The 60,948-nt window shown below is 40.4% G+C and overlaps 2 protein-coding genes across 5 annotated transcripts; both read right to left on the bottom strand.

Annotated features, from left to right (window-relative positions):
• Nucleotides 1–10,258: 10,258 nt before the first annotated feature.
• Nucleotides 10,259–23,859, bottom strand: LOC100560784 (la-related protein 6). 3 transcript variants are annotated; one of them, XM_008113248.3, is made up of 4 exons: nt 23,776–23,859; nt 17,975–18,167; nt 15,313–15,523; nt 10,259–11,866 (listed from the first exon to the last, which is right to left on the bottom strand). In XM_008113248.3, exons 2-4 carry the CDS (start codon nt 18,139–18,141, stop codon nt 10,784–10,786), a joined length of 1,461 nt encoding a protein of 486 aa, XP_008111455.1. In that variant the 5' UTR covers nt 18,142–18,167; nt 23,776–23,859; the 3' UTR covers nt 10,259–10,783. The 3 variants fall into 3 exon arrangements, with proteins under 3 accessions (XP_008111455.1, XP_008111454.1, XP_003222580.1); XM_008113247.3 differs by having other exon boundaries at nt 23,726–23,818; XM_003222532.4 differs by lacking the exon at nt 23,776–23,859 and adding an exon at nt 18,900–19,144.
• A 22,667-nt stretch (nt 23,860–46,526) lies between these two features.
• gosr2 (golgi SNAP receptor complex member 2) lies at nt 46,527–59,534 on the bottom strand. 2 transcript variants are annotated; one of them, XM_003222420.4, is made up of 6 exons: nt 59,398–59,534; nt 55,492–55,556; nt 54,401–54,509; nt 52,775–52,907; nt 51,810–51,950; nt 46,527–49,772 (listed from the first exon to the last, which is right to left on the bottom strand). In XM_003222420.4, the coding sequence occupies exons 1-6, from the start codon at nt 59,424–59,426 to the stop codon at nt 49,611–49,613; spliced, it is 639 nt and encodes a 212-aa protein (XP_003222468.1). In that variant the 5' UTR covers nt 59,427–59,534; the 3' UTR covers nt 46,527–49,610. The 2 variants fall into 2 exon arrangements, with proteins under 2 accessions (XP_003222468.1, XP_016850025.1); XM_016994536.2 differs by lacking the exon at nt 51,810–51,950.
• Between the last annotated feature and the right edge of the window lie 1,414 nt (nt 59,535–60,948).

The following is a 60,948-nucleotide window of genomic DNA, read 5'->3' on the forward strand; positions in this document are numbered from 1 at the left end:
TTCGCCAAGGAGGGAGGCGGCAGTGGGGACCATCACCTCCCTCCTCGACGAAAGTTGAGGCCTTCGCCGAGGAGGGAGGCGATGGTTTCTGTCACCACCTCCCCCCTCGGCGAACGCAGAAGGCCTCATCTGAGGCCTAGCTGTTTTCGTGAGGTCTCGCGAGTCCTTGCGAGTCCTCGCGAGACCTTGCAAGAAGAGCTAAGCCTCAGATAAGGCCTTCCGCGTTCGCCGAGGAGGGAGGTGGCGGCGGGGACCATCGCCTCCCTCCTCCTCTGCGAAGGCCTCAACTGAGGCCTAGCTAAGAAGAGCTAGGCCTCAGTTGAGGCCTTCGCCAAGGAGGGAGGCATTGGTCCCCGCCGCCGCAGCCTCCCTCCTCGGTAAAGTTACACGGGGGCGCTGTCGAGGCCTCGACAGCACCGCCTCTTGACGTGCGCCCAACACAGCGGCTTTATCGGCCTCCAAGTTGGACCCGGCCTGATGGATATTAAGATATGTTGTATTTTGCTGCATGACCAACACAGCTACTTCTGAATATCTCATTCTTTCCACCCAGTCTTCTTTTCACACACTTTGAAAGCACAATTGCGATAAAGAATGCACCTACCCTGCAGAATTGATGCAGTGTGACTCTACTTCAACTGCCATGGGTTAATGTTATAGGATCCTGGAATTTGTAACTTGGTGAGGTATCAGAACTATTAGGGAGAGATAAATGTGAAATAATTATATTTCTGAGAGTTTATTTTTAAAATTATGCCCAACTGGTCACTAGAGGGAAGGATATTAGAGGCAAAGATGAAATACGTTGGCTATATAATGAGAAGACAGGAAAGCTTGTAGAAGGTAATGATGATGAGGAAAATGGAAATAAAAAGGAGGAGGGGCCAACCTAGGGCAAGATAAATGGATGGTATCCTTGAAGTGACTGGTTTGGGCTTGAAGGAGCTGGGGGTGGCCACGGATGACAGAGAGCTCTGGCGTGGGACGGTCCATGGGGTCGCAAAGAGTCGGAAGCGACTGTATGAATAAACAAATTCCAGGAGTGGGAAATATAACCTCTCGAGATTACCCTGGACTGTAAGACCCAGCAACCCTATATAGCAGGGGTCCCCAAACGAAGGCCTGCAGGCTGGATGTGGCCCTCCAAAGTCATTTACCTGGCTCCCAATCTAAACTTTAGACTTACATTCACCCTAAGTTTGAAACAACTTGAAGGCACACATCAACACAATCCTAATTACCTTTACTATCTCATCAGCCAAAAGCAGGCCCACACTTCCCATTGAAATACTAGTAAGTATATGTTGGTTAAAATAATTCTTCATTTTCAATATTGTGTTGTTCTTTCGTGTGTTTTTTTTGTTGTTGTTGTTTTTGCACTACAAATAAGATATGTGCAGTATTCACAGGAATTCATTTATATATATATATATTTCAAACTGTAGTTCGGCCCTCCAGTAGTCTTGGGGGCTGTGAACTGGCCTTCTGCTTAAAATGTTTGAAGACTCCTGCTGTATAAGGAATGCTGGGAGCTGCAATTCAGCAACATCTAGAGGTCCATATGATTTCCACCCTGGTTGTATCCAGATAAAACAAATACTATTATAAAGACTGATCATAGAATCATAGAATCATAGAATCATAGAATAGTAGAGTTGGAAGAGACCTCAAGGGCCATCTAGTCCAACCCCCCGCTAAGAAGCAGGAAATGGCCAGTCTCTCTCTCTCATCTGTCTTTTAACACCATACAGATTAATGATTGTTATCTGGGAAGTGACTGGGCCATGGTGGCTGCTGTTAATCATCATTAATAACATCTTGAAACAGGGAGTGATGCCAGCCTCTTTGAAGGTGGTTATGGTACTTCTGTGTTAAAAATAAAATCATACAGTTCCATCCTTCCAACTTTAAAAACTTTATGCTAGTTTGCATGGGTTGTCAAACTCCCTGTCGGTCAGGGTCAGGCCAACATTTGAAGCAGAAACTGTTTCAGTAGCCCTGGTGGACCATCTTCTTCTAGAAATTGACAAGATGCATATGATCCTGTTGACACTCCTTTGGACCTCTGAAGAGCTTTTGATGCAACAAGCCAGTAAGTTGCCCTTGACAACAGCAGGGAAGCTTCCCTTGGTCAATAAACATCTGTCTTGAATGTATAATGTGGATATCACTCCACTGCTGTTGGCAAAATTGCCCTGGCTATTTATTCACTTTTAATTTTTACCTTAAAAGACCGCAACTGACCATGAGAGAAATGGTTCCCAGAATCACTCAATGATTGTATAATGAGAGCACGGGTTTCATTTGAATCTTACTGAATAACTCCAAGAAAGGAAATTTGTTTTATAAAATACATCATAGAATCGTAGAGTTGGAAGAGACCTTTTGGGCCATCCAGTCCAACCCCTTGCCAAGAAGCAGGAGATTCACATTCAAAGGACCCCCGACAGATGGCCATCCAGCCTCTGCTTAAAAGCCTCCAAAGAAGGAGTCCCCACCACACTCCAGGGCAGAGAATTCCAGTGTTGAACAGCTCTCACAGTGAAGAATGCTCAGGTGGAATCTCCTTTCCTGTAGTCTGAAGCCATTGTTCCGCCTCCTAGTCTCCAGGGCAGCAGAAAACAAGCTCACTCCCTCCTCTCTATGACTTCCCCTCATGTCTCCGCTCAGTCTTCTCTTCTGCAGGCTAATCAGTCCCAAATTAATGCACACACTCAAGAACTGATTCTCCCCTGGACATTTACTGTAGTACTTATCAAAAACAGCCTAGGTTCTGGAGTACCATGTATACTAGAGTATAAGCCAACTCTAATATAAGCCGAGGCACCTAATTTTACCACAAAAAACTGGAAAAGTAAACACTGATAAGGGAGGGTAAGATGAGAGATAAAAATATCATATATTCCAAGCAATAGCCTCCAGGCTCCGCTGCCGGCTTGACCTTGACCCAATTATAAGCCGGGGAAGGCTTTTTCAGCTCATAAATAAGGGCCGAAAAACTCGGCTTATCTTCGAGTATATACGGTGCTTTCCTTTGCCAATCCTTCTTCATTAGAAGAGACAACATTCCCTAGCATTCCACCATTTTACACCGCTTTACATTGGATATGTTTCCCCATCACAATAAACCATGGTGTGTTAAACATAGTTTGTTGTGGATGCTACAAACTGCAAGGCAAACAATTAACAAACTGTTGTGTCTCTTCAGACACTTCTGATTTATTTTTCTTAGATTACTTCCTTTGGCTATCTTGAGATCCCAAACCACTGACAAGCCCCAGTTTCAAGTTTACTGTAGATGGCCTTATAAGGCATAGTTCAAATAAGCCAGACTTCATAATGGGATGATATTTTAGGGGCTCAGACTGAGATTTGTGGTTGATTAAATGATTGCTTCCAAGGGTAGATTTCAATAAACCATACCATGGATTGCTGTGCTGCATGAATATGGGCCAAAGCAGGCATGGGCAAACTTTTTTGCCTTGGGGTCACATTGCCAGGCCAGGAGGGAGGGGGGCCGGGCACATGCTAGGTGGGGCAGTCCTGAGAGTGGAAGGATCCATGAGAGAGCGAGGCCAGAAGGCCAGGGCTCAGGTCATCCTCACGTTATTCTCCCAGCATAAGGACAGGGCTGCTCGCCCCATCCTTGTGCCGGAAGACAGGACACACAACGACTGCCCCAATCTTCTTCCCCAATCTCTGGGCTGTCCTCTTGGCATTATGCTGGGAGGAGGGCAAGACAGGAGGCGGCTGAGAGTGCTTCAGGGGGCTCTCAGCCACTGCATGCCTTCCTCGAGCTGTCTGTATTCCAGAAGGAGAGCGTGACACATGATGGCTGAGAATGATCCCGAGGGCTCTTAGCTGCTCTGTGCCTTCCTCCCCCATCTTTTTGGCATAAGGATACGGCACCATGTCCTTCTACCAAGAAGACAAAGAAGATGAAGAGGACCTTAAATAAAAACCCAGGGGGCTTTAGTTTGCCCATACCTGAGCCTAGAATGTCTCTCCTGAAGTATCTACTTTGCTGAATTCCTTTCTCAGAACATTTAGACTCCTATTTCCTGATTCTTTTTTTCTCTACCATTATGTTAACAATCTTTCAGCCGATTTCCCACCCTATATTCATTTGTTTTTGTTTTTATAATTTCCTATTGATTACCTTTTACCATGATTTTCAAGTGGCATTGACTTGTTCCATTTTTGATGCTGCAAAAAAGAACTAATAAGTTTTATAAATAAATACGCAGCCATATCTGTGGAGCATCTGGACAGGGAGGTTGTATCTACATCTCCTTCCCACGCTGTTGCAAATACGCAAAATGAGACTGATACAGATGCTGCCTAGTGAAAGGCTTGTGGGCAGCACTGTATATTTACCTGAGGAAAATAAAGACCATGAATCAAACAGCTTGTCATGTCAATTTGGAAATAAGAAATAGTTATGAAAGAGTCACAATAATGCATTAAAATACAATTCTTAAATCTGACTGCAGTCCTGCACACACTGATTGCAAGTATGACCCACTGAATTTTATAGGATCGTAGACTTACATAAGATTGTGTTGTTACCAAAAGGCTTTTATTATCAAATAAATATCTTGAAAATGTCTCTACATTCAGTTGCTAATTCCAGCTAGCAACTATGGATAAATACATAAATATGGATTTAAGAAATCCCACTGATTCAATTAGTCTAGCTGAAACAAGATTCTATCTAGCATCCAAGCATTTAATGAATTGTATTGTTGAAGGCTTTCCTGGCTGTAATCATTGGGTTGCTGTGAGTTTTCCGGGCTGTATGAATTATACAATGGCAATTATTCAGTGCCTTAACACATACAAAATTAAGTTTAACATTGATTGAATTAAAATTAATACATATTAACATGTAAAGCATTCAATATTAAAATCACACCATCCAGAAATCATATTCTGAGGCCGTTCCATAGTCATTGCATATGTGCTAAATCCATTATTGCACTAAGCTAGTCTCCAAAAGCCTGATCCCAGAGCCAGGTTTTCACAATCCTTCTGAAGGCTAGGAGGGAGGGGGCTGATCTAATGCCACTAGGGAGGGAGTTCCTCAGCTGATATATATTGTATATTGTCTTTAAATTTGCCAAAGCTGTTTACAAATGTAAAACATGCAGCAGAAACCTGTTATATGTGATCAGCCAGAAACAATGTGGAAGGATAAGAAAGTAAGAACCATGTAGACAGAGCCGGCCCTAGGTATTCTTCAAGTGTAGGCGAACAGAATTTTGGCACCCCCCCCCCCAAAAAAAAACCAATCACTGAAAAATAAAAGCGTTGGATAAGTGAAAATGTTTGATAATAAGGAGGGATTAAGGAAAAGCCTATTAAACATCAAATTACATTAAGATTTTACAAATTAAGCACTAAAACATCATGTTTTACAACAAATCAACAGAAAAAGCAGTTCAATATCTTGCGGAGGCAGGCGCAGGAGACAGGAGTTGCCTTGATGGCACCCCCAACAAGATAGCGCCACAGGCAACTGCCTAGTTGGCCTGGTGGTTGAACCGCCTCTGCATGTAGATCTCCCAGGGTTGGCCTTTCCCCAGTCCCAAACCTGATGAGGTTAAATACAATCCGGCATGGCAGGACTCAACAAAACATACAGTGGATCCACACATTTAAGTATTCACACTGTGAAATTGAAATGCCAACATTAGTTTTAAAAATAATCTGGCAACCAGTCCAAATGTCTGGCTTCTAGCACACACAAATATGGCAACTGGCCCAGACACAAAACAACCATCTGTAATGGGGTTTTTCTTCATTTTTTTCCCTTTGCCAGTTGGCAGCTCGACATGCATTTCTTATCACACTCCTCAGAATGGTTTTTAAAAGCACCAGCATTTGGAGACAACTATGGCTTAGCCCTCATTTCTTGGCCTTCATCCTAAGGAAGCAACCAGCACACTCACATAATGACTCCCATGATGTCTGTCTACTCACTGAATTCATGGGAAAACAAACCCACAAAAGCAATTGAAGCTTTCCAAGTGCAATCTTTGTACATGATACAGAAAAAGAATTATTCATTTCAGGACTATAATTATCAGTTCAAAAAGGCAGTGAGATAGGTTGCCAAAATATCTAGTTAGAGACCATCTGTTATTCTGGACTGGACAGTGTGTTTTAATACTGAATTTGTAATCATTCAGGAAAACAAACTGGGCTTCCCATTTGTATCCCCCCAGGAGCTTGCCTTACATTAAATGAGCCCATGCTAGAGTGTCATGTAGGACTTCATCACACACTGTTTTTTCCACATTTCTAAACACTTAAAGAAACATGCACCAATGAAGCCCATCAGATGATGCACAGTTTTTCAGTGTGTTTAAAGCCTGTCCCTGTCTTTAAGGTGTTCTTAAAACCAACGATTCAGAACTCGTCAATCAACTTCATTTTCTTTTCTCTGTGTAGAGATGGGCAAAATTGGCCAATTTCACGTGTAATGAGATTTACACATGTTTTCTTCCACCATTACTGTTCAATCACCACAGAAGAAAGATCTGTAATTGATTATTTTATTTTATTTGCCTCTAGTATTTTCTGAATAATGAAATAGAATTTTCGGGATTACGAAGAGAGAGGGCTAATGGGAGGAAAGAAATCTCTCCCGTATGATGGTAAATCAAACAGATACTTTCTAAAGAAACACCAGAGAACGTGTGATGGGGGTAGGAAAACCAAACGATTAATTTCAAAACATGGTGCCCCATAGTGCTGCAGGAAAAAAAAAATCGATCCCGCCTATTTTTCTACTCTTGTGGGATGAAGTCCCTTCTCAAGATTTGTTGGATCTGGTAAGCAGCAACTGCAATTGCAAGGTCTCAAGGGACTTGGGCCCTCTTCTCCATTTCAAAGGGCAAGAGTGCATATGTATGCATATGTATTTGTTCTCTTTTGTTACACAGTTTTTTATTCAAATGGTGTACTCTATGCAGGTACCATGCTTAACACATTATTGCAATTTCAGTATGTGTTAGTACTAACCTGGCAGCTTCCACTACCAACTTTTGGCCAATTGTTTGCCATGATCTTGTGACTTTGATCCTTTGTATCTGGAGCCTTCAGCATACAAAGATATGCCCTCTCTCCCAGAGTGTGGGAAGAATACTTTAAACTACAGCTCCCATAATGCTTCACCAGGTTTGCCCAGTGTCCATGCTGTCTTATGAACTCAGAGCTATAGTCCAGCCACATCACTTCTAAAGCTCTTCCTTCACCTCAGTTCCTTCAATATCTAGATCTTTCTCCATTGAACCAGTTCACTAGTCCGTTCCAGTTCCACTGTTTTTCTTAAGGAAGGGTCATCCTTGTATCTATCAATTTTGCTTCAAAATGAAAGAGAGAGAATTCTAGTAATTATCATTTCTTGTTTTTCCTTGTCTTTGGAAACTGGTCAGTTATGAAATTTAAGTAATTGCAGAGCTCTTAAATATAAACAGAAGGGGTTTCTGCACACATGCCGACTCATGCATAGCAACTCATGCATGACTACTAACAAGAAAAAGATTCATTTTAATTGCTATAATTTCCATCTGAATGTGTTGTTTTAAAAATAGAAAGATTTGTCTCAAATATATTGTCTCAGAACAGTTGTTCTCGCCTTCCCCACATATAAGTTCCCTTGCTGTGGTTTTTTTCTTGATATTTATTTATTTTTGGTAATTCAGACATTGTGGCCATGTCTCCTATCTTATGTAGGGCAGGTCTGTATATGAAGGTGAGCAGTACAACATTCATTGTTTTTCCACTCTTCAGTTTGCTTTCCCACTAAAGCAGTGATTCCCAACCTTTTTTTGACATGAGACCACTTGACCAGGGACCACTTTGACATTGGTACCAAAAGAGTTACGAATCACTTTTCAATCAACTTTAGATTCAGTTTGGTTATCTGGGGTGCTGATTCAGAAAATTGCATTGGATAGTCCAGATCAGGAGCCCCTGATGGCGCAGCGGATTAAACCACTGAGCTGCTGCACTTGCTGACTGAAAGGTCAGCTGTTCAAATCCAGGGAGCAGAATGAGCGCCTGTTGTTAGCCTCAGCTTCTGCCAACCTAGCAGTTCGAAAACTTGTAAATGTTAGTAGATCAATAGGTACCGCTCCAGTGGGAAGGTAATGGTGGTCCATGCAGTCATGACGGCCACATGGCCTTGAAGGTGTCTACAGACAATGCCAACTCCTCGGCTTAGAATTGGAGATGAGCACCAACCCCAGAGTCGGACACGACTAGACTTAATGTCAGGGGAGAACCTTTACCTCTTAGTTCACATCAGCTCTACATATGTAATCCAGTAGTCGCCAACTGCTTGCTCACAGAAAACCATATTTAATAATCTAGAGCTGATGAAATTTTTTGAATCAGCACCCCTATAACCCTAGGAACAGGCCTAAAAACAAAGACACCAAGGCACCCCTGCTTCCAGGCACCACATGGAACAGCTCCGCTCAGGGGGAGGGAGGAGGAGGAGAACCAGCAGTCAGGAGGCTTGTTGCCGTGCCTTTCATGGATACTCAGCTTCTCCTCTCCCGACATCCCCGTTGGTTCAGCACTATAAGAGAGTTTCGCGAGACCAGTTGCTCTCGTTGCAGTGATGTAGTAACGGTGAGGCCGCAGACTATATTTTAGTTCTTGGGGACCACTGGTGGTCCACGGACCACAGGTTGGGAACCACTGCACTAAAGAATCAAAAAGGGAAAGGAGGACTCAACTGGCACTCATGCAATTTCCACCTAGAGTTGGAAGAGATCTCATGAGCCATTCAGTCCAATCTCCCCTGCTAAGAAGGGGATTGCTGGGGGAAGATGTACCCACTCTTCATCCTCTACAACTCTTTGTGCATTAAAATGCAGAGTTTATATCTCGGATGGGCAACATACAGCCTTTCATATGTTCTTGTGTTGCAAAACCCATCAACCATAGCCAATTGCATAGTCAATAGTAAGAGTCAGATTATGGCAGCTGTAGTCCAACAACATTGAGAGGGGCTAAAATTGTTCACCCATTAATCAGCACACTGCACATTTAATATAGTGTATCATTTAACTCTGTTACTAACATTCTTTGGGACATTTAAGGAGTGTCAGGTTGGCCTTCTTACATATTTCCTAAGCTTCCTTGCTTGTCGCATCCACAAACTTCAAGATTTTCCAGAGACTGCTGATGTCTCTTTATGGCACATGATGATATGGTTTTAGCTATATCATAGCTAAAGAGGCGCAATGGGTGGTGCAATGGGTTAAACCCTTGTGCCAGCTGAACTGCTGACCTGAAGGTTGATGGTTTGAATCCACAAGATGGGGTGAGCTCCTATCTGTCAGCTCTAGCTTCCCATGCAGGGATATGAGAGAAGCCCTTTCAGGATGGTAACACATCTGGGCATCCCCTGGGCAACATCCTTGAAGATGGCCGATTCTCTCACACCAGAAGCAGCTTGCAGTACGTTCTCAATTCACTTCTGACATGATAAAATGCAGTATCATAGGAAAACATGAACCCTATTAAAAGCAATTACACCTGGAAGGAAAGATTTATACCTGTATACATAAAACGCTTCATTTAGTACCATGTCCAAAACAGCTTTCAATTTACCTTTTCTCAAAAAGCAACCCTACATCATAATTCTACACTTTATTTGAAAGTGTGGGAATACTTCAGATACACTTGGGCAAAGGAACCTGGCGTTTAGAAGAGGAAAGAATGGGTTTACAATAGTGGATGCAAGAGCCTTTCAGCAAGTACTAGAAAAAGTGCTCATCATGGAAGAATTTGCTGCACTTTGTTTCTTTACAGAGACTGCTTTCTAGAGGGAACAATCTGTCAACAAGAAGAAGTCAGCTACCTTTACAGACACACAAAGTATTTCCCTTGGCTGCATAGATTAGGCCTTTGATTGGCACATTAGCTATTCTCTGTGCTAGATGCTACTGCTTAATTTTGAATAATCGGGATCCCAATTGCATTTAGAGTCAAATCTAGTTTGGCTCTCAGTTCCTAGAAAAAGAGAACTATATAATTAGAGTTTGAATGAGAGGGGGTTAATGGGAATAAAATAACTCCAGAGGGGATTACAGGAGTCCAATACTTCTTGGTTTTCTTACTCCTTGGCCCATAATGAAAGGAAATTTGTAATTCCTTAGTTACCTTACTTTATGTCAGTATTCATAGCTTTATGTGCAACAGCAGGATAGTGAAAGGAAACCAGCAAGATACAAACAGATCTTTGGAATGTCTCCACACTTTTTATTGACTCATTCCGAGTTCTCACAGGCACAGAAATACAAGGCATTCCAAATCTAGTATGTTGCACAGCTCCACTCTAATATTCTCTGTTTTATCACTGATCCTCCATAGTCATCGTCATTCCATAAATCAAGTTCCAAAAGAAAAATAAGGCAGCAAAGAAAGGGGGCAACACAGACCAACAGAACCCTTTTACTGGGTCAAAAAGACAATTTTAGATCTTGGAAATGGGTATACAAGTTGGAAAGAAATTGACCTAGGGACAGTCTTGAAAGTGCACTGAAGGAAGAATGGCAAACTGAAGAGGTGAAAAAGTAATCTACTTGGCATTTTGTACAATTTAGCCCCCCACTAGGCAAGCCAGCCCTACATTAAGTAGTAACTTTTCCTAGTGTTACAGTTCTGACAGATCAGACTCCTGAATCCTTTGAATTTAAGCCCATCTGCAAAATGATACACATGCTCTTATATAAAGCTTACAGCCCCCAGAAGGAGAGAAAACTCAGTGTCTCAAGATAAATTTCCCCCTCCCAATGGTATTGTAGAAACCCCTAGTGCCATCTGGCCCTTGAGGAAGGCGGATCACTCCTGGCCGTGCACCATGTAATTCAGACATCCTTTTGGAAGCAGCTCCTGTGCTCACAGAGTCAGGTTTCTGTGGAAGATGTTGACTGCTGGCTGGTCCACGCCGTTTGGGCATCCATGGGTTCCCAGTACCTACTCCAGTGTCCCAGCAGAAGTCGGGTGGCTTTCGTGATTCCGAAGTGGCATTGCCCAGCTTGGGTGCAGGGATAGGAGGTGGGCAGAAAGGCCAAGGCAGGGATTTGTGCAATGAGAGATGACCTGCATATGGCATGCTGAAGTAGTTTTGTTTGAAGACCTGGTTAGCAGAATTGCAGAAGTTGGTGGTGGACCAGACAGGAGCAGATAGGAAATTCCGAGGCAGAATAGGAGTAGACACCGGGGTGCTATCTGACTCTGTGGATGAGCTGTAAAAGAAGGAATCATCAAGGGCATGCTGGAGGCCTTCCGGCAGCATATAGTTCCACTTCCCAGAAGGCTTCTCCATCTCCTCAGCTTCCTCACTATCATCTTGACTGGCTGCACTCTTCTTCTTGGAACCTCTTCCAGAGAGGCTGACTACTTTTATAACTTCCCCAGAAGAGGAGGCTTGGTTGTGGCCAAGCTCTTCGAGAGCCTTTCGGGCACTCTCTAAACTCTCATATTCTACCAAGGCACAACATTTGGTCAACAGCTCTGGATACCGTAATGAATACTTCTTCACATCGGAAGGAAGCTTTTTGCCAGGACGGAGGATACGAATGGAGGAAATATCCCCAAAGGGCCCAAACAGCTTGGTGATTTTGTCAAGAAATGTTGTCTGGAAGAGAAGGGAGGCAGGGATTGTTTGCTCGTATGGAAGGAGATTCCAGGCCAGGAGCATCTTGCTTGGAGGGATGTTCACCAGATAATCTGGGATGGGTTTTCTCCTCCTCACCTTTGTCCCTTCCTCATTGACTTCCAGCAGTTCTGAGAACTGCAAAGCATAGAGGGTCACTCGCCAATCTCTGGTTAAATATTTCACCTAATTATTTGAGAGAAAAATGAGACATCCTTAATTGATAAGAAATCTGCTCATTAAGGCACAAACCATGTGGCAAGAGTTCCATGCATTTCTGCCAAGGCCACTAGTTTTTCAAAGGGAGGGAAAGTCAGATACATATAAGACAGCGGTTCTTGACCTGTGAGTCCCTCAATGTTTTGGCCGTCAACTCCCAGAAATCCTAACAGCTGGTAAACTGGCTGGGATTTCTGGGACTTGTAGGCTAAAAACATCTGGGGACTCACAGGTTGAGAACCACTGATAAAAGATCTGCTGAAAGAGTAGGCATGAAATATAGGTTGAGTATCCTTATCCAATAAGCTTGGTACCAAAAGTGCTTTGAATTTACATACATATAAAATACCTTGGAGATGAGACTCAATTCTAAGCACAAAACTCATTCATATTGCATATACACCTTATACACATAACCTAAAGGAAATTTTGTGCATAATATTTTAAATAATGTTGTGAATTAAACAAAGTTCTGTATATTGTACCATTGAAAAGGCAAAGGAGTCGTGATCTCAGCTACCTATGTGGACAATTTTGGATTCTGAAATAATGGATAAGAAACGCTCAACCTATATTTGGCCTTTTAAGCAAACCTATGTGGTGCAATCTAAGAGATATAATATTAACATGATTTGCAACAACCTTTATATTTGTGATATGCAGCTATAGCACAATTGAGTGAACTAGAATTGTAGTCATATCAGAATGCAAGCACAATATGATTTATTTTTAATGTTTGAAGGGTTGTGCTCAGATTAGGGAAAGGGGTATCTTGTAACTTCAAAAAAGCCCAGCATAGTTTCCTCAGCAACTCTATCATGTCAATCAGAAAAGTCATTAAGATGGCACATTTAGAAAGATGTTAGGAAGTGGTTTGCCTAGAACATGCCTACGAGAAAACACTCTATTGGCCTAATGGTGCTTCAACAATAATATCCAGTTAGAAACACACAGCACTGGAAGGACTAGGAATGATTCAAAGCAGGGGAGAATATGTAGTGTATTTCATACACATACTCTCAGGCAAACACAAAAATCCTATATCACTATCGGCAATTTTTCAGGACACCTGCAAAATGGAGCCAACAATTCAGGGACGGGAAAGATGATCTTTTCATGTCTGTTGTGTGCCTTCAAGTCATTTCTTACTTATGTTAACCCTAAGGCAACCCACTCATGGGGTTTTCTTGATAGGTTCAGAGGGTATTTGCCTTTCTTTTTGCCCAAGGCTGAGTGAATATGACTTGCCCAAGGTCACCAAGTTGGTTTCCATGGCTAAGTGAGAATTCGCACCTTGGTCTCCAGAATCAAGGTCAAAGCACTACACCACTCTAGCTCCCACCTTTTCAGTTTAAAGCTATCAAAGTCTAGCTTTCCATCTTGAGACCAGAAGATCAGCAAATATAAATTAGTCACACATATTTGTTATGCCTTATTCAGCGAAAATGAGGGAAGTGTGGTCCTCCATATGTCGTTGGGGTTGTAATTTTCATCAGCCGTGGCCAGCATAGCCAATGGTGAAAGATGCTGGTAGTTGCAACACAACATCTGAAGAGGGATACTTTACTGATCTCTGCTGTGAAGCAGCATAGTTCTACCCTCCTAAAACTTGTATAGGTTAAACATTATTTCCAAGGAAGAGTTATTTTGGGTTAATTCTGAAATCTTATTATTTTAAGTTTTGCAGCACTAGTTATGTTATGCAAATGTGTCTGGATGGCGCCTGGTTTCTCCAACTCTATTGAACCTATTGAGTCCACCATTGTTTCTTAGCTGCATTATTAGGGACCCTCTCGCAATAAGTGCGGACAAATTACAAAGATTTTTCAACTTGCAAAGTTAATTTTAAAAGAAGGGAGAGAAGCAAGTTCTTCCCCTGAGTCATGGGTATGTTATGCAGGTGATAGCAAACCCACCAGCCAAACAATTCTCCCAGTCCAGGAGCCTGAAAGAAATGTAGTCAGAAAATCTGCCCTCACTTCAATGTAGAAAACCATTCCTAAATCAGAATTCTGAGTATAAAGGGAGCCCAGGACCCTTTTCTCCCCAAGGGAGCTGCCAATATCCAATCCTGTACCCAACAAAGTCCTTTCTGAACCAGAACCCCATGTCTAAAAGTATGAAGTCTAGAAATAATGTGAGATCGCATTTAAAAAAAAAAAGAAATCTGGATCTGTGCTCATCAGTGAGATACAGCAAGCCCTGCTGTGCATAATGCTGGCCAGCAAATTTGTTTGCAGCTACTTGGTTGAATGTTTTCAAGTACTTAACTATTGATCTTTTTAAAATAGGAAGACAGATAATTGAAAGGTTATGAAAAACTGTATCAGGAATTCATTACTAATGTGTGTGCTCTGTCCAAAGCTGTTCAGTATGGGAAATGTGACACTGCCTCATTAAAAAGTGGTGTATCTACACTATGGTAAGCAGAAGAAAAAGCTAATAACAGTATTATTTTTTTTAGATTTTCAAAGGACAATTACTAGTACAACGTGAATAATAACATTAGATCAATCAAGGCTCCCTACTGCAAGCTTGATCCTCCTAAGAAATGCACAAGCATAGAAGGCGGCAATGTTACCATCTCTGTAGTTTGCCCACCATCAATTTGTCTTCTGGGAAACACAATCTGGATCATGGAGATTTTAGCAAAGTTCCTGGGTAGCTGAGTTTTATTTGATGCCCCAGCTTGACTATCTTGTCATTGTTCCCATGCTTTGTGGGTTTCGATTCCACAAGTTAATCATGTACTGCATAAACATCAGACATTGGGTAGTTGATGGCACTGCTTTGATCTAAAGAATAATGACTATAAAACTCCAAATTCTGGATTAAAGTTTGTCCATTTTGCAAGTCCAATTTAAAATTTGGTTCTGACTTACTGATAGCGCCAAAAGGCATCTCAGTAATAAAAAGAGATGGAGGCAACCTGTTTAGAGCTGCCTTCTATGGATTCACGGTGCAGCACTAGTCTTGAATTCACCAAAATACACCAAAATCTGTTTCCAGTGCTTGGATTTTTTTTTTCTTGGATGAAAGCTACCAGAATCTCCCAGATAGCCTGCCTTTGTGGAAGTTGGGAGTTATGAAAAAGTAGGTTCTCTCAAATTCTGGAAGTTTTGATCCTGAGGATATGTTATGACTATAGGAACGGCCTGGTTTCTACTTGTGGATCATGTGATTAATTATGACTGATTTTAATTGTTTTACTTGAATTTTATGATTTTTAACTTTCTTTTATTGTTGTATTGTTGTCAAGGAATCGAATAGCTGCCTTCTATGTAAAGCCACCTTGAGTCCCCTTTAGGGTAGAAAAAGGCGGGATAGAAATATCGCAAATAAATAAATACGCGGCACTGATGAGATCAAAGACAAAGAGGAAACAAGAATCAGAAAAAAACCTTATTGCCCACCTTTTTGAAGGATGTCAGAAGTTTAATGCTCACATAGCCCATTTTGTTCTTTTGCACATGCTTCAGGAGGAAGGCATCCTTGGACAAGTTCTCATCAGAAAGGTAGAACTCCACCTGCGAGACTATCCTTCGGACCAGCTGTGAATCTGGCATAGAGGAGTCACTGCTCACAAAGAGACCAGGGCTGAGGTCATTCAAGTCAAAGGGGCTCCTGTCAGCAAGGAATGAGAAAGGACAGCTCACACAGGCCCAGGTACTTCTAGCAGTCAAAAGCATGATGAGCAAGTTCATGTTGCTTGGGTTTGCCTTTGAACTAAGAAAATAAATCTCAACAAAGATAAACACAATGTCCTACATCAGGAAACACAACATCCACCTGGTATGACAGCAGTACACTGTAAAATGATATAATGGTCTTAGTAGTTAAACCTAAGTTAACAGTGTGATATGACAGCCACAGAAAGCAAATGCAGTTATAGGCTGCATCAAGAGTAGTACAGTATCCAGATTGAGGGAAGAAATGTTCTGTTTTGATTGCCTAGAATACTATGTATAGTTCTGGGCACCAAAATTCAAAGAAGGCATTGACAAGCTGGAACATGTCCACAGAAGAGTGAGCAAGACTGTAAAGGTTCTGGAAACCAATCTCTGTAAAGTTAGACAGTTGGGCATGTTTAGCTTAGAGAAGAAATGATGGAGAATTGATACAATCATATTTACGTATTTGAAGAAATGTAGAAAATGAAACAAGCTTGTTTCCTGATGCTCTAGGGCAGTGGTTCCCAACCTTTTTTTGACCTGGAACCACTTTGACCACAAGGATCACTTTCCCACATTAGTACTAAAAAGGAGTACAAATCAGTTTTTGGTCAACTTTAGATTTGGTCTGGTTATTTGGGGTGCTAATTCAGAGAATTGCATTGGATAGACCACATTTTCTGTATCAGCTTCTGATACAGAAAATATGCCATCCAGTAGTCACCATCTGTTCACAGACAGAAGACCATATTTAATAATCTAGAGCTAATGTGGTCTATCCAATGCAATTTTTTGGATTAGCACACCAAATAACCCCAGGAACATGCCTAAAAGACACCAAGGCTTCCAGGCGCCACAGTGAACGGCTCCGCTCAGGAGGAGGAGAAGCAGCAGTCAGAAGCCTTGTCCCTCCTTTAGTGGGTAGTTAACCTCTCCCCTCCCAACATCCCCGTTGCCTCGGCACTATAAGAGGTTTTCATGAGACTAGTCACTCTCATTGCAATGGTGCAGTAACGGTGAGGCCGCAGACCATATTTTAGTTCTTGGGGACTAATGGTCCACAGACCACATGTTGGGAATCACTGCTCTAGGGAATAAGACATAAAACATTGAATTCAAATCAGGAGGAAAAGTTATTTATCCTATACATCAGAAGGAACATCTAGTAAGATCTGTTTGACAATTAAATAGACTGTATTTCACGGCTGGAATCACTGAAGTGTTGTGTGGTTTCCAAGCTGTATGGCTGTGTTCTAGCAGCTCTGGACATTTCACCTGCATCTGTGGCTGGCATCTCAGAGGATCTAAATCAGACATGGGCAAATTTCGGCCCCCCCAGGTGTTTTGGACTTCCAACTTCCATAATTCCTAACAACCGGTAAATTGGCTGGGATTTCTGGCAGTTGGCAGTCCAAAACACCTGGAGAGCCAAAGTTTGCTCATGGCTGATCTAAATAGACTACTTCACAGAATGGTGAACTCTCCTTCAGTGTACAGTAGAGTCTCACTTATCCAACATTCTGGATTATCCAACGCATTTTTGTAGTCAATGTTTTCAATACATTGTGATATTTTGGTGCTAAATTCGTAAATGCAGTAATTACTGCGTATTGAACTACTTTTTCTGTCAAATTTGTTGCATAACATGATGTTTGGTGCTTAATTTGTAAAATCATAACCTAATTTGGTGTTTAATAGACTTCTTCTTAATCTCTCCTTATTATCCAACATATTCGCTTATCCAACGTTCTGCCGGCCCGTTTATGTTGGATAAGTGAGACTCTACTGTAGTTCACCCTCCAACTGTCCCAGTTTGTCAGGGACACTTGCAATTCATCCTCTGTCGTGCAACTTGGAGCCCTTCCAGACAGGCCCTATATCCCAGGATCTGATCCCAAATTTCCTACTTTAAACTGGATTATATGAATCTAAACTGCCAGATAATATGAGATAAACAGAAAACCTGGTATCATATACTGGAATATAGGGCCTGTTTGGAAGGGCCCTTAGCCGATTTAGTGTCCCAGTTTCTCTTTCTTCCTCCTACTTTCCCTTTTTGTCTTCAGTTACTTCAGTTGCTGCAAAATGAGCTCCAAGTGTGGAAGGAGTTTTGCACTCAATTAAGTCAACACGTTGCAATGCTTCCTCCCATTCCCTAAGCTTAGAAAACATACCTTTTGGGGCAAGTACAACTCCCTCGACCAGCATAGCCACTGGCTAAAATATCTGGTAGGTTCTGATAGCCATTCTAAACATTAATATCCCACAGTTCCCAGAATCTCCTACTCCCTGCCCATTTCTGGCTTGAGAGTTCTGCAAATTCTAATCCAAAAAGATGCCAAGGACTGTTATCTTCTTAAAGAAGTCATTGCATGGCAAGACAATTCTACCCCAGGAGGCTTACCCATCCAAGGTCTCCACCAGCTCTTCTTGGCTCAGCAGAGGGAAGGACCTATTTGGACGGGGAAAGAAATTGAGAGGAGAAAAGGGTCCTCCTTGGACTGGAACTGGTATGCTGCATTTCAGCTGGGAACCAAATTTCAAGTCCATTGTTGAGTTGCACAAAGACATGGTGCTTCATCTGTAGAGAATGGTATCTGGAAAGAGAAATGCCATTTGACTTACTAAAAGCCACACTCAAGAAGGTAAGAGGACTCCTGGAGAAATGGCCTGACCACTATCATACCTATTCTATTCAACTATCATAGTTACCATTCTAAGAGCTATTTTGTATTTCCAAATAAATGGTTCTTGCAAAACTATAACTCCCAAGGAATGGTGTGGTGATGCATTGGTAGTTCATAGGCCCCTTCTACTCTACCATATAAACTAGGTTATCAAAGTAGATAATCCACATTATCTTCTTTGATCCAGATTATATGAGTTTAAACTGCTATATAATCCGGTTCAAATCAGATACATTATCTGTTTTGATAACCTGGATTATATAGCAGTGTAAAAGAGGCCTGAGATTCCAACATTCATATCTCATTCTCATATAGATGGGTCTATTTACTAGCATGAAAAACACTTCCAAGCATCTGCTTCCCACCAGTGCTGACTTCCCAACCCACGTTCAGTACAATACTAACTCATTTTAACAATGAAGATTCTCCTCAAAACCCTTTCTCTGGTTCATTTTTATCTTCCTCGCAGACTCCACAAACCGGGAAGTGAAGGGTTAAAATAATAATGAGGAAAAATGAACATGACACATAATAGCCTGGATACAGACAGACCAGCTTAAATGCCTATGTGTATTAACGCTGCTCAAATCTATCTCCACCTTTGTAGCTCAAACAGTTCTTAAAGAAGGTCCATCAGCTTACCTAGACTGGAAAAATTTCCATTAATTAGTCACTCTTGAAGATTTTATTCCCTTGTTCTTTTACTGCTTCAGCCAACCAAACTAAGTTTGGAGACTTGGGCAAAAAAAAAAGAGAGAGAGAGAGAATAGTAACAAAGAATAAAGTAAGAGAAAGAAAAATTCTGACTTGCCAGAAAACAGCTTCTTAAGAGAAGAAGGTACTTAAGGAGAAATACATCAGCTGATGGTGTGAAAATTAAAGTAGCAAGAAGAAGGAGAAAGGAGGAAACAGCCTAACAGGTGGAGTCCATTTCCATTATGAGGCTCAAGAGTTAAGGACTGGAGTGGGAGGAAGTCTTAACAGAACCAGACTACAGAACTACTGTCATTTTTGGAGCAGACTCATTGTAATCTTTGGAGTTTGCAACTTATTAACACTAAATCAAGTGAGCCATTGCCAGAAGGGACAGAGAGTTTCATCTATGCTGACGATCATGCCATCACCACTCAAGCAGGGAGCTTTGAAATGGTTGAACAGAAGCTCTCAGAAGCTTTAGATGCTCTTACTGCCTATTACAGGGAAAACAAGCTGATTCCTAATTAATTTAAAATGCAAACATGTGCTTTTCATCTTAAGAACAGACAAGCATCTCGAGCGCTGAGGATTACTTGGGAAGGAATCCCACTGGAGCATTGCAGCATATCAAAATACCTGGAAGTTACTCTGGACCATGCTCTGACTTACAAGAAGCACTGCTTGACTATCAAGCAAAATGTGGGTGCCAGAAATAACGTCATACGAAAACTGACTGGAACAACCTGGGGATCACAACCAGACGCTTTGCTACTTTGCTGCTGAACACATCTCACCACGTTAAAACAGTGGATGTGGCTCTTAATGAGACATGCCACATTATCACAGGATGTCTACGCCCAACACCACTGGAGAAATTATGCTGTTTAGCAATGAAAGGACCAAGGCATTGACACCTCCGGCCCATCCTCTGTTCGGATATCAGCCAGCATGCCAATGATTTAAATAAAAAAACAGCTTCCTAAGATCTACAGAGATACTCACAGGAACACCTCAGCAAGCGAGAGTCCAAAAGTGGCAGGCTAAAACCCAGAACCTCAATCAGTGGCTGACGCTGGATGAGATACTCCCTTCTGGACACACAGAGGACTGGGCAACTTGGAAGGTGCTGAACAGACTGCACTCTGGCACCACGAGATGCAGAGCCAATCTTAAGAAATGGGGCTACAAAGTGGAGTCTGTGACATGCGAGTGTGGAGAAAAGCAAACCACAAATCACTTACTACAATGCAGCCCGAGCCCTGCCACATACACAATGGAGGACCTTCTTACAGCGACAGCAGAGGCACTTGAAGTGGCCAGCTTCTGGTCAAAGGAAATCTACTATAATGCCAAGTTTTTAACTTTGCTTGTAGTTTTTTTATACATTATAGCTGTATTCTCAATCTGCTTCTGACACGATAAATAAACAATATAAGTGAGTTAAGTTGATTTCAGTAGGTTAACTTCTAAGTTTGACCAGGTCTAGAGAAAATTAAGTCCTTTGAGTAGTTAGATTTCAGGCGTGTTTTCTCAAAAGGGATAAGCACCTAAGAAGAGCCATATTTTGCATCAAACCAAAGGTTTATCTAGTCCACCATTCTGTTTGAACAATAGCCAACCAAAAATACTTTATGCTCAAGTTAAAGAATACAATTACCAATAAGAGAAAGTTGGATGGTTAAGATAGTTGAATTGGATGAAATAAACATACAGTGGAGTCTCGCTTATCCAACGTAAACGGGCCGGCAGAACGTTGGATAAGCGAATAAGGAGAGATTAAGAAAAAGCCTATTAAACATCAAATTAGGTTATGATTTTACAAATTAAGCACCAAAACATCATGTTATACAACAAATTTGACAGAAAAAGTAGTTCAATATGCAGTAATGCTATGTAGTAATTACTGTATTTACGAATTTAGCACCAAAATATCATGATATATTGAAAACACTGACTACAAAAATGTGTTGGATAATCCAGAACGTTGGATAAACGAGTGTTGGATAAGTGAGACTCTACTGTTTTAGCCAGTATGATAAAGGAAAGGATGCTAGAAAATTGTATACATATTTGGAAACATTTAATGACATTTATCTAAAAACTGAGAATATATAATTGTGAGATTTGAAGATTGAAGATCATTTTGAAATTAATATTTGTTTCATTCTACTTAATAGCAAAAAGATGTCCAAATGTTTTTAAAGAAATGTTTTATACACTTGATAGGTGGGAAGTGACTTTTAATATTTTTATTTAAATTTATTTTGGCATTTAAATTGTATTTCAAATCCATTTTTTCTTTTCCTGTGTGGTAGAGAAGATGGAAAAGAAGATATTACTTTCCCGTTTCTTTATTTTTAGTACAGTGGCGAATGTTAGATACATATGATATATAGGTACTGTAGTTCAATTATCCTATATGGTTTATTATGACACATTGATGTAACACTGTATCCACAATACCCACAATTAAATATTAATTAATTAATAATATTAATAACAACAATTAAAATGACAATAGCCAACAAGATGTCTGTGGGAAATCCACATGATTGCAACCGTGGCACATTTTTCTCACTTGTGCTCTCCAACCAGCTATATACAAAGTCACACTATTGGTAATACTGGAAGGAACATACAATATATTTATCCTGAACAGATAGCATTTTGCTTCAGTGGATGACTGTTGGTTAGAGACAGATTTATGGAGAGTAGGCAGTAACTGGACGGAAGGATCACTGAACATCCCATCATTCCAAGCTACTTTGGGTCCCATATTGGAACAAAGCATGGTATATATTAAATCAAGTAGCCAGAGAGAAGTTTTACACACCGGCTATTTTGTCTCAAACTATTGTGAGTTTCCAATAAAGAAATCAACCTCAACATGTCAAGTTGCAGGGAGCAAATTCCCAACAAATTTTACATGCACCCACTTGTATTTTTTCATGGGAAGCAAAGCTTTCTCAAAACTCTTTCCATTTTATTGGATAAATGAGACTTCACTTACACCGCTTAGCCATACAGTCTTTACTTGGTTATAAAAAAAAACTCTGAACAAAACATTTTTAATATAAAAGTATACTGAGTTTAGAGGGGAGAAATGCTAAGCTCTACTCAGCTGATAGGTAGCTTTCCTTTACCCTTTGAGTCCCTGTTTACATTCAAAGATGTCCATTTGCTCCCAGAGCAGTCAATTAACACTACATGCTATGTAACCCTTGGAAATGGACTTGTTAGCTGCTAAAAGCCCCGAGGTTGATCTAACTCTTAGCCTGCATGGATCTTTTATCTATTGACGTGACCCCTTGGTTTCAGCGTTTTCTGCTGCATAATAATCATCATCTGTCTCCCTGCTGAGTAAGACAGGCGTTTAAGTCAAGTCAACCATAATTCTCAAAAATGGTCAGCCATTTATATATGTGCCATGAGCCTCTTTAAGCAGTGGTGCAGTTAGGATTGAACCAATTGTGGTTGAAGTCCAGAATAGCATGTGCTGAAATATGATCACCAGATTGAAAAGAGAATGCTCCTTCAGCTTTAATATTTGTGTAGAAGAGGAATTTCAGCAGATGTTGTTGCTTATGTAATCAGGTAACCAAGAACACCTGCTGACATTTCCTTCCCTACACATTAAAATTACAGGTACGCTCTCCAGTTCTCACTTTGGAAACCCTACCAGTAATAAATGACTGTCCACAATGAAGCAATTGATGGGATTAGTGGCAAATATTGCTGGTATCAGAATCTAGACCACCATGATCATACTTGGAGTTCAACAGGGTCGAAACAAGTAGCCATACTATCCCCCTTATTTTATTATTATACACATTTATTATAATATTATACAAATTATCCAAATCTTATTGTGCAAATTTCATTCCAGAAAGGGCCTTTATCCCAGGATCTGATCCCAGGTTTTCTGTTTATCCCAGATTATCTGGCAATGCGGACTCATATAATGCAGTTTAAAGCAGAAAACCTGGAATCAGATCCTGGGATATAGGGCCTGTCTGGAAGGGCCCATGGTTACACATGATCATTTTATTTTAAAAATATTATCATTTCCAAAGAAAACATACTTTAGATCTGGACAGGAGAAGCAAACTCCATCAGATTCCTATCAATACAACTGTGCCTTTATTTGTGGGCCCTTCCACACAGCCATATAACCCAGAATATCAAGGCAGAAAATCTCACAATATCTGCTTTTAACTGGGTTATCTGAGCCCACACTGCCACATATTCCAGTTCAAAGCAGAAAATGTGGGATTTTATTCAGCTGTGTAAAATGGGCCTGAGTTTAACAACTGAAACTGTTCATGCTCTGAGCAGTTCCTTTTCAACATGGTTCATCACAGGCCCCTTCTACACTGCCATATAATCCAGATTATCAAATCCAATAATCCATATTATCTGCTTTGAGCTGCATTATATGAGTCTATACTGCCATATAATCCAGTTCAAAGCAGATAATCTGGATTTTATATGGAAGTATAGAAGGGACCACAGTGTCCTGTTTGGATTTTAGTTGTTACAACGTATCAAGATCCCAGCAGCAATTGTGAAACGTGGAAGGGCAAGGTGGTGGCAGTGATCAAGAACATGTTTGTTTTCACACAGTTGTTTAAAGCCCCCTTTACCAAGACCATTACATTTAGAGCCTACAATTACCTAGATGTATCATTCCTCTTAAGTAGCATCCAAGCCAAAACAAATATTAAACAAGTATGGAGAAAAAAACTATACCCCAAGAATATAACGTTGCATACCTTTGTTCTATTTTATATTAACAGCCTCTAAATTAGGTGCAATAACAAACCTAGCTTGCTGCTTTCTTTTCATCTTCTCGGATTGCACCATCTCTTCCAATGGTTTATTTAAACACCTACGGTCTAAATTACAAGTCCCAACTAGAGCAAGCACCTTGAATCCATATGATTTTCACAAGTGTTTACTTTCCATTCAATTGAGTTTGAGAGTTGGTGTGATGTAGTCGAAAATTTAAAGAAAAAGAGGGAAGGGGCATGATTCAGTAGGGCTACTTTAATAGGACCTAGTCATTGGATTCATCTCCAGAGTCAAGAAGGGCTGTCAGTGCATCTACACCAGTGGTTCTCAACTTGAGGTCCCCAGATGATTTTGGCATACAACTCCCAGAAATCCCAGCCAGTTTACCAATTGTTAGGATTTCTGGGAGTTGAAGGCCAAAAACATCTGTGGACCCAAGGTTGAGAACCACTGATCTACACTGTAGAATTAATGCAGTTTGACACCACTTACTTGCTATGGAATCATGGGAGTTGTGGCTTTGCGAGGTCTTTAGTCTTTGCTCCCAAAGAGTGCTGGTACTTCACCAAACTACAATTCCCAGGATTACATAGCAAGGAGCAGTGGCAGTTAAAGTAGTGTCAAATTGCATTAATTCTAAAGTATAGATCAGTGGTTCACAACCTTTTTTTTTAACAGGGACCACTTGACCAGGGGCTACTCTCCAACATCAGTACCAAAAGGGTTACAAATCAGTTTTTGATCAACTTTAGATTCAGTTTGGTTATTTGGTGGTCTGCTTCAGAAAACTGTATTGGATAGATCACATCAGCTCTAGTTTCTGATACAGAACATATGCCGTTGAGTAGTCACCATCTGCTTGTCCACAGAAAATCATATTTAATCATCTAAAGCTTATGTGCAATTTTTTGAATCAACACCCCAAATAGCCCCAGGAACAGACCTAAAAACGAAGACACCAAGGCGCCCCCACTTCCAGCTGCCACATGGAACAGCTCCGCTCAGAGTGAGGGAGGGAGGAGGAGAAGCAGCAGTCAGGAGGCTTGTTGTCATGCTTTTCCTGGGTAATCAGCCTCTCCTCTTCCGACATCCCATTGCCTCAACACTACAAGAGGGTTTTGCGAGACCAGTCACTCTCATTGCAACAGTGTAGTAATGGTAAGGCCACGGACCATTTCTTAGTTCTTGGGGACCACTGGTGGTCCACAGCCCACAGGTTTGGAACCCCTATTGTTGATGCACCTAATTCAGAGCTCCTCCTCCATGAGTTGTTTTTTTCTGGCCATTCTATTTTGGACTGAGACCTCTCTCTCATTATGCACTGGTGAAGGCAGTGGGACAGATTTTCATGCTTGATCAAATGTGTCCATGCTGGGCTAGTTTTATTGAGCATAAACCAATTTAATGATTTTGGAAAGTTTCCTTAACAATGTTCCCTCCCACTCACTTTCATTTTCTCTGTCTTATACACACACATAAATACCCTTTGGCACATATACACATCTACACAGCCTTCTCTTTGACTGTGAGCTTCATATAGGGATTTGGGGTTTAGCAGATAAAATTCTAGCTTCTATAGTACATTTATGCAAATACCAATTATTTTTCAATGCATGCTTTGTTTTTTCTTTTAAAAAAGAAAGTCAGTTAAACAACCAACATCCCAAAGGTTTTCATTAATGCAGACTCGTCAGAGTTATCTGTGGTTTTGTTACCATAGATACCATTAGTAGCGTTATTGTGGTACCAAGTTTAGTCTTATTTTGCTGTTGTGTGCCGGCTCATGTCATATAAATATATATGTAAAGATATGTTCCGCCTTCTGTCAATGCCATCTGTTGCAAACTGGTCTTGAAATTATATTCTCACATCCTGTCTATGTGAAACATGATCAGGAGAAAAATAGCATAAATCCAAAAACTGAGCAAGGAATACAGCAACAGCTTTCATTTAGCACAGCCATACAGGATGATAATACCACTTTTTTTTCTGGAGTGTGTGTGTGTGTGTGTGTGTGTGTGTGTGTGTGTGTGTGTGTATATATATATATATATATATATATATATATATATATATATATATATATAAAAGTAGCTATATTCCAACCTGAAATAGGCACAGAAGTGAATGGGAAGAATCCTTGAACCGCTAATGGGTGGCTTATTTTAGTACACTATGTAACATGATTTTTCTTCGTGGGTTATAAATGTCATTTCCTAATTGGTTCTATCATAAAAACATGGGGAAAAGTTTATTAAACTGCAAAAACTTTGTATTTTGTGGGACATCCTGAAGCACATTTTGCTATAGCTTTTTAATGAATATCTCATCGTGTCTCAATTAATTCAACGTAGTTTGTGGCAGCCACAGAAACAAATTTTCTGGGGTGTAACAATGACTTTCAAAGTAAGGACTGCACAGTTTACAGGAAATAACACTTTCAAATGAGGAACAGAATTTTTTTCAGATTTTATTATGTAGTTATCTATGTTACATTATTTTATCTCATTCTTCCAATTAGCCTTTCATATTACACAGCATGGAAGGTCAGCTCTGCAGTGTATGCTAGATCAGATCTAAGCCTGGTTATTATTATTTATTATTTCTTTTCTATCCCACCTAATTTCGATTACAACAAGGAGAGTTCTTAACACAAATCAGAATAGTCATAGTAGATATATTGGAACCAATGGGACATAAGTTGGCATTCTATGAATTTCAAGAGGTCTGTTTTAAATATTTCTGAACCCAATGACTAGCCCAATGATTTCTTAAGAAAACCCACTTGAAATTCAATGCAAATGAGAACTGAAACAAAATGATGAAGTAATTTTTTAGAATTCTGCAAAACTGCCCTGAGTCCCTTTCAGGGAGAGAGAGTGGGTTATAAATATTATTATTATTATTATTATTATTATTATTATTATTATTATTATTATGTTCAATTAACATTCAAAATCTGACTTAAAAAATGAAAATACGTTTAATCTCTCTTGAAATACTTTTGAAATGTTGAAATGTTAGCCAATTTCATCCAAATCGCATTGATGGATCTTTAATTTGAGCACGTTTCTTAGACTATGTATTAGGGGTGTGCAAATCTTGGTTTTTAAATCGTAAGTTGTAACTAATTCGTAAGTTTTGTATATACAAACAGTTATTAAGAAAACGAGTGGGAGGCAGGCGCCCACACAAAAATGTAAGAATCAAAACTCTCCCAATACTTTTTTGTTTGAATTCGGTAATGCTCGGAAGTCAGTTTTATTTTCAGTGCAAGCAAGGCAAAGCCAAAAAGGCTGACGTTCCTTTTTAAATTGCTATGGGGAGAAGAAAGCAGCAGGACAGGAGGAGCTGAGTGAGCTGGAAAAGAGTCTGAGAGAGCACAGAATTCTGGGAAATGTAGTTTGGGAAGGTGAAGAGCCCTATGACAGATAATTCAAAAGGCTCTGCCTAAAACTACATTTCCCAGAATTCTGCTCAGCATTAGAAAGCCCCAATTAGGATAGAGGAGAGATGTGTCCCTGCTTGCAGCAGCCAGAGTTCCAATAAATTGCTGTATCTGCAAAAAGAAGGACTGACTGATACTTCAATAATAGTAAGTAAATTTGTGCTGGGCTGAAATCCCTAAATTGAAGTTCTATTGGTTAAAAACATTCAAAAAGATAGCTGTTGTGGCTTTTTTTGTCAAAACTTTTTAAAATTCCCAAAAATCTGTAGATGCATGAATATTTCTGAAACTTTGGGGGGAATGATCCCCTGTTATCTTGTGTCATTGTATAGAAAATTCAAGGAGATAGCTCTTGTAGAGTTTTTAAAATTAAAAATGTTGTTTGTAAAAAGTTTGAAAATTCCCCAAAAATCCATGGATGAGTGAAACGTTCTAAAACTTGATGGGCTAATAGTGGTAAATATGTTCTATAATCGTAGAAAGTTTTATGCCAATGGCTCTAACAATGAGGGAGAAAGACACCCCTGAAGTTTCCCCATTGGCACAATTACTTAACGAAAAGTAATGAAAAAGTTACTCATTATAGTTACTATATGGATCCTGTCCAATTTTAGAAACACATTAGAAATGATTTTCCCACCACCTCCTAATTTTGTAATAAGTACTGAAACATTTTTTATCCCCAAGTATGTGAACAATTTCAATAGAAAGGAGGAAACCATGAAAATGAACAAAATCTGGCTACCAATATTTAAAAAAACTCTAAAATCAGAACAGTAAATAAGAAACAACACTCTGACACAGGTGAATTCCAGGCATGAATCAATCAGGGGCAGCTAACACCTCTGAACAAAAATTTCCCCCAGGCAGGAAAAAGCCAGGACATGAATCTGGCAAGGCCATTCATGCTAATCAAGCATTCACACTGGCCTCCAACAGACAAGAGTTCCTTCTTCCACCCTGGACCTTCCACAGATATATAAAACTTCCTTGCTTAGTTTTTACCAATATAACTCACAACCTCTGAGGATGCCTGCCATAGATGTGGGCAAAATGTCAGGAGGGAATGCTTCTGGAACACGGCCATCCAGCCTGAAAAACACACAAGGTTTACTATGTATGCCTAGAACTAATAATGGTAACCAGAAATAACCTCAAACATATTACTGCTTGTTGAAAGATAGGATGGACACCATCTCCATCTCCCATTCTAGATACAGTAGCCAATATTTTGAGCTTTGTGAGCAAAAACCTGGCAAATGAGATAAGGTGAAAGTAACCAATGCAGAATTTCTTCAGCCCTGATATCTAAATTAGCATTATATAAGGAAGGCGATGAGATGACTGGAGCAAGATAATTAATCAGAAATTGGAATTATTTTTCTGGTGGTTTAAATTTAAACACATTAAGAACAGCTCGTTTCTTTTCAAAGCAATCAGGACTCCCAGAAAGCGATGATGTTGATGGGAATTAAACCCAAACAGTTCGATCCAAATTTTTCAAAAGGAAAGCCTGATCCATCATTCATTTCTATTATGTACTTCTACCCAGACTGCCTCTGTCTGGATTGCAACCAACATAGAAAGAGCCAAATTTGGCCTTGCCGAGAGACTCCAACATGGGTGGGATGGGCAACCAGGAAGAAATTGCCAAATGGTGGGAGGAAAAACAAGGAAGGCTTTCAGCTATGACTCTTTAAAAACAAAGAAGAGAGAGAAAGAGAAGGAAGAAGAGGAGGAGGAGGAGTTGAGGCGAAACAGAGATTTGGATAATTAAAACATATGCCCAGGCTGGTTATACCAGCTGAGCTTTTGTAGCCGTGACCTTGCCACCTTGCTGAGGAGATACTGGGCAGCTGTCCAGTGCAGGCTGTGTGCAAAACAAGCTTGTTGAAATGATAATTCCGCTCTTTGGCGAGTGGGTGTTATTTTAAATGTGACTTCCCATTCCGAAACTGTTGTAATTGGACAGCCAACAAAAGGAATGGCAAATGCCAATTGTACATGCTACTGGCAGCGACACTCATGTGGAAAATGCAGCTCCTTCCTACTCTTCTGGAGGTTAAGTTCTCTGCAGGTGTCCAAGGGAAGGCTCTCTTTTGGTCAAAGCTACCAAACAAAGGATGGAAGCAGCAGGCTCTGTCAAAGCCTTCCCCAAGCCCATTTGTGTCATTAGTCAAACCTATTATTGCAATTGTTGACATGACACCCACTCATTTCCTTTCTTTCCTCGAACCTTGAAAATAAGAGATCTACCAAAGACAACTCTACTATATCAGGGCCTCATTTATTATCCTTTTATTGTCAAGATCTCAATGTATCCAGTCATGGAGACTGGCCAGCAGAATTATTTCTCTGATAGTTCTATTGTAGAGATACAAATAAACATAGGGATTCCTGAGAGTTGCCCTGTCAGCCAAAAGTGAGTTCTCGTGGGCAAGAATTGTGCGACCTTCCAGATCTTGTTTCGTTGGAGCTTTGGGTATCATCACTATTGGCTATACTGGCTAAAATTGATGGTTATTGCAGTCCAATAACATCTGGAGGCCATTGCTGAGTTCATATCTTTCTTTTAAAACTGGTTCTCAGCCTGTGGGTCCCCAAGTGTTTTTGGCCTACAACTCCTAGAAATCCCAGCCAGTTTACAAGCTGTTAGGATTTCTGGGAGTTGAAGGCCAAAAACATCTGGGGACTCACAGGTTGAGAAGCACTGTTTTAAAACCTCAGAGACAACAGCAGTGGCCCCATAGCTAAGGCTTGTTAGGACTGTGTAGAGCAGGCAATGGCAAACCATGTGTGAACAAAATCTTACTATGAAACAGCCCCCTTCTCTATTCCTTCAAATATTCCAAGAATTTCCAAGTTCTTTTTTTAAGGTAAAGGTCTTCCCCTGACATTAAGTCTAGTCATGTCCGACTCTGGGTGTTGGTGCTCATCTCTATTTCTAAGCTGAAGAGCCAGCATTGTTCATAGACACCTCCAAGGTCATGTGGCCAGCATGACGGCATGGAGCGCCGTTACCTTCCCACCAAAGCAGTACCTATTGATCTACTCACATTTGCATGTTTTCGAACTGCTAGGTTGGCAGAAGCTGAGGCTAACAGCGGGCGCTCATTCCGGATTCGAATCTCCAACCTTTCAGTCAGAAGGTTCAGCAACTCAGCGGTTTAACCTACTGAGCCATTGGGGGGCTGAACTTTTTTTTTATTTTTCGGCTATTCTGATATAGAACTACTTAAGAAATTGCATAATTATTTTATATATTGGAGTTGAAAGAATATTGTGCCTGAAAGAGATCAAACTTGATTAGCTAGCTGAAGACACCAAAGAGTAGGGAAGGTTTTTTTTCTTGAGAGAGAGAGAGAGAGAGATAATCACTTAGATGTTCCTCCTCAGTCAGAAGGAGGAGCATGTAAGTAGGTGGCCCCTTAGGGATATTAGCCTCTTACTTATAGATCCCAGGAGGCATTACCCATAGGACCACATGTTTACAACCATTAGGACTAGAAACATGCTTGTTCTTAATGAGAGCAGACGTTCTCAAGAGAGGGGCCATGGTGGATAGGGGCCACGGTGGCCCAATAGGTTAAACCCTTGTGCTGCTGAACTGCTGACCTGAAGGTTGGCAGTTCAGATCCATGGGATGTGGTGAGCTCCCACTGTCAGCCCTAGCTCCTGCCAACCTAGCAGTTCGAAAACATGCAAACGTGAGTAGATAAATAGGTAGATAAAGACATTCCAAGCAGTCATGCTAGCCACACAACCAGGAGGTGACAATGCAACTCCTCGGCTTGGAAATGGAGAAGATCACCTTCCCCAGAGTCAGAGATGATGATCACCACCTCCAGAGCCAGAAATGAAAGAAGAAGCCTTTGCCTTTATCTGTGTTTGTGTGTCTCATAGTATGTGGTTATAACAAGGCATTGAATGTTTGCCTATGTCTGCTTTATATGTTGTAATCCTGAGTCCCTTCAGGGAGAAGGATGGAATATAAATAAAGTACAGTGTTCCCTCACTTATTGCAGGGTTTACATTCCAGGACCACCCGCAATAAGTTTTTTTTTTCCGTGTCAGGAGCAACCGGAGTTGCTTCTGGAGTGAGAGAATTGGCCGTCTGCAAGGACGTTGCCCAGGGGACGCCCAGATGTTTTGATGTTTTACCATCCTTGTGGGAGGCTTCTCTCATGTCCCCGCATGGAGCTGGAGCTGATAGAGGGAGCTCATCCGCACTCTCCCCAGGTGGGATTCGAACCTGGCAGCCTTCAGGTCAGCAACCCAACCTTCAAGTCACAAGGCTTTTATCCCCTAGGCCACCGGAGGCTCCTACCTGCAATAAGTGAAAATCCGTGAAGTAGGGGCGCAATATTTATTTTAATATTTACACATTATATTAGTAGTTAGGTGGTCTTTCTCCCCTTCGCAAGCCTTCTTCTGGAACTTCTTCTTGGTGGCCTCCTCTCCGGAGCATTTTTTTGCGCATATGCCACCCTCTCGTCGGCATCCAGAGTTGCCCGGCTGGACGCCGATGTGAGGGAGGATGCATGCACAAAAGGGAAACCGGCACCTTTTGCGCATGCGCCACCACTCAGAAAAAAAAACGTGAAGCAGTGAGGTAGCGAAAAGCGAACCACAAAGTAGGGAGGGAACACTGTTGTTGTTGTTGTTGTTGTTCTGTCTATGGTGCCACATTCTGCTTCATCTCCTGTCCAGAGAACTGCACAATTCCCACTCCAAAGGGACAGCATTTCTAGCAGCTTCACTCCTGACTGAAGAGTCCTAAGCTCAAGATTGGGCATCAGGTTTTGCACACATGGCCACATCATTTTTCTCTATGTTCAAACTCCTGCTTGGAACTGGAACCATGAGCAGAGTTGGGGGACATCACTTTTGTGGGCTACAATCCAGGGATTCAGGATTCGAGAAGCAGTAGTCCAAAAAGAGCTGTAAAGATAACATGGCCGGACATAAGTTCTCCCAAGTCTCCCACTCCAAGCATTGCAAATGAAGAGAGATTTTAAATGGGTAATACTAACAAGGGAGAAAGTTACTTTTCTTCAGTTTTTCTCTTTCTTCTTCCAGCTCACCTTTCAAAGCCATTAGTGACCACAAGCCATTAATCAAAAGGCAGACACTGCTGCTCTCCCAGCTCTCGGTTCATTGTTTAGGATATAGCTCACACACCCAATGCAGGGACCTCAAAAGAATCTCCAAATGGAGAAAAGGCCTCATTACTGATATCTGCCGATTATCTTTGCTGGCTGCCAGGGTGAGGCACCTAAGGTCTAAAAAAGCCACCTAATGAGACACCCCTGATGTCAAGGCATCCTGCTGACACTCCATCAAGCTTCAAAGGAGGATGTTTACAGTAGTTCTGTCTAAAATAGTAAAAAGCAACCCTGTAAAATGCCAGTCTGGCTAATCTGCAGGATAACTACATGCCTGTGCTCCATTCCAAGTAGAAAAAGAAAAGAGTGTGTGTAGGAGGGTGCTAAGGGGAAAAAACCTAGGCATATTATACCTTCTCCACTCTTTTGACTGATGGATAGCATCGTTAATGGACAACAGGTAGAAGGTTTGGAGTTTTTATGGGGAAATGATTCATTTCGTTACATATATTGGGTGGCATGTTATAAAAATAAGAAGTATATAAATATATGCAAAATGCAATGCATATTTAAGTGTAAAAGCTTGAAAATGAAGAAAACCAACTCACTATAAATGTGCTGGAGAAAAGTACTGCGAATACCATGGAATGCTGAAAAGTCCAGTGAGTTTGAATCTCTGGTGGGTCATGAAAAAACCACTAGGTAACCTTAGGCAAGTCTCACTCCCTTAGCCATAGGTAAAGGCAAAGGTTTCCCCTGACATTAAGTCCAATCATGTCCGACTTTGTCCATAGACATCTCCAAGGTCATGTGGCTGGCATGACTGCATGGAGCGCCGTTACCTTCCCACCGGAGCGGTACCTATTTATTTACTCACATTTGCATGTTTTCAAACTGCTACGTTGGCAGGAGCTGGGGCTAGCAACGGGCACTCATTCCGCTCCCGGGATATTATTCAACTACAATTTATTAGCCTAGATAGTCACTGGAGGGAGAAAATTACAGTCCAATTGCATTTAGAAGACCATACATCCATGAATTCTGTCATTGTTGTTATATGCCTCTGAGACCATTCTGATTTACGATGTCTCTATCATACTCTTTTCTTGACAAGATTTATTCAGAGGAGGTTTGCCATTGCCATCTTCTTAAGCGGAGTGAGTATGCCTTCCTCAGGATCATTCAATGGGCTCCCATGTTGGAGCGGGTTTTCTAGTCCAATGCTTGTACCCATACACCACACTGTAACCTTGTCGTAGGCACTTCCAGTTCTTTTATCCTTCTTCCATACTTTCTTCTATAATATTCAACAAAGGCATGTGAGTATTGTGATCAGTGTGTAAGGCTGAAATCCCTAAATGGTGATAACCACCACCTCTGTTGGAAATAGGATTCAGAGGTCCAAGGTGTAGTGAGCATCTGAACAAATGATGCAAAAGTGTGACCACCGGCAAGCCGCAGGAAGAGCTGTTGTTGCTGTTGCTATTGTATGTGTTTAAGTTACAGTGATCTTAAGGCAAGCCTATTGTAGGCTCTTCTTTGCAAGGTTTGCTCAGAGGGGAATTGCATTTGTCTTCCTATATGGCTAAAGGATGGAGCCTCCGGTGGCTCAGTGTGTTAAAGCGCTGAGCTGCTGAACTTGCAGACCGAAAGGTCCCAGGTTCAAATCTGGGGAGCAGAGTGAGCGCCCGCTGTTAAGCTCCAGCTTCTGCCAACCTAGCAGTTCGAAAACATGCAAATGTGAGTAGATCAATAGGTACCACTCCAGCGGGAAGGTATTGGCATTCCATGCAATCATGCCGGCCACATGACCTTGGAGGTGTCTATGGACAACGCCGGCTCTTCAGCTTAGAAATGGAGATGAGCACCAACCCCCAGAGTCGGTCACGACTAGACTTAACGTCAGGGGAAAACCTTTACCTTTTTAATATTGAGATGGCATGATTCTTGATCTAAGAAGTCCCTAAATCCAATCTTAGTCCCAAAGCACAATGAGTATTTCGTTCCTTACAGATCATCCTGTACAACATTGCCAATGGATGACATGAGGACTTAAGCCCCATATTGCACTGGTGAGGAAAGCAAACAAAAAACCTAAAAAAACAAGGAACACTCTATCACTAACTAGAGATTTTGGAAGTAATGGAGGATTTTTTATTTTTATTTTGAATAGAGACAATTAGCCCTGCATAAACCTTAACAAATATCCTATGGAGATATTTGTTAATATCTATTGTATGTCACCGATACCATTGCATCTCTTTGGTGGGCATTTTTGATGTTTCAAAGGAGGAAGAGGAGGAGGAGGAAGTTCTTACTAAGCCAAAGTACATTCTAACCCACAAAGAGTCAAAGGAACCAGAAGTATAAATGCAATGTGCCATCTGGCATAATGAGAAATTACACAAAGAATAATTAAGCTCACCAAACCTTTCCCCCAACTTTTTATTGAACAAAGTGGCTGTCACATTAGAAAGTGGCTGGTTTATTATGCAAGAAGCTTTGCATAGAATTGTAGGGTGGCACTGTAGTGCTTTTGATGTGGGGACCAGCAATCTTTGGCCAATGTACCATATTTGTGTCAGTGGTTTTCTGTGTTTTATAGAAACACTTCTGACTATTACCTGATGTCTAGTGGACCAGTGCTAGTCCATAGACCACCACGTTGGACATCGCCATTCAGTGCACAAATGTGTTCAGGTGGAATACAAGCTAAGCTCATGCAGTATCTTTGTCCCATATTGTATAACCTGACAGTAGGATGTTCAACACATTTAACACTCACCTGAAGCTCTACAAGGCATGGCAACATTTGCATTTGATACATGTGTGCAAGAAGGCTTCCAGAACAGTGTCCATGATGACTGCTTTCCATGGATACACTAAATCTCAAGATCCCATAAAATTATTGGAAAGTGACTGGTTGAATTCCTCACTTTATTATTTATTAAGTAAATTTCTAGTAAGTACATTTCTAGTCTACTTTCCCTCCATTGAGCGCTTGGGAGTGCATATGGCTTTCTTCCTTCCCACAAATGTATCCTCATGACAGCCCTTGCAGACAGCCAATTCTCTCACTCCAGAAGCGACTTGCAGTTTCTCAAGTCACTCCTGACATGGAAAAAAAAAAACAAGAAAAAAAACAGCCCTCTCATGGCAGAGAGAAAAGGAATGGCTATGGTCACCCAGTGAGTTTCATGGCAGAAAGGCAATCCGAACTGGGATCTCATGTCCCATAGGAGTCTCCAACACATACAGGACTACAGCACACTGCCAAACAAAATGCACAAAATAGTTTAGGATTGAAGAAAATGGCAAACAAGCTAAAAGAAAACAGTTGGGGATTTTCCTCAGCTCCTGAACTAACTAAATTCCAGCTTCTTCCTGAAAAGACAGGTTTCCAGTTCCATCTCAAGGATGTATTTCCATTTGTACCTGATGATGCAGCTTCTTGCCATCCAAGTGAAGCAGAGAGCTGTCCAGGTGCTGAAATGAGACACCTTTCTCCATGTTTTTCACCAGGACTGCTGCCCACACGATTCTTTAAGAGTGGGAGGTGGTAGAGAGAATGAAGGCCAATGTCTAAACCCACCTTGGATTTTGCTAATTACAGTGACTCAAGATGAGTCAGATGGAGGTTATTCCTCCAAGGCAGAGTTAGGAGGGAGAGTTGCATCTTGGCGAGCAAGCAGCTGCCTTGGTGTTTTTGTAAGCCAAAAAGGTTTCATTAACAAGCATCCAATACGTTCCCTCACATTGCTAGATGTGTGCAGCCAACTTATTCAAGTTCTTTATATCATTTGTTTAGGCAACTGGTCACCCACAGGGGACCAAATACCGCCCACGACTGTTAGTCATGAATCATAGTACCCTTGGAGTAACCAAATGGAAGGCTTTAGTACCAGTTGTCTTCCTGTCTGCAAATCAGGGACTAAAAATTAAAATGCCCCTTTTAATGGCATTGAGGAAGTAATTTGTCAATACAAAGCTTGAAAAGGTTTCCTGTAGAGATGATTTCTGCTAGAATCTCCCAGGCAACATGGCCAGTGGTCATTAAGAATTTTAGGAGTTGTAGTTCAAAAGAGTGACTTTCTAAATTATGAAACCTAGGGCTGTACACTGAAGATATCCTAACCTTAGGTAAAGGTAAAGGTTTCTCCTGACGTTAAGTCCAGTCATGTCTGACTCTGGGGGTTGGTGCTCATCTCCATTTCTAAGCTGAAGAGCCGGTGTTGTCTGCTGACACCTCCAAGATCATGTGGCTGGCATGACTGCATGGAGCACCGTTACCTTCCCGCCAGAGCGGTACCTATTGATCTACTCACATTGGCATGTTTTCAAACTGCTAGGTTGGCAGGAGCTGGAGCTAACAGCGGCCGCTCACTCTGCTCCCGGGGTTTGAACCTGGGACCTTTCGGTCTGCAAGTTCAGCAGCTCAGCGCTTTAACGCACTTCGCCACCAGGGCTCCTTAAAATATCTATTTTAAATATTTAAATATCTCTTAACCTTAGAGATATTTAAATATGGAAAATTAGAAATATTTGCACCCAATGTGCTTGAATGGGAATGGTAGCCCACAGAGTTTCCATGTAATCTCCTCTGGAAGAAATCAACAGTTGGAAAAGTTGCTTTTTAAGAAACTTCCATGTTGGGGAAGTCTGTGAGTTTCAAGTGCAAAGAAGGGACAATATCATCCTTTTCTTTGGCCCAAAGGAGCTGAGCTTTGGTCACCATAACAAGTGCTGCTGTTTCTACAATCACCAAACCTCAGTTCCCAGAACCTTATCCTGGAGCAGAGATGGCTTAAGACATTGGCAAAAATAGATAAATCACAACAAGGTATTTGCTGGAGGTGTAGGAAACAGAAAGGGACATTCATCCATATGTGGTGGACTTGTGTGACCATACAGGCATTTTGGGACACGGTAATTAAAGAGAAAGATAAAATGCTACATAATAAGATTTTTAAAAGCCCAGGGTTGTGTCTACTAGGTTTACATAGAGAAAGCAATAACCAAAAGGACCAAGAAATAAACCAATATAACTTTGCCGCAGCAAGATTGACCATAGCCAAAGACTGGAAAGAAGAACAAGGTTTAACTAAATAGGATTGGAGGGAAAGAATGTGGGAATATATGCTAATGGCCAAACTTACCAATAATAGGAGGAACCAAAGTAATGAGGACTTCTTAGAAACATGGAAGTTGGCCATAGCATATCTGAATAGAGAGTCAGTAACATAGAGGAGCTCCATTAGGAATTTAGGATTGCTATGAACAAGGATAGATAAATTGGCTTAAAGGCTTCATAGTGCTTCAGGATTGGAAGTCATGGTGAAGGGTGCACGGGTGTGGGGAAGGGGTTTTATTTTGTGTGGAATAAGGGTTTTGGGTGCCTGCAGGGTCTGTTGTGTGTAATATGTTGTATGTCTTTGTTTTAATGTTAGGGGTAACTCTTATATTTATTTATTTTTTAAAAAATGAGTAGAAAGCCTAGATTGAAAATAGTGGATAACATGTAGAAATAGCAATTCTATATGTTTTAAGTTACTGATAATAATATGTACTCAATGTTAGAATTAACAGGTTGATTGACTGATGTAGATATGCATGTACATTTCACAATTATTGTTATCTGACTATATCTGCTAGAATTTGCTGTTTTGTTATGTACCATAACATTAATAAACTGTTTGCCCACAAAAAAAGTCATTCTCTGAGATGGGGGGGGGGGGTCCTTTGGATTGAGACTTGTAACTGAGGTTGGCACTTTATTTTGGGAAATCTAAGTCCTAATGTGAGATGTGCCAGAGCAGGGCTTTTAAAACTTTTTCCACTCATGATCCTTTTCCACACAAGAAATCTTTATGTGAGGTATATAAAATAGGTATAAAGATTTAACATTTACTGATAATAAATCAGCATTTGCAGGGATTGCTGAACAGGTTCAACCTGGTTTTCCATTTTGTGGAGTACAGCTGAAGCATTTTCTGCAGAGTCCACTGTAAACATTGCACCCTGTTGCAGATTTGTGTAAATGGGTGGCAATAAGAAACCTGTACTATTGCCATTTTTTTTACCTCAATATTGAGCTAAGAGGACCCCATTTGGGGTTAGAACCATGATATAAAAAGCAGTGTGTTAGAGCACATACATCTAACTTTAAAGACAGATTAAACTTGCAGAAGTCTTAAGGGAGAGCATTCTAGATGTGAGCAAGAAGGAACACAGCACTTATACATGGTCTTTTCAAAACCCAGTAGAGAATTTATTTTCAGTTTTAAAAACTCATTGAGTAATTTATTTTCCCAGATCTCTTATACATACATTTTTGTATGTTTTAGATGTTTGGTTTTATTGTTTCCCCCTAGATGCTTTCTACTAAATGTCTCGTCTTGATTTTTATGTTGCTCTACTGTTGAATGTATGCATATTTGTATGCTGGGTTTTATAGATTTTATCCTGGCAGTAATAAATAAGTTTTGAGATTATTCTGTTGTCTTTCAGTGATGAAGATGCTTTGCAAATCACTCTGAAATTGATGGATGGTTTTAGAAGAATCATAAATACAAAATGAGTTATATATCCATCAGACTTTGTAAAAGGAAGACACAAATATTTCTCATCTAATTCTCTCTGACAGCAAATTCATATACCGTAGATGAATAGCTATCAGAGTGGAAAATTAATGAGATTAGTTTAAGAAACAGGGGAGTTTTTTTCTGATTATCAGGGGATTTCCTAAAGTAAATTTAAAAAGAAAAGAAAAAGTAAATCAAATAAAACAGTAGCCCGCTGCTGTTATAAAATATAAAAAGTATCATTTAAATTACTTTTTATCCCATTGGCTATTTACTATGATTCCTATTAATAGTAATAATTTGAATTATTTCTTTTCATTGCTTCTTATTGTTTTAAATAAGGAACTTGGCATAGAAGTTTGGAAATTCCTGCCAAATCCTCTGAAATTTCCTTTAAAAGTAATTACAAAGTGTTATCCTTAGCATGTACCTTTCAAGCTCTGCTTTAGAAGTATGCAAGAATATGAATTTGTATGTTAAATGGTTTCTTTAAAAATGACACAACAGACACTATGAAGTTCCAGCCTGTTGGTGACAGCTTGACCTTCAGTGAAAGGGCTAAACTTTCTCTAGACAGAGAAAAGGGCTAAACTTAGAAACTCAAAGTCTGGCAGTTTGTACTGGTCTATCAACCCTTTTTGCTTGTGAGCAGCTGAGAAAAAATGAACAAATTTTTTCAGAAAGAAGAAATGAAGAAAAGAAATTCATTTGCAAAGATATTATTATTATTATTATTAATAATAATAACAACAACAACTTTATTTGTAACCCTCCCTATCTCCTCAAGGGGACTCAGGGTGGTATCCAGGAAAGGACGGCAAACATTCAATGACAAAGGTAAAGGTAAAGGTAAAAGTTTTCCCCTGACATTAAGTCCAGTTGTGTCTGACTGTGGGGGTTGGTACTCATCTCTATTTCTAAGCTGAAGAGCCGGCGTTGTCCGTAGACACCTCCAAGGTCATGTGGCCGGCATGACTGCATGGAGCGCCGTTACCTTCCCATCAGTTGATCTACTTCCTGCCGGTTGACCTATTGATCTACTCACATTTGCATGTTTTCGAACTGCTAGGTTGTCAGAAGCTGGGGCTAACAGCGGGTACTCACTCCGCTCCCCGAATTCGAACCTGCGACCTTTTAGTCTGCAAGTTCAGCAGCTCAATACTTTAACAAACTGTGCCACCAGGGGCTCCTGTCAATGCCATAAAACAATACAAAAATAAATGAATAACCCCAAAAATAAAACATCTATAACAATTACAATAACTATTAGGTATCTTAGATATGGACACAGTATTTTAACAGTAAGCAATATAGACAGTGGGTATCTAAATACCTAAAGGCACCAGATCCTGTCTGATCTTGGAAGCCAAGCAGGATTCACTCTGGTTAATACTTAGATGGGAGACATTAATGAATATTGTATATTATATTTCAGAAGAAAGAAATGACAATATCTATACCTTGCCTATGAAATGCATGAGTTGGCAGGTAACTTGAGGGCACAAGGCATCCTGACAATTGAAGTTCCAAACCACCAAAGGCCAAAGGTAATTAAAGGTAACTTAGTAAACTATACGATCTTTCACGAGAATAGAGCAAGAGGATTATTCTGACATTCCATAAGATGCTCTTCTTTCCAGTAGAGGTTATAAAAAAAATCATATTTGGGACTTTCAATCCTCTAGTACTATACAGCATAGCAGAGGAAGACTTGTGGGAGGAGGTATGTCTCTTATCCTTTCTTCAAGCAACACTGCAAAGCTGCTTGAAGTCCTGCCTTGGATCACTTACGCTTCGGCTGTGTCTGCGTTTTGACCCTCTAAATCAGTGGTTCTCAACCTTCCTAATACCACAACCCCTTAATACACTTCCTCATGTTGTGGTGACCCCGAGCCATGAAATTATTTTGGTTGTTACTTCATAACTGTCTTTTGCTACTGTCATGAATTGTAATGTAAATATCTGATATGCAGAATGTATTTTCATTCACTGCACCAAATTTGGCACAAATACCCGATATGCCCAAATTTGAATATTGGTGGGGGTGGGGGGTGGGCGGGGGAATGATTTTGTCATTTGGGAATAGTTGCTGGGATTTATCGTTCAAACTTGGCACAAATACTCAATACGCTGAAATCGGAATACTGGTGAAGTTTGGGGAAAATAGACCTTGACATGTGGGAGTTGTACTTGCTGGGATTTATAGTTCACCTACAATCAAAGAGCCCCTTGAACCCCACCAATGACTGAATTGAAGCAATCTTCCCACACAGACCCCCATGAATAACAGAAAATATTGGCCTTTGGTGACCCCTCTGAACCCCCCTCGCGAACCCCCAGGGGTCCCGACCCCCAGGTTGAGAAATGTTGCTCTAAATGTTTTAAGCAGAATATCGACTGATTATATTTGTAAGCCATCTCAATGGCCACAGGTTTTTCTCTTCAGCCAGGCTTCATTTGTGTACTTTCAATGGAAAAAAAATCCTAGACTTTGTGGCAAGTAAACTTTAAACTTTGTGAAGTGAAAGGGATGGAACTCAAGGGTTGGAAGGTGCCTTGCATGTACAAAGTCTTTGATTTTCGAGTTAAATCTAATAGAGATGGATAAGCCCACCTCCTGTGAGAGGGCAGACAAAGCAGATCGATATTGAGCTAGATTGGCTGTGTCAGTGGAAGGCAGCTTTATAAGGAGAGGTTCACATGCTTTGATTTCGGGGCAATTGTGTGACTATTCGGACCTTTTGTTCTCAGTTCTCAAGGGAGCGATGCGGTCTCATGGTCAATCTGTAGAAGATTACTGCTGAAAACAGAGACTTCTCTTAAACAAGGGAAAGAGGTTTAGTAAGTGCACCCTATACGAACCCTTTTACAACTATTTGCCATACTAATAACATGTTCTGAAAGGCAACAGAGCTCCAGGCGGAGATTTAGTTTTGGTATCTATTACTTTACTGCCCCTTTCTGGACTTTGCGGGAATGACATCAAGCTTCTCATCCCAGATTGTACCCATCCAAATGAGAGTGTGCATTATTAATAATTATCATTACTAATAGTTAAACAGAACCTCTGCATTCAAAAGCTGGGAGTAAAGATTATTAGCACCTCAAAACTTTCCAAAGCACCCATCTAAACAAATAGACCATCAATATGATGGCCATTGCTGATACGGCAGCCATCTACATTTCTAAAGGGATGTCACATTGAGGATGGAGCAAGCATCTTTTCTACTGTTCCAAAGACTATAACAAGAACCAAAGGATTCAAACTGCAAGGAAAGAGATTAGGAAGAACATCCTGATAGTGATACCCATTCAGCAGTGGAACATACTACCTTAGAAGGAAATGGGAAGTCCTTCTGTTAAAGTTTTTAAATAGAGGTGTGATGATCATCTCTTCTAAGAGCTTTAGGTGTGAATTCCTGCATGGCAGGACGTTGGACTAAATGTAGTTATTCCCAACTGACTGACCAGAACAGAAGAGCATTTCATCTAATACAAGTATTGTCAGAGTATCACTCTGGAACTGCAAAGCAGCTCCCAGAAGCTGGTTTTGTGATTATAAACTCCTCTAAGGAGTGTGTTGCTTCTTCCAGAAGCCTCCATAAATCACATTTAACATATCTTGCAAACTTCTTAAAGAAAGCTTTAAGAGAAAGGAAGTGGATTTTCAGCTATGTCTGGCTTCCTTTTTCCATTTGGCAATTGATGTACCCTTGGGAATGTGTGAATATAGATAGATAGATAGATAGATAGATAGATAGATAGATAGATAGATAGATAGATAGATAGATAGATAGAACGGATTAATAGTCAGTTTGTATGTATGTGGCTTTGTATGTATGTATATGGGTGGCTTCCAAGACGGCCGCCACTTTCAGATTGCCCTGTGACCCCCATCAGTGATGGATCTGGACTTGGCACCCAGACCCTCCACAAACAACAGACAATACTGGAGAGGTTTGAAGGGAACTGACCTTGGAGGTTGGGAGTTATAGTTCACCCACATCCTGAGATCTCTCTGAACCCAACAATTGATCTAGACCACACTTGACACGCATACCCAACATAGCCAACTTTAAGAACTGGCAGGGTTTGGAGGGAATTGACCTTGGATGCTGGAAATTATAGTTCCACATCCAGAAATCACTGTAAACCCAATTTGGCACACATATACACCCTGGTAAATTTTAACTACTGATGTGCTTTGGGAACAATGACACATGATAATGAGAGTTGTAGTTTACCCACATTCTTATGTATTTTCAAATGGGTCCATTCTTAAAATCAACAAGGAATAATTCTTATTTCCCCTTACAACATACCTAACCTGGGCATTGCCAACAATCTAAGCATATGTGTGTGTGTGTGTGAGGCACATAATACACATACATTGTTGGGAACTCCTGATCTAATCATTTAGGCAATTATGTTTGTTACCAAATTCAGAAAGTAGATCCAGCATGTATTTCATTAAGAAAGGGGTGGGGGAATTAAATATATTTATGCTATTAGGAACTGGGGCATCTTCATTTTACTCCATTTGCTGAGGGCCTGGGGAAAGCCAACTTCCAACAGACACAAGCTTCTCAAGATCACATTTTTAATCCTAATATTTTGTCCTGGGAGCAATTGTGGTGATATAAAATTCATATATTGTAGAGGATGGAGCGACAGCACTTCCCTGTGGCTGGAATCGAGCACAACCTCCAGGATGCCGAAATTGGAAAAATGCCGACAAAAATACTTATATCTGTTGTCTGTCCTGTATGTCCAATGGCATTGAATTTTTGCCATGTATATATTTTGTGATCCATCCTGAGTCCCCTTCGGGTGGAGCAGAATATAAATGCTGTAAATAAATCATACAAAATTTGCAATTTGTATAAATGGCGCAGCTGCATTTAAATGCGGTAGTACCCATGGAGCCACAGGACTGGTATCCATAGTTTTACTTACCCTAGTCTGAAAAAATATGTTCTTGCTAAGCATTTTCCAGCTCCTCCAGCATAATTCTAGGATATACTTCAACTAGAAACCATTCGTTTTAATAGTTTGATATTATCCAGTTTCACAAGTAGTAGAGTGGTTGTATTTCTTATTTCCACACTTGCCTGGAACCAGCTTCTTTCCCAGTGACCATTTTCATGTTTTTATTAATACAGGAAGAAATTTAAATATATTTATGCTATTATGAGCAATGTTTCCAAAAGATTTCTGTTACTACAATTTAGAATGGAAACACTGGGTTTTAAGGAAAGCTTCCGGGCACTTATTTAACATGGTCAGGCCTGTTTATAACCCGACTTGCCAAGGGAAGATTCAAAAACTGGCTATAGTAATGGGGCAAGTCTGCCTAATATAATTGCTAAGGTTGCCAAGTAAAATAAGCAATGGGGCTCCAGTTCCTTTAATGGTTGCACAAGACAGTACATTTCAGCTGGCATTGCCTTTCTGACTTGCCATTTGATTTTTTTCTTATTCACAAAAAAGAGAGAGCCTCATTCTTAATTTCACCTGACAACTAACCTCTGATCCTCATGCCTTGAGAAATACTTTGGAAGTGCTACCCTTATTTATTTAGGTGCCTCACATTCATTAGCTATGTAACTTATTCTTTCCACTTATATAAGCATCAACTGCAGAGTTCACAGTGGCAACAAATCTGGCAGTTTCGTTTGGCTTTCTAAATTGTTACCTACCCAGTTAAAGGCATTCAGTATTACAGTAGTCTCGCTTATCCAACGTTCTGTATTGTCCAACAGAGTTTGCTTTTTAGTAGTCAATTTTTCAATACATTGCAAAGTTTTGGTGCTAAATTCGTAAATACAGTAACATTATCATGTTTTGTACTGCTTTTTCTGTCCATTTGTTGTAAAACATATTTTGGTTCTTAATTTGTAAAATCATAACATAATTTGACGTTTAATAGGCTTTCCTTAATCCCTCCTTATTATCCAACATTTTCGCTTCTCCAACGTTCTGCCGGCCCGTTTATGTTGGATAAGTGAGACTCTACTGTATTTGGTTTGTGTTCAGACTTTTCATTTTTCATGGACCAATCAATTTCCGAGGAATTTTATTTCAAAAAAGAGATTTTAATTTTCAGACAATTCAGCCAGAAATAATTCCACAAAAATAATGAGGAAAAAGCAAGGTCATTGACTCCGAGCCTCTTCTCTGAAGAGGCCTGCCAAGAAGCAAGAAGGAAAATGACCTTTTCGATTGCGGCTAAAGAGGTCAATTTGTTCCCATGTTTTCTTCAGTCCCTGTCACTTGGTCAGATATAATTGTCCAACTGCTTCACTGTGTAAAGTATTTGAAAAAAATATGTTCCTGGTTTAAAAGTGTTAGTCCCGTTTAATTGTGTGTTACTTACTTTTGAAAGTAGTTCAAAAACTTTGTTTTTGTGGCTGCCAAAAACTATGTTGAATTGGTTGAGACACGATGAGATATTCACTGAAAAGCTATTGCAAAATGTGCTGCAGGGTGTCTCACAAAAAAACAAAGTTTTTGCAGTTTAATAATTTTTTCCATGTTTTTATGATAGAACCAATTAGGAAATGACATTTATACCCCGGGAACAAAAATCGTGTTACATAGTGTTATTGCTTGGAAATTAACACAGTGCAACAAATGGGATTGCATTGTGAGGGCATGCAAAGCTTGACATGCTTTAACTTCTACTGTAACTAAAATCCTTGAGATTGTCTAGAGTTTAAGGAAGCGGGCATCCAGTTAATTGAAAATGTGATATTACAAGTAGAAAGTTCCACTCGATATTTTTGGACCCCAATCACCGTAGCCCCCAAAGCACTCTCATACCCTTTTCACAAGTTGCACATCTCCAGACTTTTTTCACAGATGAACTGACCTTAGAAGAAGCAAGAACTTGCTTCGCGCATGCCTCCCTAGAGACACCTGTCTTGGCACTACTTAACCCATCTGGCTCAAGGGAAAACATCTCTAAGAGAAGATCTGGGACCAATTTCCTTTCATCTGGATGGGTGGGGCGAGAGGATCCTTAACATTATCAGCCCCAGGGGTTTCAGCTTATGAGACACCTCCAAGCTGAATGGGTTTTCATGCTCACAGGTGCACATACTTCAGACCCAAAGGTTTCTTGCCAATTCTTCCAGTGGGGATATTTCCAGAGTATGAAAAATAAAATAAGCACTTGGGTTCATCAGGTGCAGTCTCTTGTCCTAGACACCTCCTTGATGTGTTGTTTTAAACACATTGCACAATGGTTATTAGCCACAAGATAGATATAGCTAATTCAGGTTTCAGATCAGCCTGTTAACTCCCCTGGAAACAAAAACAATGCAGCTTTTTTATCTCTCTGAGGACAGTTCTTCTATCTAGAATTTATAAAAAGGGTTCATGTAATATTATGCTAGACTAAGGTGCACAGAGAACTGTAAAGTTAAGCAGTTTGGAAGCCTTTATGTTTAGCAGCCAGCATTGTTAGCCTTTCATTTCCTAATTCAGAAAGGTAAATAAATGTTTCCTTTCCATTTTTTTCTAGACAGGAGTGGATAGTTCCAGGTATTTTTGGGTAACTGTGGCTCTAGAGTTTTGTTTTTGCCCACAACTCCATAGCCAATGCTGAGAGATTATGACAGTTAAGAGTCCAAAAACAACAGGCAGATCACCACTGCCCTCCACAAGGGTGGCAAATTTATTTACTCCAACTCTCATAACATCTTAACAAAGGACAATGACATGACACAATTTTTGAGAAATTCAGTAAACAGCAGCTTTGTTTCTGGGTTGTTTTTAATGGTTTGTTACTCTTCCAATGCAGTACACTGGAATATTTTCCTACTGGTCATCAAAAATCATTTCAATAGATCCCCTTGCAGTTTTAGGGAGCCACGAGTATACATAACTTGTTAGTAAATAAAAGGTAGGAGTTCTAGCACAGGCTTTGCTTCAATTGCTTTAGGTGTGTGGAGGGAAACCTAGAAGATTTGAAGATGAAAGTTTGCCTTTAGCACCTATAGGGGGCAGCCCTTGCTAACTGTAGCAACTAATAAACCACTTGAAGAGAAAAGCAAGATAAAACTTGGCTGAGTTATCTCCAATGTACTGTGTTTAACTAGCATTAAGAGACGGGTGTCCCCTTCTTTTATGTTCTGAATCTGCTGAACCTAAAAGTCTGTATGATAAACTTTGGTTCCATGGCGTCAATAAGGCTAGAAAATGACCGGCACAGAGCCAGATGGGGAAATAATTAACCCTTTGGCATTGCCTTCTTACACTTCGGTCTTCTTGGTTCCAGGAACTTCTAAGGCTTCCAGAAATAAACATAAAATAGGTTCAAATAAGGACCTGATACATTTATTAAAGATTTCTTGCAGTTTCAATACTGTAATCCAACAAAGTCCAAGACCATCCCCCCAATAGTGTGATGGCTGTTGACCGATCACGGGACTTTTGGAGGGGGGGACAGGGACAAAGAAAGTCAAATATCTGCTAATACTTTATTAGATGGCTGTCACTGAATAGAAGTTTGCTCAGGAATTACCTGTAACAAACTCTGCAGGACTATCCGCTAAAGAAATGCTTTAATGTAGGTTTCACAGATTGATCAAGAGTGATGGTGGTTCAGGTTTTTAGACACCTTTCAACCCCTAAGAAATTCCATTTGATTTAGATTACAAGCCTAACTCTTTGCCATCACAAGGTTTGAAACTTTGTCTTGAGGAAAAATTGCCCAAAAACCACAGTTCTATCCTTTTGCATCAGTGTGAATGTTCATAACCATTTTGCAACACTGCCTGTGGTCACTGCTCACCTATTTCTATGAGTAGTGGCTGGAGAGCATACTACCTGGTAGTGGGTGCTTTGAAAAAGAAGCTTGCATTTGGCAAAATATTATCTAAATGGGGTTCATGGACTCTCTCAAGTCCAGCTCATGTTGTACGCTTTTTCATCATAGTGGGTTTTCCCCATAAACCTAGAAACCTAGACACAGTCACATCTCTGGAGCTATGTGCTAAAAAGAACATAGGAAAAAACCTCAACTACTGCTCTTCTATGAAATTAGATGTGGGAGCTGTCCAGCCCTCCTGTTGCTAGACAGTATTTCTAACCAGGATAGCCAAACATGAGGGATGCTGGGGATTGCAGTTCAATTACTCCTGCCACTGCCACTTTAAATACTGTATTTAATCCTACAAAAGAAGGAAAATGCACTTCAATCTAGAGATGAAAGTAGGAGCTGGAAATGCTAGAGGGAAAAAAGAAACAGAGCGCAACCACAATTGCTACGTTTAATGTTTACCTTGCCTATTTTTGAAATGGGTTTAATCTGCTTAAACCAACTGAAGCATTAGTCATATCAGTATGAATGGAGAAAGAATCAAATAAGGAATTATAAAGGAACAGGCTCAGATAGCAACTTGCACGTGACACTAGGATGTGTATTTCGGCACAAGTCAGAAAGCCACTGCTTCATACTAATGCTTTTGGGAAGGCTCTGAACTACAGCCTTGACACAGCAATTAAATGGGACTTTGAGGTACAGTGTGCTATCAGGAAACTTGCAACTAACTTTGCCACTAGGTCTGACTGGTAAACTGGCTGGGATTTCTGGGAGTTGTAGGCCAAAAACATCTAGGGACCCCAGGTTGAAAACCACTGGATTATGCCAACTAGATTCAAACTTGAGCATAGCTGCATGGATTCCTCCGGGTTCTGACAGTTTACACACCATCTTCCTCTTTCTTATGCTTCTCCTCTGTGTATCCATGAGGACAAGGGTACACAAAATCTCCCCTACAAACATGGGGATTCTCATCGACTGCATTACTCTGCAAGATGCCAGATCTACTGGTGGCCATAATACTATCTCTGTACTGAGAACTAGGGCTCCAGATTACAATGTTTTTATCATAACATTTCACAGGAATCTTTGCAAATACGATATTCCAATGGGGCACATGTTTTTGGGCCTCTCACACAACTTCCCAGCCTATACCTATCCCCAAGCCTTTTCCCACTTGATAAAGTACTCAAAACTAGAACCTGGCACTTAGGGTGCAGTATAGCTAGCAGTCACACTAAGAATCCTCAGCACATTGTTTACTGTTATCTCTTTGAGACCAAATGTCTTCACTGGATTACTTCAAGCTTTCATGATATGCCTATGCCAGATAAAAGGCAGGAACAGAACCTGTGTTTACAAGAAGAAGAAAGCATCTCTTTGGCACACAGGCTACAAAGGTATCTGACCACTGTGGAAACAAGACCTCCGAGGACACTAATTAAATTCAAAATAGTCAATTCCCTCAAGCACAGTTGTTTCACCATCTCAGGTGACTGTGGTATTCATGTCCATACCCTAGCTCCCAAAAAAAAGGCTTTAGCATTCTTATGGAGCCCACATTTTCAGTGACAGCACATCTAGATACTTTCCTTGTAGATCTCTATGACGATTACCCTGCTGTGGCCACATGGATATGTGCCACTAATATAAACAATACCACATTGTCAACTAAATTCGAGTGTTCCAAGATCAGCATGGTTTCCATATAACACTCATTCGGAGGGCTGAAAGGTTCCCACTCTGTGCCAAGCGTCATAATGCCCCAAATGCTACCCAGCTTGAACATCATATGAACCATACAAGAGAACAGGACCAATCCAGAAGTCAGGGAGTTCACAGTTATTTTGAAAGTCTATGAGAAAAGCGAGTCCAATACAGTCCATCAAGGAATTCTTCGGCCACTCACGTCAGGTACTGCACCACAAGAAACATGACCACGCATGTCACAAGCATGCCTCCAATCATGAAGTACTTATCCTGGAAGGCACGTTTTTCAATGAGGCGCATGACTGTATTGGATAAACCCAACATGTTGGCAAGATCCATGATTTTCTTGTGGGTGCCCTGAAGGTGATAAAAGAGAAGTGACTGTTAGCAAAAGATCAGCCAATAAGGCCTTTTAATTCCACCAAACTCTGGAAGCCTGTAGTGTTTTTAGTCAAATACTCCCTAAAGAAAAGACTTTCCAAATGTTAATTAAATCTACATAGGTACGTGCTTCTATTTAAGACTTTTAAACAAATTTTATGGCACACTTTCTCTTGGACTGTGTGTAATGTATATGCTTTGTGGCATTACAACTCTGTTCTCACATTAGATTCTGTAATTCATTAGGATATGAAAATGTGTGGCATTTTACAGAATGCAAAGGGGTTTTTAAGAACAATGGCACTTAAATCTAGTTGTTAAAAAATCCATGCACATGGCTTTCACTAGGAAGACAAATTGTTTTACATCAGTCAATGCTTAGATCAAATTAGAAAGCGCAGCAAGACTAGCTTTCTACAAATCAGAAGTGGTTTTGTCAACTATATTCTGTTTTCTCCACCCTTCTAAATATTTTGTTGTTTTGAGTAAATCCCTTCCTTGAAATACCAGAATTAAACTGCAGACCCATGCAACCTTGATGCTTCCTTTTCCCAGTGTCTCTGCTTAACCCTGGAGTAGTTTCATATGATGTATGTAAACAAAGATGGCAGTGGCTGAGAATACTAGAAGTGCAGCAAAGAAGCATTGTGAGGATAAGTAATGGCCAGTTGAAAATGTATTGCCGATACATGTGCAGGGGTCCTGGTACATAAAGCCTATTGTGTCAACAAGCCTCTACCTAGCTGAGTCATCTTTATTTCCCATAATTACAGTGGGATGGTAAAGGGTAAGCATTTTTTTCCAGGATGACCTCTACACCCAAAATGTGAAGTCAATCCCTGAAGAGTCACACCCTGCAGTGACCTTCAGTGACCAAGGCAGTGAGAATTGGCAACTTTGACTTGGGAAAACAGCTGCGTTCCAGGTGGGGCCAAGATAGTGCAGGAAAGCAGGCTCTCTATCTTCGCAGAATATCAGGAATTGCCCTATTTTCAGGATCTCCGCCTAGTTGGCCGGCCCAACTTGCCTTCAACTGAGGAAAAGGGTTGTGGTTCAAATAAAAATAAGCTTTGGCACTAGAAATGTTATTTACATCACCAGTTATCAAGAATGCCTTCGTTTTTAATTCCCACAGCACAGGGGGTAGAGAAGACCACCTCACCTAGGTTAGGAACAGGCACGCCTATAGGCTGCTAAGTAGTATCTACAGCAGGCCAGATAACGTAAGAAGCAGTAAATAAAAATGCTAAAAGCAAGGAAAGAGGATGACTGATGGAAGTAGATCAGAGCCAGCAGTGGACAGGCAAGAAAGTATTTGTAGGACAGGAAAGCTAGAGGAAGCAGGGAGAGAAGAATGGATACAAGATAAGTTGATGTACATAACTTTGCTCTTCTTTAGAACCACTGGCATGGACGATCTTCTTTCAAGACTTGTTCAGAGTAAGATAGGAAATCTACATCAGAAACTACCTAATAGGTCAGAATGTTCATCTAAGTTCAATTATCACCTACTGTAACAGGCAAAGATCTGTTACCTCATCCTTTTAAACTGGGATGGCAAGGATGAACATGAAACAATCCACATGCCAAATCTTTGTTCTATCAGAGGGCTATAGAGTCTCGACTACAGTAAATCCAGTAAGGCTTCCTTTTTGGGAACAAATCTGCAGAACTACAAAATTTGCAGAAATTTGAATAATTTCTATATAAACATATTTAAAAGAAGATATAAGTTCATAAGCCTTGAAGTTCAAGATTTCATAAAAGATTTGACTACAGCAACAGCTCCAAGAGTTGAGGTCTTAGCTTTTTCAGGTAAAAAATGAAGCAGGAGAGTTTAAAAATCTGGATAGTTCAAGGACAAAAAGAATCAGATGAGGTGGAAGAGAGGAAGAAATGTGCATTGCTATTTTACCATTCAGAATTCTGGAAATTCATCAGATTAAAATACTGAGTGCCTAATCATACATTTTTTTAAAAACCAAATAACTAAAGGCCTCATTCTGTGCCCACCTTCAGTGTCACTCTCTGATCCCTCAGGCCCTGAAGAATGCTGTTTCCGCTGCCAAGAAGATCATCCATGCCACGGTGTGCATTTTGAAGGGATTCATTAAATTGTAATGTTTCATCAATCGGAATGGTGGTGTCAGAATCCTGCAAGGAGGGGAAGGAAGAGGAAGCATCTTGGTTACCTTTCCTTGACACTCGGAATCCAAAAGGACAAAGGTGTAGATGTAAGCCAAATACAATCAACACTGACATTCAAAGTCACCACAGAATCTTTTCCACCTTGATTGATGTGCCAGAATAATTCATCATTTTAAGAACCACTACTTTCAAAATTTATCAATGAGTCTGGAGAGGTTAGATGCCATTCCACATGTGCCAAAAATGTGCCCCTAGAACACTGTCTTACCCCTCTCTGATGCAGGAGAAGAATGGCAATAGCAAACAAGTTGCCATTTGGCAGTTCTGGAAACTATCCTTCTAACTGTCACCACTTCCTCAAGCCCTTTGTCTACATATCCTTGACAAATGAGTTGAGACATCCTCAAGAGAGAGGACTTCCTCAGCATTGGTATATCATCTGTGGAGCATCCTTGTTTCAAAGGGTTCATGTAGTGGATACATTACAATCTTTTCAGCACCAAATGAAGTCAATTTTATTTTCCCAAGCACTTAAATAATTGTCTTAATGTTTTCAGATCTTGTTCCTCTTTTACTCTGCAGCCAATTTTACTTTGATTTTATATACTGTTGTGATTTTGCTACTTGTTTTTTGTTTTAAGAAGTGCCAGCTGCTTTCTTTTTTTTAAAAACAGCAGCCCAAAAGAAGTAAATCAATAAGTCTGCCCACTGTTTCTGATCTTTTCAGTGCCGAACTGCAGGGGCTCAGCAAAACTCAATTTGAAGACAGTAGGAGGTGGATCAAGAGGATAAATTCAGCTAAAAACTCCTGGCCTTGGTGTGCAACATACATTAGTTGTGAATGTCTGAGCCAGAAGCTCCTCGCGTTGCCTCTCCTGCTGTTCCCGAGTGTAGCGTCGATGCTGGAAGTTCCTCAATGCAGTCTGCAAATGCTGGATGTCATATTTCAACTGGTCAACTCGGCTACAAACAATAATCACAGTAAACAGGCAGAATGTAATAAGCTTTGGATGCCTGGAAGGCTATCAGAAAAAAAATGCAATACCAATACTGTCCACTATTGAATTTGACTGTGGAAAATTATGGAAATGTACCTTTGATTTAGCACCAACAGCATTATTCTTTCTTGCAAAATGTATCATATGGCACTTCAGATCTTCTAGCTCACAGCTTCTTAAGCTTTTTTGACTTGTGAACCCAAGAAATGTTTCTGCGACCTCAAATGTGAACCCAAGAAATGTTTCTGTGACCTCAAATGTGTAAAGGACCCCAAGTATTAAAAGGAGGAGGAAGTGGAGAGAGACCTGTGTGCACATGACAGAGAGGAAGGGAGGGAAGGAGGAAGGGAGAGAAGGAAAGGAAGGTACATGGACAAGGCAGAGAGAAAAGAAAGCAGAGAGGTGAGCATGTGCATGCAAGAGAGAGAAAGGAAGGCATACACCGATGTGAGAGAAAGCAGCAGAGAGACATACATGTGCACAAAAAAGAGAAAGGCAGGTGGAGAAACAACTGAGAAAGGTAGGGAGAGAGAGAAGAAAAAGCAGAGAGAGGTGGGTGCATGGAAGATAAAGGAAGGTGACTCCAACATACAGTTATAGAGACCCTATTTGGGGTCCCGACCCATAGTTTAAAAAGGTCTGCTCTAGCCCATAACTGTCCACTATGCAATTCTTAAGGGAAGGCCTGAAGCTCAGCCTTTTTGATTAGAGATGTTAGGGAATGAATCTGGTACATTTGGCATAGAAAACAACTGCTCAATCTCTAGGCCAGTAATAAAGTGCCTCCTGCTGGATCAGTCCCTGCCCAGGACACAAGAGAAACATGGCAAAAAGGCAATTAGGACAATCTTTTGGGGGAGTTTTTCCCCCGCCAAATCTCCAGGGCAGTCACTGTAACCACTACCCACCTTCCTCATTCGCACAGAGTTTGATAGGAAAGACTGAGTGGTAATTCCTCTCTCTAATAGGTTTCCTCTTTGTGCTTACATGCCTCATGACATCCACTATGAGGCCTTTCTTAGAAAGCAGACAATGAAAAAAGCAAAATGGACACAATTCAATACAGTTTTCTCTTTGACAGGCACATTTTTATGGAACCAACAAACTCAGTTCAAGGTATGCTCACCATCTTCCCACAAACAGAGCAAACATTTTTGTTTAAGCTAATATTGCATTTGCCTTGCAGTTTCTATTTCTAACCTGCTAGTTATTTTGAAGTTTACTTTTGACACTGCTAAGTTCTTTGATAATTGGTGGGTAAAAGGATGTTTACAAGAAAGTAAAGAAAAAGCTTATAGCTGTATTTGTTCACAAGGAAATGTATAGCCCTGCAGTTTCTATCACATATTGAATGCAACAATCAGCATCAAACATTTCTAAACAACAGGAAGAATACAGCACTAAGACATAAGGAACAAAAGAAGCCACCTTGGCAAGGCAAGAAGGATGATTACTCACAGTTTGGCATTTTGACGCTTGCTGGGAGGTTCCTTATTGCAAAAGATTTCGAGTCGTTCTAGGTTGCTAAAGATTCTGTCAATTCGTGCCTGGATTTCGTTTTCTACCACTGGAGAAGGGGGGAAAGAAAGAGGGCAAGTATGATCAGGGCTACAAGATAATTTACTGATTTAGCCTGTGCATTTTGTTCTTCCGAACACTATTCCTGGTTTTGTCTATAAGCTTCATTCCATCAGCTGTAATGAGGATCAAATGCTATGCATGTGGATCCAATCCCTTAGCATTGCTTATCAAGTATACAAAGCAACCACCATTAACAATAGCTTCTCGTTGACACATACATTGAGAAACTGGGACAAATGGCTTCCAAACAAGACAGGATGCAGAAGCCTATTACAAAACCTGGATTTGTGTCTGGATTATTAAGAAGGCATCAATCAACTACAATTCTTTCATTCAAACATAATGGAAAGTCATTAAGTCTGGTTCTTCAATCCAGGCATGATGGGAACTTGTGGCTAACTCACACTTCCTTGCAGTTTTTAAAACTTTTATTTTAAAAGGACCAAAGGGGATGCATTCAATTGTCCAGATGCAGCTGTTTGTGAAAGAATGGCAGAACAGCAACCTCATTGCAAGAATACAAAGTACAACAGTAAAATGTAGAAAACACTATGTACAGCAAAACTAAGATCACATTCTGCAATCAGGATTTCAAACTAACTGGTATACCTATATTTTCAAAAGTCACAGTTATTTCTATGGGAGGTAAGGCATATTTACCCAAGTGCCATCCACATCTAATATATTTTCTGGCACCCATTCCTTGTCAGTGGTCTTGAAGACCTGAAAAACCAGAATAAATCTTCGAAGATGGTATGCAAAAGATTTCAAGCCCTTCTAGGCTATAAAAGACAATTGATAGAGGCAAAGAAACTAATAATAGAAATATGGAAAATCTAACACCTTTCATTTAGTAGAGCAAATGGAAACTCGATACATATTGTGGGAGTAACTCCATATAGGAAACCTAACCCAATGATATCAAACCAGGACAATCGCCTGGGTGATCTCCAGCATCAATTACTCACAGTGAACTGACTGCTTGTCTGTTGTTTCTAGGCGGCCCATGTATGACTGGACCTCGTGGACTTGCCTGTTGTAAAGAAGAAAGGAAGGAAATGGGAGAGTGAGTAAGAAGCTATTCCAGCAGAAAAAGTATTTCTCAAGAAAGTACAACCGCAACAGAGATAAACTTCTAATGTGCTGAGTAAAAAAGACTCAATAATCCAGTTATACAAGCCAACACACTAATAAAATAGTGGCAAACTTATGCAGGCAAGAAATTCTACATTACTGGTAATACAACTCAATATTTATATAACACTGCTAATGTACTTAAATGGCTTCTGGCAACAGGTTTACACATAGCCATTTGTCTCATTGCCTATAGTGAATAAGAATTACCTCTAGCCAACCAGGCAAGGTGGTTTACAAAAAGCAACTAAATGAAAAAAGGATGAAATGGATGGGCCTCCAAATGTTACTGGCCTGTAAATCTCATCATCCCTAACCAGCACATGTGAAGGTAAGAAATGCCAGGAATTGTAGCTCAGCAACATTAGACAGCCATATAATCCCTACTCTATCAGCTACGGTATCCTCACTTTCACAACTGGGTTGGTAGAGTTTTATTGTGGAAATTATTTCTAGTGCTGTATATTCCCATGAAAACATTTCTATTTTCAGCAATGAACTGTTTGTTGTCGCATGCCTTCAACTCATTTCCAAATTATGGCAGCCCTATAATGGGATTTTCTGGGGCTGAGAGATTGTGACTCATACAATGGGTTTCCATGGCCAAGTAGGGAATTGGCCTTGCTCTCTAGAGTCATAGTCCAACACTCAAACCACTACATCACACTAGCTCTCAATGAACTATATCATAATATTAATGACCAGCATAATTAAAAGCTAAAACATCAAATAAGCCACACTGGTGGAAAGGATAATCAGTAAGTTATATAAAAAAATGTAACCAACATTTTCCAAGTAGCTACCCCTAGAAAACTTGTGTATTTGTGTGCACAAGCCTGTTAAAATTAAGAGCTGGTGTTCCGTTAACATCAGCTTAGGTTTTTTTAAAGTAAATTCTAGCTTACCATATATAAGCAAGAGTTCTATCTTATACTAGCTCCATCTGCCAACAGGAGCAACCAAACAAAGTATCTGTCTAGATTTTAGCATGAAGCCTGGACCAACAGCTCTAGCTCATCCCTCTAAGAATCTTAAGCTTCCAAAAAACTCCTATCACTGGCTAAGGGGGCATTCCGATTTTAGATTAACATAGTCGCACATGCTGTGTTTCAGTCTATCTAGAAAACAAGAAAACGGGGTATCTGTTGGGAAGTTCCAGTATGATTATCTGGCACTTCTCCTGCAGATCTCCTCCAAAACAAACAGTGGGAATGGCAGGGAAGAAATGGTTCAGTCCTGCCAGCTGGAAAACCTGTTTTGGAAACAAGATGAGAATGTCAGGCCACAAGAGAGAAAAAGCAACCGGATGTGGGAGATCAGGCTGGGAAAGTAAGGGAAGAATGCTCTGCCCCTTGGCATCTCCTGGAAACGGATGTGTGGCAGAGCCACATGCCAGAAAAACAAGTAAATGTAATGGGTAATGAAAAATAGCAGTTGTGAGATGCTGAAAATGTGAGACAAAGAATCTGACCAAAAAAAGTTCAGGCTATAATTTGAATAGTAAGGTGTACAAAAATGCCGTAATATTGAGTATGTTGTGTCATAGTAATTATGTCAATTGTTTTTTTTATCTTATTTTGTATTATGGCCGTGTTATATGTTTTTGTGTTGGTAATTGAATGTTTTACCTATGTTGGAAACCATCCTGAGTCCCTTCGGGGAGATAGAGCGGTATACAAATAAAGTTGTTGTTGTTGTTGTTGTTACTGTATTCTATCAACTGTGTGAATCATGAGGCCAGATGTTGGACAACAAGCTCCAGCAGCCCCTGGCTTGTATAGCAAGTGGTGAAGAATGTTGGGAATTACAGTCCAACAACATTGGCACTTCCCATACAATGAATAGTGTCATATGGTGTACAAGCACTAGTTTGCAATGCTTCTTAGCAGTATCACCACAGTCTAGAACTTTGAAAAAACAACCTTGTGGGATCTGTTAACTTCTGAAATAGAAAGCTAAATCAAATCACCTTTAGTTTAACTGTGTCAGCTCTCTATAGCACATTTTCAGTATGGTGGCATCAATCCAAGATGACTTCATGGTGACAGGAAACATGCACAATGACTGCTTTGAGTAATCACCAGATTGCAAATTACCATTGCCTAATGTGATGCTGCTCAATCAATCTTTGAAAGTTTTGTAGGGGCACGCCAATTTATGATCTCAAGATACGTTAAAACAAAACAAAACAAAAATCCCAAAGAAATGACTAGTTCAGAAATACACCCAGATACACAACTATGTTTTAGTCAACCAGAATGTGATGCAATTAGGTGACAGTTGGCACCATGTTCCTGTGATAGCAGAAGTAAATTATTTATATATGTTATAAAACATTTAAGGATCAACAGAAAGTAAAAACAATTTTCTAATAGTATAAAGTTTAACATTCAGATTTTTGAAAGTTTGTAAAGCACACCCCTCAACTCTGTGTGCAGCCAAATTAGAAAAGCCAATTTCTAGAATATATCCACCGTTCTAGGCAAAGTATAACTTGATGAGGTGAGAACAAAGAGCATGACTCAATGGATAAAGAAAGCCATCTGAACCTTGCTTTAGGCCAAAATATAAGAAACTAAACTGGATCTCATTTACAATGCTTACTGGAGCAGCATTCACTCTGGCAATTTCATCCTCAACACATATATATGGCTGGAGTTACACTTTTAAAGTATCCCTGTTCTGACTTACAAAAAAAATTCAATTTAAGAAAAAACCTTCAGAACTTATCTTGTTCATAACTTGGGGACTGCCTGTATTTATTTATTTATTTGTCTCATGAATTGCTTTAGCCATCCTCCTTAGATGCAACCCTTCTGGTGGCTTGCCACCTATCCAATTTCTTTACACACTGCTTGAGTATCCGGTCCATTCCACACAGCTGTATAAAATCCACATTGAACTGGATTATATGTCAGTGTGGGCTCTGATAACCCAGTTCAAAGCAGATATTGTGAATTATCTGCCTTGATATTCTGGGTTATATGACTTATCCAAAATGCTTGGGACCAGAAGTGTTCTGAATTTCAGCTTTTGGTATACCTGGATTCGCATATAGACATCCATAATGAGATCTCTTGGGAGATGGGACCCAAGTCCGAGCATGAAATTGATGTATGTATCATAGGCCCCTTCTACACTGCCATATAATCCAGATTATAAAATTGGATAATCCAGATTAGCTGCTTTGAACTGGATTATATGAGTCTACACTGCCATATAATCCAGATTGTCAAAAAGATAATCCACATTATCTGCTTTGAACTGGATGACATGAGTCTACACTGTAATATAATCCTGTTCAAAGCTGATTATCTGGATTTTACATGGCTGTGCAGAAGGGGCCCAAAACACCTTAAACGCTTACCTTTAAGGAAATGTTATACTCAACATTTTAATAATGTTGTGTATGGAACAAAGTCTGAATTCACTGAACCATCAGAAAGCAAAGGGGCCCCCTCCACACTGCTGTATAAAATCCCAGTTTCTGCTTTGAACTGGGTTATATGGCAGTGTTGACTCTGATAACCCAGTTCAAAGCAGATATTGTGGATTATCTGCCTTGATATTCTGGGTTTTATGGCTGTGTGGAAGGGCCCCTCAGCCCCCCATGTGGAGAATTTCGGGTTTGGGGGCCCTTAGGAGAAAGGATGCTCAAAACCTACCAACGCCCTTTTCCTTCTCCCTCCCCTTCCCAATCCCGGGATATTTCACGGGTTAAACCCCCGGCCCACACGCACTTATTCGTCTGGTGATAAAGCGCTTCCATCGTGGCAGGTCCCTCAGCCTGGACTCCACTCTCAAAGAGCGCTTTAACACGTCAACCTCTCAGATGCCGGCGCTTCCGGTTTCCGGTCTGCTAAAGGCCCCCTCGTGACGTCGCCTGACCAAGCTAGCTGTCTATGCCGCTGCCTGAGCAGGAGGGAAAAGCAGTGTTGGGGAGAAAAGAGGCGTGTAGTCATGTAGTTAGCAGGGGGTCGGAGTGGAGTGGCATTGGATGCAGAATTAATATAATTTACCTTGTTCTGACGGATTTTTTTGATCTGTAGGTATGTTGTAATCAAACGAAAGAGGATACAAATGAAAATATTAAGGATAATGAAATGATGATGATGATGATGATAAGTATCCCATGTTCAAAGTGATTGGGATCAGATCTGTTTTGAATTTCAGATTATTTTTTTATTTTGGATTTTGGAATGTCTGCATTTGCATGTGTTTGTATAATGTGATGTCTTAAGAGTGCCATATAAAATCCAGACTATCTGCTTTGAACTGGATGATATGGCAGTGTAGACTCATATAATCCAATTCAAATTAGATAATCTGGATTATATGGCAGTGTCAATCCAGACTAAGTCATGTGATTTGGAGGGAACTGGCTTAGGGAAGAGAATAAATGCAGTTTGACACTACTTTAACCATCATGGCTCAGTGCTCTGGAATCATGGGAATTGGAACTCTATGTAAGTCTAGCCTTATCTGCCAAAGAGTGTTGATACCACAACAAATTGCAATTCCCATTATTCCAGAGCATTGAGCCTTAGCCATTAATGTGGTGTCTCTCTTATCCATCATAAACAGGCCAGCAGAATGTTGGATAAGTGAAAATGTTGGATAATTAAGAAGGATTAAGGAAAAGCCTATTAAACATTAAATTACATTATGATTTTACACATTAAGCACCAAAACATCACGTTTTACAACAAATCGACAGGAAAAGCACCAAAACATCGCAATGTATTGAAAACATTGAATACAAAAACATTGACTACAAAAACATTGACTACTAAAGGGCAGACTGCATTGGATAATACAGAACGTTGGATGAGCAAAGGTTGGATAAGCAAGACTCTATTATATATTGATTATATAGCAGATGCGCCCTTTACTTATTTGAAGGAGGGCAATGACCAATCTCAATAAAATAGTAAAAAGTAAAGACGTCACACTGGCAATGAAGGCCTGCATAGTTTAAGCAGTGGTATTCCCCGTAGTAACCTATGGATGCAAGAGTTGGACCATAAGGAAGGCTGAGCGAAGGAACATAGACACATTTGAACTGTGGTGTTGGAGGAAAATTCTGAGAGTGCCTTGGGCCACAAGAAAAACCAACCAGTCCATACTCCAGGAAATAATGCCCGGCTGCTCACTGGAGGGAAGGATATTAGAGGCAAAGATGAAGTACCGTATATACTTGAGTATAAGCCGACCCAAATATAAGCCGAGGCACCTAATTTTACCACAAAAAAACTGGGAAAACATTGACTCCAGTATAAGCCAAGGGTGGT

This window comes from Anolis carolinensis, chromosome 6, assembly GCF_035594765.1.
Source record: "Anolis carolinensis isolate JA03-04 chromosome 6, rAnoCar3.1.pri, whole genome shotgun sequence".
Lineage (NCBI taxonomy): Eukaryota > Metazoa > Chordata > Lepidosauria > Squamata > Dactyloidae > Anolis > Anolis carolinensis.

Bases quoted from the DNA above. Each gene is read 5' to 3' on its own strand.
- gosr2 (XM_003222420.4), bottom strand. From the start codon at position 59,426: ATGGAAGCGCTTTATCACCAGACGAATAA. The intron at 52,908-54,400 runs GTGAGTAATCAT...TATTGTTTGTAG, and splicing joins AAGCGTCAAAATGCCAAACT to CCGAGTTGACCAGTTGAAAT. The intron at 51,951-52,774 runs GTATGTTGCACA...CCCTCCTTGCAG, and splicing joins CTCAGACATTCACAACTAAT to GATTCTGACACCACCATTCC.
- LOC100560784 (XM_008113248.3), bottom strand. From the start codon at position 18,141: ATGTCTTTGTGCAACTCAACAATGGACTTGAAATTTGGTTCCCAGCTG. The intron at 15,524-17,974 runs GTAAGCCTCCTG...CCTTGCTGACAG, and splicing joins CTGGTGGAGACCTTGGATGG to GAGCCCCTTTGACTTGAATG. The intron at 11,867-15,312 runs GTGGGCAATAAG...TCAAATAATTAG, and splicing joins TTCTGACATCCTTCAAAAAG to GTGAAATATTTAACCAGAGA.